Raw genomic sequence first — 70405 nt, 5'->3', positions numbered from 1 at the left:
GGGAGGGGACTATTGCTTGGGGGAGGGGAATATTTCTTTAGGGGAGGGGACTATTGCAGTGGGGGAAGGGACTATTGACGTGGAGATAGGAGACTCTCGCAGTGGGGATAGGGGCTACTGAATGGGGAGGGGATCATTGCAATGAGGAGAATGATGTGTGTCAAAAGTAAAAGTTCCCCTTCAAAGTTTCCCTTCTTGTTAAAGAATAAATCATAAGTGTTAGAAATGATAGTTTCTTTTAAAGACTAACTTCCTTTAAGCCTCCTTACTTTATGGTAATAACTGTTTGTTGGGCCCTATCCTATGTAGCTGTTAACCATGCTCACAGGCACGTAGTACATCCTATGTCCTTGTACCTTAACCAAAATATTTGTGCTGGACCTGCTCACAGGCACGCTCCAGCTTGCAGTCTATGCCCCTTCCCTATTTGGCATAAGCAACTTTCTCTTTTCCTTTGTCTTTCCATTACTTTTACCTATTTAAAAAAGTTTTAAACTGTTAGCCAATCAGGTTTTAGTTTAGATTGTGCAGTCTGGCTCCAGCCAATAGAGACAGGACACAGTAGCAGGGACAAACCGCCTAAGGGATAAAAATTGCTTCCCTCTTTGTTCAGGTGTGCTCTTGCCATTGTTTCATCTGTGATGCGCACCCTTTCTGCAGAAAGTAAAAAATGGCCTTGCTGAGAGAATTAAATTTTTGTTCAAGTACTATTTCTTTGTGGCACCGGGGAACAAACATTCTATTTCTAAATAAACATTTTTACATATAAGAGTGTGACCATAAGCTCTGCGAGCTCTCAAGAGTTTGGCAGAAGGGGTTTTCTTTCAGTGTGGAGTCAACAAGGCTAAGCCATTCTTCTGTCTCCAGTTCCCAACCCAAAGGCTGACTCAGCATAGGCACTCTCTAAATGTTTTTTGAGTGAGTGAATGGGCGGATGTTCACGGTCTCGGGCTGCACGGCTGAAAGGACAGGCCTGGCTGGGAATGAAGTGTGGTTGTGGCAGAGCCCATGGGCTCTTGGGACTGCTCTACTGGCCTGAGTGGCAGGGTCCTGTGTGAGTGTGGCAGAGGCCATGGGCTCTTGGGACTGCTCTACCGGCCTGAGTGGCAGGGTTCTGCTACCTGGAGCCCAGTCAGGCCCTGGCTGTCAGAAAAGCTCTCAGGGAAGTCCCAGCTGGAGGGGCTTAGTGGGGCTGAGGAAGAACTTCCTGTTAAGCAAGATAGGAGCTGAGGGTGAGGAAGTGGGGAATTCCCTTCGCCAAGGATAACTTCAGGAACTCAAAGGGGACTGGGAGAGAGGCTTAGGGCACATGACCTTGAGCTCCTCACCTCTCCTGGCCTCAGTTTGCCCATCTAGAAATCGGTGGTGTGGCATTAGAGGAGGATCTTTCTCTCCGCTGACTGCTGCTGTGCCCAGCGTGGCTGGGAAGGGTGTCCCTGGCCACCTCGCTGTTTGTCCTAGTCAGAGTCTGCAGGGTTCCTCATTTCATTTTCTCCCAATGTAACAAAGTAGGGGGCCTGGGACCTTGGACCAGCATCATGTAGACTCATTGGATTCTGGAATCCTTGCTCCCTCCATCCTGGAATCTCTGCCCTATATCCCATGCTGCAGGCATCCATGCCCTGTCCTGCAACATGGTTTATATTCAACTTTCCCTGTCTCTTCTCCCCTGAGCTTGTCATTTCTGGAGGGCAGGGGCTGTGTGTGAGCTAGGCTTCCTCCCAATGGCTCAAGACAAAGCCTTGTATTCAGTAGGTACTCAGTATGCTCACGTAGATTCTGTTTGATCAAAACTGCATGTTCAGTCTGTAAGCCAGAATGGTGAGAAGTGGGTTGTGTGCAGGGAGGACGCGCTTATACTGTCAGTAGCGGTTGACTGGGCAGGAGTCTGTGGGGGTCTTCATTGCATCTGAGCTCCTTCTTTCTCCTTAGTCCTTTGGGGTATAATTTGATACCCAGACACTTAGCAGACACCTTCTGTTGTCGCCTTCACAGTGTGGGGTGTGGGAGGGGTCCTGCCTGTCAGCTGGGATGGGCTTGAAAGGATTCAGCCACGAGAATCCATATTCTGTCATCTCCCAGCCTCGAGGGGCAGGTGCATTACCCACACTTTACAGATGAGGAATTGAAGGCTCGGAAAAGCTTTAGAAACTTGCCCAAAGCCACATGGTTAGTGTGTGTTTGGAGCAAGATTTGAACTCTCTCTTCAAGTCCCTGTGCCTGCTTGTGTGTGTGTGCGTTCATGGGTGTGCACCCACACAGACGTGTGTACACACATGCATAAGCATGAGCATGTGTGCCTGCAAGTGTGTACATGGATGTGTCTGTAAACCACACTGCTTGCCACGGTATGTCCCTCACTGAGTGGCTGGCCTGGCTGCATGGGCAACAGCATGGATTAGGATATCCCAGGAAGCTCCTGGATCCAGGGCCATGAGGAGACTCTGGAGGGAATTCTTTCAGGCAGGAAGCCCTTGGAGCAGGAGGAGCTTGGCAGGAAGAGGCTGTGCCCTCCTTGCACTTTGAGCCGCCTTTTCCCCCAGTGCCCCAGGCCCTGGCATGGGTAAAGTCCCCTTCCCCAGCCCCTAAGTGGCCTGTGGCTACTGCCGAGCCTCTGACCTGGTGTCCCAGCTCACCACCTCTCAGGAGGCCTGGGTCCCCCCAGTGCCACTCCAGGCCCGGAGGCGATGCAGCCTGGGGTCTGCAGGGACTCTCTAGGGGTCTCCTCTACCCGGACACCATCTTAACCAAGCCCCTCCTTCCACCCTGTGCTATTCATTATTTTGTGTCCTTCAACATGGGACTAAGCTGGCTGAAGGGGGCAGAGGTTTGGGGTCACAACTCCAAGCTCTGAGAAGCCGGTTGGGTGGAAGCAGGTGGCCCCTGGTGTGTATCTCACAACACTTCCCTCCCCAGCCCCAGGGTGACCTGATTACCCGATTGTATTATTTAGGTTCAGAACATTCATCCACCCAACCCCTGGAGGCTGAATCCCAGCCTGGAGCCTCTGCTTCCCCAAACTTGGGGGGAAAACCTGGTCTTCTCTCTGTCCTTTCCCCACCAGCCAAACATCTTAAATCACCCTCATTTATTTGGCTAATTGAGGAGGAATGGTAGCAATGAGTTGGGCAGGTTGGTGAGTTTCTCTGAGACATTAATATTCTGATTCTGAGAGGGATCTGTCTGAATTCCTCAGTTACAGATAATACAATTATATTTCTAAATTCTTCCCCTAAATTAGTACAGATGGTTAAAAATACTCGCCTTTTAATTAATCGTTGGAACAATAGTCTTATAAATACAAATGAATCATTATCCCCTTCTACAGATGGCAGGGGAGGGGCAGGGGAGGGGCAGCTGCGGATTTGTCCGTGGTCCTGTCCCTGGAGGTCGAAGGTTGTGGGGCCTCAGCGGGATGGCAGGGCTGGGCCTCAGTGAAATTGGGAGTTGTAGCCCCCGGGGATAGAAGCAGGGGCCCCCCAGCCCATTCTTTTTAGTCCTGCCTCTTTGTTTTTTGAGACAGGGTCTCACTCTGTCACCCAGGCTGGAGTGCAGTGGTGCTATCTCGGCTCACTGCCACCTCTGCCTCCTGGGTTCAAGCGATTCTCGTCCCTCAGCCACCCAAGTAGCTGGGACCATAGGTACACCCCACCCCACCCGGCTAATTTTTGCATTTTTAGTAGAGACGGGGTTTCACCATGTTGGCCAGGCTGGTCGCGAACTCCTGACCTCAGGTGAACTGCTGAGCTCCTGAACTCTGCCTCCCTCTCTCAAAGTGCTGGGATTACAGGCATGAGCCACCACGTCCCGCCGTCCTGCCTCTTAAATCCTGTTAGGCTTTGGTTGTGACTTTTGTTTCCCAGGCGGGACTGAGAGAGCTGCCCTCTGCCTGAGGAGCCCTTTTGGTTGAGAAGAGTCTGGAAAGGAAAGATCTTAGTCTTTCAAGCAGGATGCCGTGTCTCTGTCCTCTCCTTCCGGATCTGGTTAGGAACTCCCTTGTCCTCCTTCCAGGCTCAGCCTCAGTGTTCCCTCTGATGTGAGGCTGGCGTGACCTCTCAGGCAGTTTTCCTCGCATTTTCCTCTGTGTGTGTGTGCGCGGGTGTGCGCTTTCTAGAGGGTGTGTTCGGTGCCATCACTGAGATGTGACTGTTGCTGTTGTGTGTCTGTCCATCCCACAGGCAGCCCTGAGTTTTCTTTTGTGTTCCTAGATTCTAGTACAGGGCGGGCCTTGGAGAAGGCCAATCACCATTGAAATCACTGTGCTTTAAAATTCAAAGCCAAATTCAATCCTGGACTTCATAAAAATTAAAAACTTTTGTGCATCAATGAACACTACCAACAGAATGAAAAGGCAACCCATGGACTGGGAGAAAACACTGGCAAACCATATATCTAATAAGGAGTTAAAATCCAGAACATTTAAAGACCTATATTTCAACAACAAAAACAAACAGGCCAATTCAAAAATGAACAAAGGACTTCAATAGGCATTTATTCAAAGAATATATACAAATGGCCAACAAGCACATGAAAAATGCTCAACATTGCTGGTCATTAGCAAAATGCAAAGCAAAACCACAATGTGATACCACTTCACAGCCATTAGGATGACTATTTAAAAACAACAAACAGGCCAAGTGCTATGGCTCAGGCCTGTAATCCCAGAATTTTGGGAGGCCAAGCTGGGTGGATCACCTGAGGTCAGGAGTTTGAGATCAGCCTGGCCAACATGGTGAAACCCTGTCTCTACTAAAACTACAAAAATTAGCCAGGTGTGTTGGCAGCACCTGTAGTCCCAGCCACTCAGGAGGCTGAGGGAGGAGAATTGCTTGAACCTGGGAGGCGGAGGTTGCAGTGAGCTGAGATCGTGCCACTGCACTCCAGCCTGGGCAACAGGGTGAGACTCGGTCTCAAAAATAAATAAATAAATAAATAAATAAATAAATAAATACAACAAACAGAGAATACCAAGTGTTGGCAAGGATGTGAAGAAATCGGTACCATTGTGCGTTGCTGGTGGGAAAGACAAATGGTTCAGCCACTGTGCAAAACAGTATGGCAACTCCTCAAACATTAGAAACAGAATTACTGTATTATCCAGCAGTGCCACTTCTGGGTATATACCTCAAAAGAGCTGAAAGCAGGGGCTGAAACTGGTATCTGCACACCTGTGTTCACAGCAGCCTTGTTCACAAGAGCCAAAAGAAAGGCGGAAGCAATGCATGTGTCCATGGATGGATGAATGCGTAAACAAAACGTGGTCTACCCGCACAATGGAATGTTATTCAGTCTCAAAAAGGAAGGAGATCCTGACACGGGGGTCAACGCAGATGAACCTTGAGGACAATATATCTGCTATAGGCTAAGTGATGTAAGCCAGCCACAACAGGACAAATACTATACAATCCCACTTATATGAGGTCCCTAGAGTCATCCAATTCAGAGAGACAGAAAGCCTAATGGTGGGTGCCAGGGACTAGGGGAGGGGGAATGGGGAGTGAGTGTTGGATGGGGACAGAGGTTCATCTTGGGAAGAGGAAGGAAGTTCTGCAGATGGATGGTGGTGATGGTTGTGTGACACTGTGAAAGTGCTTAATGCCACTGAAGTGGACACTTAAAAAATAGTTCAGATGGTATAGGGGAGCACAAATTCCTCCTCTGCTCTTTTAGGGTCTCTGTTTGGGCCTAAGAATTAAACCAATTTAAGACAGATTAACAACAGAAAAGGAAACAAATTTTACATGTACATGGGAATCCTTAAAAGAAAATGAAGAGGCCGGGCACGGTGACTCATGCCTGAATCCCAGCACTTTGGGAGGCCGAGGCGGGCGGATCACTTGAGGTCAGTTGTTAGAGACCAGCCTGGCCAACATGGTGAAACCCCATATCTACTAAAAATATAACAGTCAGCTGGGTGTGATGGTGGGTGCCTGTAATCTCAGCTACTCAAGAGGCTGAGGCAGGAGAATTGCTTAAACCTGGGAGGTGGAGGTTGCAGTGAGCCAAGATTATGCCACTGCACTCCAGCCTTGGCAACAGAGCGAGACTCCATCTCAAAAAAAGAAAAAAAAAAAAAAAGAAAGAAAGAAGAAAAAGAAAATGAAGACCTGAAGTGACCAGAACAGACAGCGTATTTACCTTTTAGACAAAGAAGTTTGTGAGAAAGTGGCAAGACAAAGAGGTTTGGGCTAGGGGTAGTAAAGTGTGGGGAAGAGAGAGGAGCTGGGGTGCAGGAGGCTCTGGAAGATGGGGGTTATTTGGTAGGCTGGTTTATAGGTTAATTTCAGCACAGAGTCCCTGTCTCTGGTGATGGGGATGCTCTTCTCTTCTTGGTAACAGGGAGGTCACCTTTCTCAGGGAGAAAGGTTATGACCTGCTTTTAGGTAGAAAAGGGGAGGCCAGAGAGGCCTTCTTGCACCTGCTGTTTCCCAAGTGTCTTCAGCTCAAAATAACCGATGTGCCAAAGCGGTATATTTTGGGGTGGCATGTCCTGACCTCTTTCAATGATAAGTTTTGTGTTTCACATATTTTACCATATTTTTTTTAAAAAAGCCAAGTTTCCTTGGCCAGACAGCCTAACACCGGACATCGGTCAGGTTGGTATCCCCCAGCCTGGAACTCGCTCAGTGGAGGGTGAGAGTAGAGGCTGTCAAAGAAAATGGGAGTCATTAAAGTGCTAAAATAAGTTTTTTGCTTTTTTTTTTGAGACAGAGTCTCGCTCTGTTGGCTAGGCTGGAGTACAGTGGCGCAACCTCAGCTCACTGCAACCTCCGCCTCCCGGGTTCAAGAGATTCTCCTGCCTCAGCCTCCCGAGTAGCTGGGACTACAGACGCACAGCACTATTCCCGGCTAATTTTTATATTTTTAGTAGTGACGGGGTTTCACCATATTGGTAGGCTGGTCTTGAACTCCTGACCTCGTGATGCACCCACCTCGGCCTTCCAAAATGCTGGGATTACAGGCGTGAGCTGCTGCACCCGGCCTAAAATCAGATTTTATTTGGGACCATTACAATGGGAGAAAGGGGACTTTAGTATAGAACTGAGCTCGATTTTTTTTTTTTTTTTGAGACAGTCTCACCCTGTCGCCCAGGCTGGAGTGCAGTGATGCAATCTCAGCTCATTGTAACCTCTGTCTCCTGGGTTCAAGCGATTCTCTAGTCTCAGCTTTATAAGTAGCTGGGATTACAGGTGTACACTACCGCTTGGCTAATTTTTTTTTTTTTTTTTTTTTTTTGGTATTTTTAGTAGAGATGGGGTTTTGCCATATTGGCCAGGCTGGTCTCAAACTCCTGACTTCAGGTGATCTGCCCACATCAGCCTCCTAAAGTGCTGGGATTACATGTGTGAGCCACTGCGTCTGGCCCTGAGCTTGATTTTGAACACAGCATCGGCAAGTGAAGATTTACAGCTAAGGAGCAGGGTGGGGTCTGTGGATGGAAAACAACTAAAAGGAAACCTCAGGGGTTGGGGGGATTCTGGCTCAACCCGCCTAACAGGATTCTTGTTGAAACCAGGCCAGGAGATCAGACATCACCTGCAGGATGTTGAGGATGAAGAACCCAACCGGATGTAGAGGGTGGTGGGGGGAGTCTCGCTCACCTGGCTTAACAGGGTTTTTGCTGAAACTGGGTGAGCCAGGCCTGTGAAGGACCGATGTAAAGGTCAGGCCTAGAGGGCTGAGAGAAGCCACAGCAGAGTCAGGTCCAGGAGAGGACTTGTCAAGGACCAGGAGCTGGAAAAGAGGCTTCCCTGCTGCAGCCCAGGTCAACCTAAATGCGCCTACCCAGGGGAGGTCCCACTGATGCGTTCAGGCTCAGGGCTGACACCGCCGTTACTGACACTTCCTTTTGGTAACTGGTCCCATAGACAAATTCCTCTGTCTGGTAAGGCCTGAGTCTTTAGCTGGGGCTTTCAGAGCCTCACGCCCAGCAGTGCCTAGTCCTGCTGTTGTTTGCTCTTCAGGGTCCGTGTGGCCAAGGCCAGCCATGGCTGCATTTTGTAGGCCCAAGGCTGAGCTTTGGCCACATGCAGTGAAAGCGTGGGAAAGGCTGAGGATTCAGAAGGTCAAGGTTGGCCTTAGCTGGGAGACAGTGCTGTGCTGGTGATGCTCAACAACCGGCTCTCTGATAAAATGCGCAGATGTTATTACTGATATAAAGGATACAGATCACACGATTGTCATTAACATCTACAATACTGTGTATTTTAAATTCCATATGATGAATTCATTCTCAAAGGTCACGTTTGTTGATTTTTTGTCAAACTCTTGTATCCGTTGTAGTGAAAGCTTGCAATTGATGAACAAGTATAGTTCTGATGTGAATGTCAGTTTGTATTTTTGTTTATATTAATGAGTAAGACAGAAATGAAAAAACAGAGATATATTTCTAAACATCATCATTTTGTCAATTATGTGAGTGGCTCCTTTGCTGAATTGGATGATACTTTCCAAATAGTCAAAGAATATTTCCTCATTTTTTCTGTGCTCATCACAGTGCAATGAACGGCCAGAAACACAACAATGTACTTTAGAGTTTAGTCCTCATTATTAGCAATTGCTCTCTTTTCTAAGACTAGGCGATCTATGGAACAGTAAATCTAACCTTGATTGACAGCGTTTGCCTACTTCCGTGGTGTAAACACTGCAACTATGGCTGATTTGAAGCCCATGACTGTGCCATCACCGAATGAGGGCTGAGAAGGGACCGGTGGTGCCACCACACACTCCCCACCGTGCAGCTGCTGCAGACAAGAGCCACCTGGTGTACGTGGTATGCAGTCAGATGCAGTCAAGTGACAGGGAAGAGATGAATTGTGAGTACTTAATATGTTCATTTTAATAATTTACTTAATTGAAAGTTTACATAGTTTAATTTTTAATAATGGCTGTGTTTAACTACTGGCTCCTAAAATTCCTGAAAATTTAACACGAGCGCCTGCCAGGTGGAGGGCCATGCACACCGCAGAAGGCTGGTGGCTTCTGTAGTGCCCAGGAGATGCATGTACAGCTGGGCCCTGAGATGTGCACAGGCTCAGCCCTCCTACTGTGGGGCCCTGAGCTCACCAGGAAGAGCGGCCTGACCCTGGGCTTCTCAGGCTAAGGGGCTCGGTTTCCAGGTCTGCTCAAAACCACATGAGGTTTCAGGGCCCTGGGTGGTGGAATACTTTTGCCCAATCCTGCTGCCATCTTTAAACAAGGAATGGGGGAAAGAATACTTTCCTATAGATCACATTCCGAATATTTGGGAAACTTGGGTTGGATGCAGTGGCTCAGGCCTGTAATCCCAGCACTTTGGGAAGGCCAAGTGGGTGAATCGCTTGAGGCCAAGAGTTCAAGACTAGCCTGGCCAACATGGTAAAACCCTGTCCCTACCAAAAAACACAAAAATTAACCAGGTGTGGTGGTGCAGGCCTACAATCCCAGCTACTGAGGAGGCTGAGGCAGGAGAATTGCTTGAACCCAGGAGGCAGAGGTTGCAGTGAGCCAAGATCATGCCACTGCACCCCAGCCTGGGTGACAGAGTGAGATCCTGTCTCAAAAAAAAAAAATTGAGAAACTTAACACACTGTTAATCTTCCTGGGTGGTCTCAACATGCAACAACCAGCTCTGAGGTTCACAGGGTCCCCTATGAACATGTTCTAGGCAGTACCTCTCACTGTCCCTCAGAGCAGGGTGATTTGGGGGAAGTTACTGAAGCTTCCTGGGGTTCAGGCATCAGTGATATTGAGGTAGGAGGTGGGACTCAACTCTGGAGGTGGGGCTTGGACACTGGACCAAATTGAGGACTAGATAAAACAGGGCCAGGGCAGAAGCAGGTTTCCATAAGATATGCCCACCATTGTGCCATGTCAGTTTACCATTGCCATGGCAACACCTGGAAGTTACTACCTCTTTCCATGGCAACGACCCTGACAACCGGGAAGTTGCCAGGCTTTTCCTAGAAATTTCTGCATAAACTGCCCCTTAATTTGCATGTCATTAAAAGCAGGTATAAATGTGAGTACAGAAGTAGTTCTGGGCAGCTACCCTGGCCACACTGCCTATGTGGTAGCCCTGGTTCTCAAGGAGCCGTACCTCTGCTGCTGCTGTGCGCTGCCACTTCAATAAAAGTCGCTGTCTAACGCTACTGGCTCACCCTTGAATTCTGTCCTGGGTGAAGCCAAGAACCCTCCTGGTCTAAGCCCCAATTTTAGGGCTTGCCTGTCCTGCATCAATATGGTGTGACAATAATAGGGAGGGATGAAGATTGCACTGTGAGCCTATTGTGTCCCCAGCGTTCAGCATGAGGCCCAGCCCATGATGCTCCAAAGCTGCAGCAAATGAATAGATGATTGAGGCCATGGCTGCAGGCAGTTGGTGCAGGGAAAGGTTCTGGGCAGTCAGCTGGTGCCAGTGTGGCTCCTGCAGAGGGGCTGATTTGCCAGTGCTATGGCCCTGGGCTTGGGGTAGCGTCCTGGGGCTGTGGTAGCAAAGTACCACAGACTGCTGTGGAGGTTCATCATGGCAGGAGCTGGCCCCTGCACCACTCTGCAGGCTGGGAGCCTGGGACCAAGGTGTCTGCATGGCTGCACTCTCTCTGAAGTCTATAGGGAGGATCCTTCCTGCTTCCTCTGGCTTCTGGTTGCTGCCAACAGTCCTTGGCATTCCTCGGCTTGCAGGTGCATTGTCCCTTGGCCATCTTTTCCCTGTGCCTCTGTCTTCCCATGGCTGTCTTCTCAGATGGACCCCAGCCATATTGGATTAGGGCCCACCCTACTCCAGCATGAGCTGTTCTGAACTAATAACATCTGCAATGGCCTTATTTCCAAATAGGGTCACATTCCAAAGTATTTGGGGTCAGGTCTTCAACATATCTTTTTTAGAAGGATGCAATTCATCCCATACCAGAGTGAGAGTGGAGATCCGTCATTCATTCGGTCATTTGGTGCATTGACTGAGCACCTTTCTTCTCCCTTGTCTTTGTGCTGATGTCTGGTGATGCTTGAGACAGGTGCAGTTCCTGCCTGCATGGAGCTCTGGGTCTAACAGACAGGATGGCAGCAAACACCTCATCAGATGGCCTGTTGGTTGTGCCCTGTCGTCAGAGGTATGAGAGGGAAAGCACAAGTGGAGGCCTCTCCCATGTGGCCCCTTGCCCCGTGGGCCCTGCCCAGGTGTGGCCACAAGGCTCCTGGATACCCACAGTCACCTGTATGTGTGCCACCATCCTTTTCCTGTCCCACTTGGAATGTGGGTGGGACTGGAATGTCAGCTCTGGACGTCCTGGGACCTCCCCAGGGCCAAGCTCCACACAAGTGATCCCAGATTGATCCTTGAGGTGATGGTGGGAGGTGCTGTCCCAGGCAAATATGGAAGGAGAGCTACCTGGTGACTCAAAAATTCCATTTAAATTAGAAGCATCAGGGGACCGGGAACCTGCATTGTTGGGACCTGACCACACTGAGACTCTGCAGGCAAGTCTTGGACCTCATGCCAATTTCTCAAAGGTTGAGTAGTCACTCACATACCTGTGTCCAGCCCAACCTCCACTTTCACTAGCAGATTGATCTTGGGTCAAGTTTTTAACTTCTCAGCCTCCTTCCTCATCTGAAAAATGGGTGACAACAGCTTCTACCTTGAAGGTTTTCAGTGAAGTTTGAATGCAGAGCAGCTGAGTCTTCCCTGTAAGGAGACACATGGGTGTTTTCTAACCCCCAGATGAGAACTGTGCAGTTGCAGTATCCAGTGATGTGTCGGTTAGGCTAAGGGAAGGCTGGCTGCTACAATAAATAAATCTTGATCTTATTGGTGACTTTGCACAAGTTTACACACAGAGAGAATGCCTTGAGATAATAAAGGCAGAGAGATCAGAGTGATGCAGCTGCCAGCTGAGGAATGCCAACGGTTAATGACCACACCAGAAATTGGAGGAGGCAAGGAAGGATTCTACCCAGAGTATCTGAGTGACAGTGACCCTGCTCAGATGTTGATCTTAAACTTGTAGCTTCCAGAGCCACAAGAGAATAAACTTCTGTTGTTCTACTAAACTGCTCTATTTGTGGTACGTTGTTACAGCAGCCCCATTAAAATAACACGTGCATGAATGGACTATTATGACATCTTGTAGATATGACTTTTGTACCAACCTAACTTTTTAAAAAACAAACATTACTAAACACCTGATACATGCCCTAAAAGGTGCTAGGTTTTGAGGTTACAAGAATGGGTGAGACATAGTTCTTGTTCTCATAAAGCTCATAATACCATGGTTTATATGCACAAGGCAATAGAGAAAGTCAAAAGATTGTTATAGTTACGACAGACAGGCTAGGCATGAGGAGTCCCTGGAGCACCTAGGAGGGATGCCCAGCACAAGCTGGCAAAGAGAGTGACAGGGCACTGGAAAGATAGTTAGGTTAGAATAGGTCTAGGATGGGATCAGGGCTCAGGTGGGGAGAGACAGAGTTCCTCCAGGTAGCTAAGTCCTGGGGCTTGGACCAGAAGAAGTGTGTGAGGCATGACAGGAATGGAGTCACTCTACATGACTGGATGTGGAGTGTCTCGGTGGCACTGGGAAGGAGACATGAGGTCATAGAGGTCACAAGGAGCCACTTCAGGAGGGATCTTATGAGCCAAAGTAAACTGAGGCAACCTAAGAACTTTATACCCCCAGAAAGTGGGGATGATCAATAATTATTATGATTTAAATCATGGACAATTAAAGCCAATGCAATGGATACAAATTGGATATCTCTGGAATCATTCACATATCCATGTCTGGCCTAACCACAGAGTGGGCTACCCAAGGGCTCCTGCCTTTCCTCTACCCTGGGCAGAATTTTACACATTGTGAGTGGCCCCTGGCTAATGGACAAAGCAAAAACATTACCCGATGTCTCTGGCTGTCCCACTTGCAGTGCCTGAGGCAAGGGCTGCAGCACAGGGAGCTTAATGGAGAGTAGATTCCCAGGAAGGTGGAGAGTAGATTGATGGTAGTGGGACAGGAGGGGAAGGAAGAATAAATCAAGGATTCATTGTTGAGCTAGTTACTGCTGTGGACAGCTAGATCTTAATTCTGCTGGAGACCCTGTGAGGAATTTTGTAGAAGGCATTTTAGAATTGCTCTCCGAAGGATGCAAGGTGGGAGCATTTATCCACCAACTCTCAATTTCATTTGAAGGTTGTCTCTGTGTGTGGGACATTCTGCAGCTTTGGAGAAAGCCCTGGTGCAGAAAAGCAGGGAGTCAAGGCAGCACAGGTTTGAAGGAAGACCCCATCAACATGCACGGAACTGTCCACGATAGCAGTGCTGAAATCGGGCGGGCCAAGGGGAGCCTGCTACAGTCCGCCCCTTAACTGTTAATCTGCACATACCTCACCTTATGTTCCCTTTATCACTGAATCTTCAACATAGTGGCCAGTTGAACTCCCTAATGAAAGGCTTAAGCCGGAGGGATCTGTCAAACATAGCTAGTATTGCTGCTGTAGCAGGCCCTGAGAGGTCATAACTGAAATTCAGCAGCTCTTTCCTTCACCACTCATCCTAGATTTCTCAGAGCCTGCTTGGAATATGCTGATCACTGACACTAGTTATTGGTCTGGAGGTAATGAGGAGCAGAAGAGGGAACCCGAGTATAAGAAGCATCACCTTATGGAGCATTATCAGATGAAGGCTTGCCTTTTCATAGTCACCAATTAAGAGGGTTTTCCTCTCTAGAAAGGGGGAGAAAGTTCCCTCTTTCAGTTTGGAGGGGTCAATGGATAAGGTCCCAAATTCTCAGGTGCATTCTTCCACATGTCTCCATTCCTGGACTCAGGGTCCCACTCTTTCTATATTGATCCCTGACATTAGCCTTGAAGACCTGTCAAGGCTATGCATTCAGTCTCTTTTATGGTTTCTCCACCTTTAGATTTAATTACAGTCCTGATTTTCAGCACCATCTGCCCTCTGGCTGCAAGAGATGAGGGTCACTGTAAATGCTGCTATGAAGGCGTTCTGGCTTTGACAGCATAGCCTGAGCTGATAATTGGCTGACCTGAGCTTGTCATTCTCTTTCATCAAATCTAAGGCAGTTAACAAAACCCAGCAAACTCTCCCATCATTATAACTACTACTGCTTTCATACACTTCAAGTGCTAGTTAGTGTATAAGCCAATGCTTTCCTTTTGCCTGGACCTCATCCCAACACACTACAGGCAAAATATTTTATAGTTTAGAGGGATTATTGTCACACTTAACATCATCTAGGAATTTATCCATCAACTCCCAATCTTCAACATTTGAGGGTTGTCCCTGTGTGGGGGATATTCTGCAGTTTTGGAGAAAGTCTTGGGGCAGAAAAGCAGAGAGTCAAGGCAGCACAGACTTGAAGCAAGATCCCATCAATGTGCATTGAACTGCTCATGAGGAAGTGCTTAACATGTTAACTTAAGTGATTAACATCCCTGAAGACCCTGTCATGAAGTCTTTGTTGCTGTCTTTCCAGGGAACAGTCCAGTTCCACGATTCCATTCTGAGGATTGCTTTCTTCGTTAAGTTTGGATTCCCTAGAAACAGAGTCTGAGACAAGGTCTTGGATGCAGCTACTTTCATGGACCGGTGATCCCAGGAGGTAGAAGCAGGGATAGTGGGGGTGGAATAGGGCAGGAGGAAAGTTCAATGAAAGCATTTTCTATTGAGATGATTACAGCTGTGTTCAACTGAGGTCTAGTTCTACTGGGGACTCTGGGCACCGTGTAGAATGCCTCTCATTATTGTGCTTCTAAAGGAAGCGAGGCTGGGCCATTTGTCCATCAACTCCCGTCCCCTATTCTTTCCAGTTACCTCTGGGAGTGTCCCCTCCCCATGCCTCTGGGCTGTGCCAGTGAAAGGCAGAGCAGCCTCTATTGCATCAGAGAAAGCTCTGACTCCAAACAGCAGAGAGATGCAGGGTTCCTGAGGTGGGGGACTTGTCCGTGCCAATAGTGCTGAGGTCAAGTGGGCTGAGGCACTAAGGTGTGAAATATCACCAGCATCTGCTACTCCCAGCAGGCTGATTTGGATCCAGAAGGCTTCTACAATGTTCGAACATGTCAACTGCTGAAACCTTGCCTGCCATGGAACATGCCTTTGTTCCACAAACCTCATTTCTGTTCCCTGTGGTCCTGGCACTTCAACCCAACCTCCAAAGTCCCTATGGGTTTCCATGAATGGGGACACACAGCATCTGTATCAGGAGAGCAGACGGCAGTACACCAGCTGGGCACCTGCTTATAACTTGTTTGTCAACTCCTGTTTATGCAGGAAAAAGCAGACAGCCAGCTGTCACACTGTGCATGGATAAAACATCACATCAACTCCTGTTTTTGTATTTCGGTTGAGTAGTCTGCTGGGGCCCCAGGAGGTGTCAGGCCAAAACACTGTAATCCCTGGCTGGGATAAGTACTGCCTACTCCATTTTTCTCAGTTTGGACTCCTGGAGGCAAATGTCAGCTGTTTCATCAAAAACAAAATGCTCCCCTGTGGGACGATTTCAGCAGCTCACCTATGAAGGGTATTACTTTTTCCTCCACTTCTGAAAAGTCTGTCCTAGTTTTCTCTTCTGCCTGCACCAACCTTCAGGTTCCCCCTTCATGAATGAGGGACCTGGGAGTGCTTGCTGAGGGCGGCATGTGGCTCTCTGAAAAATATACTATGGCCTTGACCTTGCTAACTGCAGAAGCCCATCAGAGTGGGACTGGACAGCCCAGGTGTGGAAAGATCTGAAGACCAGGTGGGCAAAGGGGACGTTAGAGAGCAGGTGGCTCCTGGATGGAACTTCCTGAGCACTTCAGCAAATGCAGGGGCAACCCGTGGTGGCTTCTCTACTTTGGGCCCCCCCCCCAGGACACCAATAAGGAAAAACGGAGGACAGAAGATTTGAGGATGTAAACAATTCCCAAATTGTCTTTGAATTTTCTGAGAGCCCAGGACCAAAGGCTATTTCCCAGGGGGCAGTGGGAAGAGCCTGTGTGGGGAGTGGACCTTGAGGTGACTCTCACTTCCCATTTGTCTTGTATAACCTTGAACAAGTGACAGAGTCTCTCTGAGGCCTGGCTCCTTCGCTTCCAACAAGGGCATAACATTTTTCACCCCATAGGGTTGTCATGGGATTAATGAGGTGACACGGGCAACTTGCTGGCCCTGCATGAGGCTTAACAAAAGCTACCTTCTTTTCCTTTTCCTGGTGTGTAGGGAAAAAAGATCAAGCTCTGTGGTTCATTGCCTGGAAAGCACACAGGCTTGGGGATGGTGAGCCACACCGTCGTCCCGCCAACCTCCAGGCAGTCTGAAGCGTGATTAAAAGAATGGCTTCAGATGTTGGGAGCACCAGGCGCTACCTCCCTCTTTGATCTGCTCGCTTAAAAAAATTCTGTCCTTACCATAGCCTCACTTCAGGCTTTTCAGTTCTGCAGGATTTCCTAATCCTCCTTTAAATAAAGATCAAAAAGGAACCAGCACTTAGCAGCTGCTTCTTTTTCCTGCTGGTCATTACTCTGTAGAGGTTTGGGTTGAAAGTCCTAGTGAATGACTCATGAGGATGGAGAATACTAGACCTGAGGCTCCAAACTAGTTGGAAAATGTGATCACCTGGTACCTGATCCAACACCTGATCTGTTTCTTTCTAGATTTCTAAAAGAATAGGTGCAAGTCTGTCATTGTGCTAAGCACAGAGAAGCTTTATAGGTGTTAACTCATTGGCTCCTAACAATACCCTAGAAGGTAGATGTGTTAGTCTGTTTGTGTTGCTATAAAGGAATCCCTGAGGCACGGTAACTTATAAAGAAAAGAGGTTTATTTTGGCTGATGGTTCTGCAGGCTGCACAGGGAGAGGCCTCGGGGAGGTTACACTATTGCTCCTGGAGAGGCCTCAGGGAGGTTACAGTCATGGCAGAAGGTGAAGAGGGGGCTGGCATATCACATGGTGGGAGAAGGATCAAGAGACAGGAGGGAGGTGCCAGGCTGTTTTTAAACAACTGGGTCTCACATGAACTCATGGAGAGAGGACTCACTTGTTATTGTGAGGACAGCAGCAAGCCATTCATGAGGGATCTGTCCCCACGACCCATACACCTCCCACCAGGCCCATCTCCAACACTGGAGGTCACATTTCAACATGGGATTTGTAGGGGACACACATCCAAACTATATCAGTTGGTGCTCATTATTGTCACCCATTTTACAGATTGCGAAGGTGAGGAACAGAGGGGTGGAGAAACTTACCTAAGGTCACACAGAGTAAGTGGGAGAGCTGGGATTTTGGCCACAGTATTTTGGATCCAGAGTTTGTGTAGATGACCACTCTGCTATACTACCAAGAATTCAACCAAAGGTAAATTCTCTATTCTTTTAAAAATTATTGATTGATTGATTGATTGATTGAGACAGGGTCTCACTTTGTTGCCCTAGCTGGCCTCAAACTCCTGGGCTCAAGTGATCCTCCCTCATTGGCCTCCCAAAGTCCTGAGATCACAGGCATGCACCACTGTGCCCTGTCAAGTTCTCTACTCTTACTAGATGTCCAGAACAATTCCTTGTGCAAAGAATGTGTCTTCCACTGCAGCTCAGGGGCTCCTGTGCACAGGGCTGACTGGACATTTGAGACTCCAGCACGGTCGGGGACCCTATTCCCCACAGTGTCTATGGGGACTCCAGCCCGGTCGGGGACCCTATTCCCCACAGTGTCTATGGGGACTCCAGCCCGGTCGGGGACCCTATTCCCCACAGTGTCTATGGGGACTCCAGCATGGTCAGGGACCCTATTCCCCACAGTGTCTATGGGGACTCCAGCACGGTTGGGGACCATATTCCCCACAGTGTCTAGGGCAGTTCCAGCACGGTCGGGGACCCTATTCCCCACAATGTCTATGGGGACTCCAGCATGGTTGGGGACCATATTCCCCATGGTGTCTAGAGGGACTTGGAGAGTGAATATGGAGCAGCCCATAACGTTTGACATCCTGGGAGATCGGTGGCTGTGGGGCCTGATCATCCAGCTTGACTGTACCCAAATAAAGCAGAAAATACCTACTAATTTAGTTCCAGGGTTAGTTACAGGTGAAACATAGAACTGAGGAGCGATTTTTCTCCTTTTGACCTTAAAACAAGGGTGAAAAGGCAGAGTGAGCTGAGCTTTGCTCCCCAGAAGCTGCCAGTCCCAGTTGTTTCTGTCTGAGGGGAGTTTGGGAATTGGGGCTCTGGTCCCCGTGTGCAGTGAGCAGATGGGGCAAGTGGGTGGTGTGGGTGGGGGAGGGGCATCATCGGTTGTGAGGTCAGCAGACATTTATCTTCAGAAAGAGAAAGTCTCAAAGCCGGGCGCAGTGGCTCACGCCTGTAATCCCAGCACTTTGGGAGGCTGAGACAGGTGGATCATCACTTGAGGTCAGGAGTTTGACACCAGCCTGGCCAACATGGTAAAACCCCATCTCTACTAAAAATACAAAAATTAGCTGGGCATGGTGGCACATACCTGTGATCCCAGAGAATAGCTTGAACCCAGGAGATGAGGCTGCAGTGAGCCGAGATCGTGCCACTGCACTCCAGCCTGGGTGATGGAGCAAGGCCCTGCCTCAAAAAAAAAAAAAAAAAAAAGAGAGAGAGAGAGAATGCCTCAAGCAAAGGGAATTGTCCCCTGGAGGAGAACTGTGTGCTGAGCAGACAGTGGGTCCTGACTCAGGGGTGTGGCCAGAGCAGGGTGGGTACTGCCCTTCACTCTCATCGCCTCAGTGGAAGGTGACTTCCAGATCTGTTTCAGGACAGGGACACCCAGGTCCCCCTTCTCCCCTCAGGGGTGTGAGATGGCCTGAGGACAGTATGAGTTTGGGAGTAAGCTGCCTCCCAGCAGCCTCCCACACTCTCACATGTGCACACACGTGCACACATCACACACACCCAGGGCACACATGCACAATCACACACACATAAGCATGCACACACCCAGGGCATACATGTACACACATGCGCCACCACACATATGCTCATACATGCATGTGCACACATGCATAAGCAGGCACACACTGATGCAGGGCACACATGTACACACATGCACAACCACATACACATACATACATGCACGCACATAAGCACACATATGCATGTGCACACACAATAAGCATACACACACGGCACACATGTACACACATGCACAACCATACATGCAAATACATGCGTGCTCACACACACAAAGCATGCACATGCTTATATAGAGCACACATGCATGCACATATGCACGGATGTACATGCACACACTCACACAGGGCACACATGTACACACACATGCATACATGCACAACCACATACATGCACCTACATGAATGGGCACACACACAGAGGCATGCCCCCACATACACACTCCCCCAGGCCCAGACTCCCAGAGCAGGAATAGTTCTAGGGCTCTCCTTTAAGGCTTGGCATCCTTGCTGGGGCACTGACAGACACTCCAGGGTTTACCCTGGGGACTCAGCGCCAGATGCCTTTGGTAGCCGGGGCTGCTCCCAGGAATTTGAGGGGAAGCCCGCCAGAAGAGAAGAGCCAGTTAAGGCAGACGACCTGCAACACCTGGAGAGATGGCTGCCCTGGGGAAGGGAGGGACGCTGCCACTGTGCCTTTAGCATGAGTCTTCATTTAGATGTTAATTATTCACTCAAAAAGATTTACTGAGCGCTTACTGGGTGCCAGGCATGGCTGTCTAGGGTGCCATGGTCAGCAAAGCAGACAAAGCCCTGCCCTCGTGGAGCTGGCATGCCAGTGGAGGCAGCAACAGTATTTTAAAAAGTAAAATGTGTTTCTGTTTGAGTCTGAGTACCGTGGAGAAGGCATAAGGGATGAGGCAAACGGAGAGGAGAGCCGCGATTGGAAGCAGGTGACCAGGGAAGGCCTCCTGAGAGGGCCAGGAATAGGTGCAGACCTGGAGGAGGGGAGGGAGGATCCCTGCAGACAGCGGGGAAAGAGCACTCCAGCCTGACGCACAGCAAGCGCAAGTGCCCTGAGGCACTGAGAGGGTGTGGCTGTGTCCCCACCCGAATCTCATCTCCAATTGTAATCCCCATTATCCCCGCGTGTGGAGGGAGGGACCTGGTGGAAGGTGATTGGACCACAGGGGCGGTTTCCCCAATGCTGTTCTCGTGATAGTGAGTGAGTTCTCACGAGATCTCATGGTTTTATAAATGGCGGTTTCGGCTTTTCGGTCTTTCCTGCTGCTTTGTGAAGAAGGTGCTTGTTTCTTCTTTGCCTTCTGCCACGATTGTAAGTCTCCTGAGGCCTCCTCAGCCATGCAGAACTGTCAATTAAACATCTTTCTTTTATAAATTACCAGTCTCGGGTGGTATCTTTATCGCAGTGTGAGAATAAATGAATATGGGCAGAAACACATGGCCAGTCTCCAGGAGCAGACAGGAGGCCAGAAGGCCGGAGCGGAGCCAGGGAGAGGAAAGCGAGGGACGCTGAAGCCGCGTCCCGAGGGCCTGGAGGGCGGCTCTGGTGACCTTGGCTCTTGCTCTGTGTGAGCCAGGAGCCATGTGAGGGTTTCGAGCAGAGGAGTAACATGGTCTGATTTCATTGTTTTGGGCTGGAGGGACTGGAAGATGGAGTTGCCGCTGAGCTGAGAGATGGCTGGGGACAGCTCTGGGGAATGTGGATTTGGACGCGGTAATATGCAATGCTTATTGGACATCCCAGTGGCGCTACTGGGGAATCTTTAGGAAAAGTGGCCCTGACATTTGGAGGAAAGATCACAGATGGAAAACGTGCTTTCGGGAGATTTGAGTGTAGGGCTGAGGCTGGACGCGCTCACCAGGGGTGAGTGGGCAGAGAGAGGGAGAGATCCCAGAATGAAAACCTGGGTCCCACTGTTAGGAGGCAGGGGAGGAGTGGGATCCACAAGGGCAAAGCAGCCACGTCCCTTGACTACAGGGTCACCATTCACCTCGCAGGCCATGTGAATCGCACCCCTGGAACTGTGCAGGGCCCACCTGTGTGGCCACACGCAGTGACCCTGAGCAAAGGAGTGACCACAGAAGTGCATGGCAAAGCAGAAAGGTGTGACGTCTTGGAGGACGCGGGAGGAAAGCACGCCCAGCGGACAGGAGCCATCACGCGGCTGCGGGCTGCTGCTGAGAATCTGGCGTGGGCCACCATCGTCAGCAGCGTGGAGGTAATTGACGACCTTGGCCAAGAAGTTGGGTGGCAGCGTGGAGGTCATGCTCAGAGTGAGTGGGCCCAACAGATGGTGGCGGGAGAGGGAGTGGAGATCACAGGCGTGGATGGCTCTTATGAGCCTTTTCTCTGTAGAGGGGAGTGGGGGAATGGGGGAAGCTAGGAGGGAGCTGTGCTTTGTGCGTTGTGTGCTGTGTGCTTATCAGTTAAGGGGAAAAACAGCGGCAGGTGAGTTTCGTGTGTTGCTGGGGATGGTGTGGCAGAGGGACTATCCCACAAGGGAGTAGACTGAAGCAGGCTTGCTGGGGTGATGGCCTGGGCAGGGTCGAGGGGGTGAACTTAGTGCACAGGGGGAGGGCTGGCGCTGGAGAGGGGCCTGGACTGGCCCCTGGGGTGACAAGGGAGAAGGTGGAAGGCCTGGGCACTGAGGTGGGTTGTGGAACCTCCTGGAAACTCCCATTTGAGACAGTGACATGATGCCACCACTCAGGAGACTAGCCTGTGGAGGGGCTGGGGGCCGGGCCAGCAGGGAGGATGAGGGGCCCCCTTGAGATGCATGGGCTGAATGTAAAGTGAGGCCGATGGCATGAGCTGTTCCTCATCCTCGTTGAGCCGAAGGATGCGGGTGCTGCGAGTTGGGGGATGGGCGACTGTCCCTGGGACTGAAGTTTTGCAGGCTGCCAAAGCGACAGGGCATGAGGGTCTTGCAAGGAGACCTCTAAAGATGAAGCAAATGCGAGGGGGGCTGAGGAGCTGTTGGAGGGGTGGGAGTCGGCGGCAGGAGTGCAGGGAGGGCCACAGGGGTTGGGGGGAAGGGCTGTGGCAGTCGGCGTGGCCCAGGGAGGGGCCAGGAGGATGGCAGCGGTGGTTGTGAGGGTGTCTGACATTGCGTGGCCATGAGGGAGGAGTTCAGCCAATGCTCGGTGAGGGCCAAAATGGAGGAGGGGCTGAGAGGAGTCAGACTCCCCATGACTGGGTGGGAATGGGACGGGGGCAGGCGTGAGTGACAGAAGCTGAGCCTTCCAGGAACCAGGGCTGGAGGGGGACTTGGCAAAGGGGATGGGGGCCACCACCCCCACTGACATGGGACTCAAAAAGGAGGCTTTGACTGTGGAGGGAGGGAACGGGGTCTGTGCATAGACTGTTGGCAAAAATGACCCCACTCCCGCCCTGCGTCTCTGCTCTTGGTGGGGCGGGGTCCCTCCCAGACTCTGGGCTTGGCTGCGTACCTTGCTTTGACCAGTGGGACATTAGAGTTGAAGGCTGGAAAGCCCATGTCCACTGGGGCTTGTCCTTTTGCTGGGCCTGGAGTCCCAAGGCTCCCATGGGCACAGGCTCAAGCCAGCCTGCTAGAAGGTGAGATGCTGCCCGGGGGAGAACTGGGGAGCCCTGGCCGATGGTCTGCTGCATGCAGAACGGGTGAGGAAGCCCAGCGAGATTATCCAGCCACTAATCCACCAGCCTGGGGAGCATGACACGTGAGAGAGCCCAGCCGGGACTAGCAGGGCCCAGAAAATTCACCCAGACAACCCGAGATTCGTGGGAAGGAACCACTGTGACTGTGGTGTGTAGCTTTAGTGCTGCTGTTTTTTGGTTATTTGTTAGACAGTGAGCAGAAGCTCACTAGTGTAGCCTGAAAGCCACCGTAAAAAGCAGAAGGCCACCCACCCAGCTTCAGTTCCGTGGGCCGAGGCCGTGGGAGGGAAAGCGGCCCCCCGCTAAGACAGAGCAGGGGAGGCATGCACCATGGGGGAGAGAGCCAGGGCCCTGCTGGAGGCAGTGGGTGAAGGGACCCTCTAGAGGAGTGCTTGGAGGTACAGGGGATTTTGCTGATGACTGGCTGTGGGATCTGAAGGTCAAAAGTGGAGGGGCTTTTGAGAGCCGGAGTGGGTGGGTAATGGGGTCAGAAGGGTGAGCGCTGTAAACAGGCTCTCAGGGCTTGCTAAGACAGCTGCTCCAATCCAGTTCAATAAACATGTCGTGAGGTCCTGCCAGGGCACGGCCCAGGGCCAGCTGCTGCAGGACACATGTCTGCTGTCCACTGAGTGTGTAGAGCTGCCCCCAGCCCTGGCAGCACGCGTGGCGCGACTCACTCACCATGCTGAAGAAGGAGCCAGTCCTTAGCCCTTCCCACTAACAGTCAGTGGGGTTTTTTCTTTTCTATGGGAACATGTCCTTGTTTTTAATTATGAATGTCATAGGAAGCTCAGATTTACCTAGCAGAAATGTCATTTGTTATCCATGTATCTGTTTTGTGGGGTGAAGGCTACCTAGCGGGGTAAGTGACAAAGCAAGAGACAAGAGCTCCCCTGCCATGAGCCCCAGGCCCTCTCGGTGCTCTGCTTGGTCATGGAGAGACCTTGAACTTGTTGCTTTGAGGGCTCGTTAGCATGTAAACCAGCTATTATTAGATTTCCAAGCTCATATTTATGTTTTATTAATCTGTGTAATGAAGTTCTCTTTCTCCCGACACCATCAGGGAGGCATTTGCCCAGGAAGGCTGTGCCTGTGGCAGAGACTCATGGCTCTGGCCTATAATAAGGGCCATGTACATCTTGCAGCCTGGTGGAGGCCGTGGAACACCATCCTGCAGTTCTGGGTCCCCTGACAACTGAATGTAGCCCCCACCGGCTCTCCTGGAAGGGCCCTCTCACTCAGAACCAACCTTCAGCTCAATTGCTTCCCACTCTGGAGGGATGCTGGGGAGCCCCATCCAGAACCCCAGCCTACTCCAAGTTCAGCAGCTATTTCTTTCTTGTGTTTCAAGGATTTGCAGCCAGAAGCTCCCATTCCTTGGAGTCTCAGAGTGATCAGCTTTTCTGAGCTGTAGGTTTTGGAAAATATGGCTTTCTTGAACTTGGCCACAAAACCATTTGATTTTATAGGCCAAGGAGCCACCTTGGAACATCCTGTGAAGCCCCCTTGAGAAACAGGCACAGACAGGACCGGCGATTTGCCAAAGTCTGGTCTGACCTGCGTGAGTGTTTGCGGTGCCTTCCTCTCTGTGACAGTCTTCATGGTTTAGATAGATTTTTCTGCCTTGTTGCTCCAAATTAAACAATCACTACATTTTATTTAAACAAGTTTGTGTTTGAAGGGCACTGTGGTACATGAGGAAGATCCCTGGGCATTTATTAATTCATCTGTGTGAGTCTGTTCTCATGCTGCTAATAAAGACATACCCGAGACTGGGTACTTTATAAAGGAAAGAGGTTTAATTGACTCACAGTTCAGCATGGCTGTGGAGCTGTCAGGAAACTTACAATCTTGGTGGAAGGGGAAGCAAACATGTCCTTCTTCACATGGCGGCAGCAAGAAGAAGTGCTGAGTCAAAGGAGGAAAGCCTCTTATAAAACCATCAGATCTCATGAGAGCTCAATATCATGAGAACAGCATGAAGGTAACTTCCCCCATGATTCAATTACCTCCCACTGGGTCCCTCCCACGACATGTGGAGATTATGGGAACTACAATTCAAGATGAGATTTGGGTGGAGACACAGCCAAACCATCCGTATCATCCATCCATCCATCATCTGCCCATCCTTCTCTCATCCACCCTACATCCATCCATCCATCATCCATCTGGAGTGGTGAGACAGATGAAGAGTTGCCCACCTCACAGAGTGTGCAGGGTCGTGGGGAGGGTGACAATGCGTATTTTAGCTGGGGTTATCAGGGTGGGTTTCTCCAATCAAGTGTTTTGATCTGAGACCTGAAGAATGATAAGGCATCAGCCACTTAGAAAACAGGACAAACTCTGTGGCTTCTTCTTGCCCATACCCCGGGAGACCATTTTGAAGTGTCGGACTCTTTTCCCTCCTTGCCGTTGGTGTCACTTTTATGTCCTGGCTGTCCTCTCTCCCCTCCTCTTTGCTGTCCCTAAATCTTTGTGACAAGATGTTCATAGGAAAGTGGTGCAGGGCTGAGACACAACCTGGGCCCCTTCCCTTGTCCTGCCCTCCATAGCAGGTGCATTTAATCTTCAAGGCTGCAGAATGGCTGCACTGCTTCCAGGTACTGCATACACATCCCAGGCAGGAAGAAGGCAGAGGGGATGGAGAAGCCATCTCACTTAGATTCCCTTCCCAAGGCCTGCAGGGTTAATCTGCAGGGAAGTCTCTGAGCTGAAGGGAGTTCTCAGCAGGGCTGTAGGTGGCAGGAGTTTGGGAATCACAGAGCCTGGACATCCAGTCCCTTCAAATCAGGCTTATGATTCACCAATGTCCCAGCTGCCTCTAACAAGACTCACTGCTCAGCAGACAAGCTGAAGAGCCCCCCTGGAAGTGGCACATTCCCAGCAAAAGCAGCTCAAAAGGATTAGGAAGGAGAGGCAGCGTGCATTCCAACCCTGTTGGGCTTCTGGCCCAAGGCCTGCGTATGTTTACAAGCCCGGCTCACACCTTTGTGATCTGATGCTCATTGGGGCCGATGTGTCTTGGGAGCCCCTGAATCTGTTAGGGACCATGTTTCTCCAGCATGGTCCTTGAATTGCTGGCTTTGAGCTGTTGGCTTTGGAAGGGTTGGCTGGGCCCAAGCGTTCACAGCCTGGGAACTGCACGTGAAGAGAAATGGAGCTTTGATCACAAGATGTGAAATTTGTCATCTCTTTCCCCACCTGGACATTCACTCAAGCCTCTCCCTCCCTGTTCCTTTAATAACATTTATTTTAACCAGTCACTTGTATCATTTTTCTTGATTCACTTCACCTTGGGCACTTTCATTGTTTTCCTCACAAAATCAAGGCTCAGATTTAATTTCCCTCTCCCGTTCGATGGCCTGGCAGAGTGGCCAGGAGGGGGAGGAGGATGTGTGGAGGCATGAGGTGAGGGGCCCTGGGGGCCTCCGGCAGGAAGGGCTGTACCTTCCCAGGGGTGTGCGGGCAGGAGGGAAACGCTGCATCTGGGAGAGCGGGGACCCTCACAGGCAGTGGGTTGGGCTGCTCATTCCTTGTGGGTGGGTGGGGGGAATTTTCAAGCCCTTCTCCTGGGGTCCCTCCTGGGAAATCTTTCCCCAGAGTCTAGGCAGGCCCCTTCTGGCTCTCTGTCTGGCCAGGGTGCCTGCTGGGGATTTTGCTGAGACCCCAGAGGGGAGGTGTCCATGCCAGGGTCTGCCTGGGTGCCCAGAGCCTGTGGCCATTTGGAGAGCACTGGGCCGAGCGCCAGGAGACCAGGCTGCAGTCCTGTCAGGTGGAACTCTGTGTGACCTTGGGCAAGTGGTTCCCTGTCTCTGCACTTTCAGAAAGTGAGGGAGCTGGGCTTGGTGGCCACGGCTCTGTGCAGCTTTGCAAGTCAGCATCGCTGATGCTTCCAGGTGCTCCATCTCTGTGATGGGATCACAGATTCAGCAGGCGTGCGGGGACCTGGAGACCTGGCAGTGTTCCTTTGCACTGTTGAAGCCACATGCCTAGATTTCCCCACAGGGTGGTGAATGAGGCCAGCCCGGCGTGAGCCAGCGGCTAAGTTCCTCCTCTGTCTGGAGTCTTGGGGAGGCCACAGCATCCCCTGTGGGTCTTCCTTTCCTTTCAAGTCTAGGCGATGGCTCAGGGAGGGGGTGGTGTTGTAAGCCCTCCTCCCAGGAGACATTTGGCAATGTTTGGAGCTATTTGCAGTTGTGGCAATAAGAGGTATGTGTGTGCATGTGTGTCCAAAATGTCAATAGAGTCCCCTACCCAATTTGTATGTTGAAGTCCTAATAATCAGGATGTCAGAGTATGACTGTATTTATAGTTTTTTCAGAATTAAGTTAAAATGGGATCATTAGGGTGGGCCCTAACCCATTATGATTGTGTCCTTATAAGAAGAGGGGATGGAGACACAGACACACACAGAGGGACGACCCTGTGGGTACAGGGAGAAGATGGCATCCACAAGCCAAGGAGAGAGGCCTCGGGAGAAACCAACCTGCCCGTGCCTTGATCTCACTTCCAGCCTGCAGGACTGTGGGGCAGTAAGTGTCCGTGTTTAAGCCGCGGGGCTGTGGTGCTTTGCCATGGTGGCCCTTGTAAAACCAAGCCAGTGATGGCATTCCAGGAGTAAAGCCAGGATGGCTGGCAGAGCAGGCTTCGGACAGAGAGTGACTCCTGTTGAGGGGTGTGGATCTTTCCCACCGCTTGGCTTCTCTTCCCCTTCTTGCTTTCCTTATTTTTAAAATTCCTGTTTTAAGATTGTTTGTCAGCTCCATGGGTTGAAGCACTGGTATGGGGAAGAGATGGGCTTATGGGGTTTTGATTCCAACTTCCTCTCTGCCTCCGCTGTGGGTGGCTCTCGGACCCCGAGGCTTGGGATCTCTGAGCTGGGGGAGCTGTCTGGGTGAGGCGGTTCCTGCCAATGTGGTTGAGGCTCCAGGAACTTGAACTCCTAGCATCCCTTCCCATGGCAACCACAGGCAGTGGCTCACTGAATGGCAGCAGCTTCTGAGGTCCCAGCAGGAGGGGACATGGTGAAGAAAACAATCTGCAGTTTCCCCACAACGAGAGGGCGGCAAGCAAGAGGGAGGAGGAAGAAGAAGAGACCCTGGGGGGTAAAACCACCTGGATCACGGGAAAAAGAAGACCAGGAACAAAAAGAATGTATACAGTGTTCAGTCCCATTTTTATAAAAAAAACTATAGAAAATATTGAAAGAATCGACTCTCAGACATCATCATGATTATTACAGGGGTACTATAGCTGGACGGTGGCAAGGTGTATGAGCTGAAGGCGTTTTTACATCTCTTTTATTTATTTATTTTGAGACGGAGTCTTGCTTTATTGCCCAGGCTGGAGTGCGATAGCGAGATCTCGGCTCACTGCAACCTCCGCCTCTGGGTTCAAATGATCCTCCTGCCTCAGCCTCCTGAGTAGCTGGGATTACTGGTGCGTACCACCACTCCTGGCTAATTTTTGTATTTTTAGGAGAGATGGGGTTTCACCACATTGCCCAGGCTGGTCTCGAACTCCTGACCTGAAGTGATCCACCCCCGCCTTGGCCTCCCAAAGTGCTACTATTACAGGCATGAGCCACTGTGCCTGGCTACACCTCTTTTAAAAATGATCTAAAACCTATTATTTTTGTAATAAGGATAATATAATAATAAAAAGCCTTGCTTCTCTCCAGGGAAGAAAGGGATAAGGGCTGCCCCTTTGGCATCAGCCGCCTGTGCTCCTGTCCCCTTGTAAAGCCGTGGGGACTTGAAGAGGTCACACCAGCTACTCAAGCCTGTTTCTTTGGCTGTGAAATGAAGAAAGAAAGAGCGCTTTATCCTGAGGTTTAAAGTAAGGATTCCAATGAAGTCATATCTGTGAAGTACTGGGCACACCATCTGCCCTCAGTAAATGTTAGCTATTTTTGTTGTTATGACATTTTCCGGCCAGAACCATCCCTCAAGAAGAGGCAGTCTTGCTGAACAACCTCTCGATGAAACCAGAGCGGTCACTTCTGCTCTTCTTTTATTAGAAAGTGATTCTTCCCTTCTTGTTTGGAAATGGGTTTCAGGGAAGCTGCCTGCGAGACAGAGACACCCCAGCCCCTCTTCTGGCTTGTCTGAATGAAGCTGTTTGACTACAGCTCCGAGAGCTGGCCCTGCCGTGGACTCCTGGCCAGGTGTCACAGAGAAAGAACACCTTGGTCTCTCCCATCTAAACTGCCGGAGGGACTGCATTTGGGTTTTTTTGGGGGGGCTACCCACCAGGACAAAGTCATGAGCTTGAGGCTGGGGAAGCACCCGTGAGCCGGCGCGTTACCGCGGTCAGGGGATCTGAGGCCCTTGTATGATCAGGGAACACCAGTTCCAGAGACGTCCAGAAGGATGGGGGAGAGAGGAAGGTTCCACATTGCTGACCTTTAACTTTTGTTCCCACTTCTGCCATGGAGGCTAATTGTTACGTTTTCCTTGCTGAGCAGCGTTCAGCTTCCTACACCCCGGTGGTTTCGCCTGTGCCTACTCCCAGTGCTCGCACGTTTGGCCTAAAGCAGTTAAACCTCTGAGCTGCCCAAAGACCTTGTAAGAATGAGAAACTGCTCCATGGTTTATTAAAAAGCAAACAAAAAAACCTTCCACAAAATAACAGCAATAAAAAAAAACCATTTAAAGTGACGTCCCTCCCTTCATAGGATGTAAGCTCATATTTAAACCATATATTGCTCCAGCAGGGTCACAGGTGGAGGTCAGGTCCCTGCCCCAGCCTCTTCCCATCCCTGGCCGGCGCCTAGCGGCCCCACTTTCACCTTTACTGTATCTTCTGGGGCTTTGCAGAATGGTCCTGTAAAAGAGGACAGACAAAGCTCCCAATGGGACCACAACTGTAAGAACAGTGAACACTCTAGCTGGGTGTGGTGGTGCCTGTAGTCCCAGCACTTTGGGAGGCTGAGGTAGGAGGATCACTTGAGCCCAGGAGTTTGAGGCTGAAGTGAGCTGTGATGGCACCATGGCACTCCAGCCTGGGTGACAGAGTGAAACTCTATCTTTAAAAAAAAAAATCTATATCTATATCTATATGTATATCTATATCTATATAAAGATATATATCGAGATATATATAGGCCAGGCGAGGTGGCTCATGCCTGTAATCCCAACCTGGGCAACATGGTGAGTCCCCGTCTCTATCAAAAATACAAAAAAAAAAAAAAAAAAGCCAGATGTGGTGGTGCACGCCTGTGGTCCCAGCTACTCGGGAGGCTGAGGTGGGAGGATCATCTGAGTCTGAGAGGTAGAGGTTGCAGTGAGCCCAGATGGTGCCAATGCACTCCAGCTTGGGCAACAGAGTGAGACCCTGTATCTCTCTCTCTCTCTCATATATGTATAGACAGAGAGAGAGAGGAGAGAGAGAGTTTATAGATAGGGTTTCGCTCTGTCACCCAGGCTGGAGTGCCGTGGTGCCATCACAGCTCACTGCAGCCTCAAATCCCTGGGCTCAAGCGATCCTCCTACCTCAGCCTCCCAAAGTGCTGGGACTACAGGCACCACCACACCCAGCTAGAGTGTTCACTGTTCTTACATTTGTGGTCCCACTGGGAGCTTTGTCTGTCATATATGTATATATGTATTTAAAAACATAGCGAACCTTCCAGCTCTTTCACAGGGGCTTCTCAGATGCATTCATCACTGTACGATTTGAACTTCAGGGCCTGAAATCACTGCAGCTCTGAGTTTTAAAGCAGTTTGTGGTGGAAGAACTCCTGTCAATTACCCACGCTGTGTCGGAGGGGCCAGTGCAGTCTTCTGATGTGTCTTTGGATTGAATGTTGGTTCAGATCACTTTCCAGAAACTTCTGGTGCCACTCCAGGCAGAGAAATGCAATGGCAGAAAGCGTCCCCGACCTGGGTCCCTGGAGTCTCCGTGACTTTCCCCGCCATGATGGGTAGAAGCAAAGTGTCCCTGTGAGGCAAGGCGCACTTACCCACCCCAAGATTGTTTTTCATTCAGACCCTAAAGCTGACTTCTTGTTTGAGGTTTGGAAGTGATGAACACATTTTACGAAGCAAAAGTTGACATCCTGGGTGAAAACACAGGCCACCTTTTTAAAGGATGCCTTTGCAGTATCGTGCTGTATCTTGATAAAAATTCACTCTCCTTGGCTCCTGGGATGGGGTGCAGGCTGAGGCACCCCTGAGCCTGTCTATGCCTGGGGCAAATCGCCACCCATTTGTGGCCTACGTCACTGTCACCCCTGTGGATGCTCCTGGGGCATGGTGTGTTAGGAGTCTGGGTGGGGGGTTCCTCAGGCGGCCATCTGGGTGCTGGCTGGGCCTGTGCTCCTCTCTGGAGTTCGGAGTTTTCTTCCAGCCTTGTTCAGGTTGTTGGCAGAATTCAGTTCCTCAGGGCTGTAGTGCTAAGGTCCCTCTTCTTGCTGGCTGTTGGAGGGGGCTGCCATCCACCCTGGAGACTGCCTGCACATCCTTGCCACGAGGCCACCATGGACAGCTCACAGTGGGGTTTTTGCTTTCTTCTAGGCCAGCCGGGCACGTCTCTCTGACTTCTGTCTCAAGCCTCTAGACTCCCTTTTAAGACTTCCCCTGATTAGTGCAGGCTCAAGCAGGACACCCTCCCTTTGAAGCACTCTGTTGATTAGGGACCTGATGACATCCTCATGCATCCCTGTGGCCGTGTGACGTGACATAATCCTGGGGGTGATGCCCCCTCGCCTCCTGGGTCTCCCTGCACTTGAGGGGGCCACCATATGAGGGTGTGGGGCTTGGGGGCTGGCCTTAGAATTCTGCCCACCACAATCCCTGGGGTGCCTCATGTGGGGGTAAGGGAGGGGTTCCCCTGTACATGGAGGTGAGGGAAGGCGGGGCTGTGCCTTGTGTGGGGAGCATGTTCAAGTCCCCATGTCGGCCTCTCTCATGCAACCTGAATTGTGGGTTGCCCTGGCCTCCAGACCCGTGTGTCCTGGTGCTTCTTCATGAGGGATCAGCGCACACATCTGGACTCTGCTGTGCGTCTGCCTCCCAGTAGAGGAGGTGGCTGGGGTTTGGGTTTGGACTCTAAGTGGGCTGGAAGTTACTGGGGAGGCTCAGAGGAAGGTTTCCTGCAATGCGTGGCTTGCTCTGGTCTGCAGGGATGGGTGGTGTCTGTCAGTGAGAGAGGAGGGGACAGGTGCCCCAGGCTCAGAAACAGGTGGCCCAGGCTTGGGGACAGGTGATCCAGGCTGGGGACAGGAGCACCAGGCATGGGGACAGGTGACCCAGGCTCAGGAACAGGTGTCCCAGCCTTGGGGACAAGTGGTCCAGGCTCAGAAACAGGTGGCCCAGGCTTGGAGACAGATGCCCCAGGCAGGGGGAACAGGTGCCCCAGGCTCAGAAACAGGTGGCTTAGCTTGGGGACAGGTGGCCCAGGCTCAGAAATAGGTGGCCTAGGCTTGGGGACAGGTTTCCCAGGCTTGGGAACAGGTGGCCCAGGCTTGGGGATAGGGGCTCCAGGCTCCAGGACAGGTGGTCCAGGCTTGGGGATGGGCTGAGCAAAGGTGCTGTGAGGGGTCGGGGATGGGACAGCTCCCCTGGGGTGGATGGGAGGGCCCCTGGCTCGGGTGGTCTCTCCTCTGGTCATGGTGCATCAGTATCATAGTGTCACCCTGGGGAGGGGTCTCTGTTGGATGGCACACCATGTGGCATTCCAGAGACTGTCCACGAGTGCCCTCTGCCAGGCTCCAACACTTTCCCTAAAAACTTTGAATAACTCATTCTTAAAAGTAATGGGGAGGCTACTCTGCTTGTGCAATGAGTTAAAGCAGCCCCGTCCAGGGTTCCGTGGTGGTGAAAGGGCCGTGAGCATGTAAGGAGAGAGCCTGTGCTTGGGTTCCTGGTGAGTTGCCCAGATGCAGTTAGGAATCAGCCAGAGATACCTTTTTTAAAAAAATTAAATTCATCAGGATCATGCTGACTGTCCAGGCTTCAACACCACCCATCAGCCATCAAGTACCTGCGGAGGGTCCCCGTGGTACCAACCTCAGCCTGCTTTTTGCCATGAGCTCTCCTGGGAGAAGGAGCCAGGGATGGGGCGAGAGAAGGTACCACCCTGGAGCATGTAGAGTCGTGGCACCTTCACCTACTTGCCCAGAACCTTGGCCCAATGATGCCCTTCCTGTGAGGTGCGGTTTCCCACTCATAAGATGGGGATGGCATGGACCTCAGAAGGATGTTGGATACAAATGTAAAAAATGACACATTGTCAAAAACAAGCATTTTTTTTTTTTTTTTGAGACGGAGTTTCGTTCTTGTTGCCCCTGCTGGAGTGCAGTGGTGCGATCTCAGATCACTGCAACTTCCCCCTCCCGGGTTCAAGCGATTCTCCTGGCTCAGCCTCCCAAGTAGCTAGGATTACAGGCATGCACCATCACACCTGGCTAATTTTTCTATTTTTAATAGAGATGGGGTTTCACCATGTTGGCTAGGCTGGTCTCGAACTCCTGACATTGTGATCTGCCCGCCTCAGCCTCCCAAAATGCTGGGATTACAGATGTGAGCCACCCCGCCTGGCCAAAAACAGGCATGTTTTTGTGTGTGTCAAAGAGTTTAATTCATGAAAAGAAAACAGCTTACAATAAATCATTTAAAAAGCATGCTTACATTTACCTTTATACCTGCTTATGTGCACCTGTGCGTTGTGAGTCCATAAAGGAAGAAGCATGCTCCAATGATACATTCTCAGTGTTTCTCTGTCATATGCTGCCATTCACTAAAATAACCTGATTATAATGCATCTTATAGAAAGCTTGTTTACATTTGCCTTGGAAATAGAAACCTGTACTTTAAGTTAAGGGTGCATGTGCAGGTTTGTTACTTAGATAAACTGATGTCATGGGGGTTTGTTGTACAGATTATGTAGTCACCCAGTGATTAAGTCTAGTACCCATCCATTATTTTTCCTGATCCTCTCCCTTCTCCCACCTTCCACCCTCTGAAAGGCCCCAGCATGTGTTGTTCCCTTCTGTGTGTCCACGTGCTCTCATCATTTAGCTCCTACTTACAAGTGAGAACAAGTGGTTTTTTGTTTCTGTGTTAGTTTGCTAAGGATAATGGCCTCCAGCTCCACCCATGTTCCTGCAAAAGACATGATTTCATGCTTTTTTATGGCTGCATAGTATTCCATGGTGTATATTTAATGCATTTTCTTTATCCAGTCCATCATTGATGGGCACTTGGGTTGATTCCATGTCTTTGCTATTCTAAATACTGCTACAGTGAACATATGCATGCATGTGTCTTTATAATAGAATGATTTATATTCCTTTGGGTATATACCCAGTGATATGGTTGAGCTGTGTCCCCATCCAAATCTCATCTTGAATTGTAGTTCCCATAATCCCCACGTGTCATAGGAGGGATCAGGTGGAGATAATTGAATCATGGGGGCGGTTTCTCCCATCCTGTTCTCATGATAGTGAGTGAGTTCTCATGAGATCTGATGGTTTTATAAGGGACTTTTCCCCTTTTGGCTCAGCACCATTTTCTTTCTGCCGCCATGTGAATGACGTGTTTGCTTCCCCTTCTGCCATGACTGTAGTTTCCTGAGGCCTCCCCAGCCATGCTGAACTGTGAGTCAATTAAACCTCTTTCCGTTATAAATTACCCAGCCTTGGGTATGTCTTTATTAGCAGTGTGAAAACGGACTAATACACCCAGTAATGGGATTTCCGGGTCAAATGGTAGTTCTGTTTTTAGCTCTTTGAGGAATCACCACACTGCTTTCCACAATGGTTGAACTGATTTACACTCCCACCAACAATGTATAAGCATTCCTCTTTCTCTGCAACCTCACCAGCATCTGTTATGTTTTGAGTTTTTCATAACAGCCATTCTGACTGGTGTGAGATAGTATATCATTTTGGTTTTGATTTGCATTTCCCTAATGATCAGTGAGGTTGAGCTATTTTTCATATGTTTATTGGCCACATGTATGTCTTCTTTTGAAAAGTGTCTATTCATGTTCTTTCCCAACTTTTCAATAGGGTTGTTTTTTTCTTGTAAAACTGTTTAAGTTCCTTTTAAATGCTGGATATTAAACCTTTGTCAGATGCAGTTTATAGAAATGTTCTCCTATTCTGTAGATTGTCTGCTTACTCTATTGGTAGTTTCTTTTGCTGTGCAGAAGCCCTTTAGTTTAATTAGACTCCATTTGTCAATTTTTGCTTTTGCTGCAATTGCTTTTGTCATCTTTGTCACAAAATCTTTGCCCATTGCTATGTCCAGAATGGTATTGCATAGGTTGTCTTGCATTGTTTTTATAGTTTTAGGTCTTACATTTAAGTCCTTAATCCATCTTGAGTTGACTTTTTGTGTACGGTATAATAAAGGGGTCTAGTTTCAGTCTTCTGCATTTGGCTAGGCAGTTATCCAAGCACCTTTTATTGAATGCGAAGTCCTTTCCCCATTGCTTGTTTTTGACAGCTTTGTCAAAGATCAGATGGTTAGAGGTGTGTGGCCTTATTTCTGGGCTCTCTATTCCATTCCATTGATCTATGTGTCTGTTTTTGTATCAGTGTCATGCTGTTTTGGTTACTGTAGTCCTGTAGTATAGTTTTAAGTCAGATAGTGTGATGCTTTTTTTTTTTTTTCTTTTTCTTTTTTTTATTATACTTTAAGTTTTAGGGTACATGTGCACATTGTGCAGGTTAGTTACATATGTATACATGTGCCATGCTGGTGTGCTGCACCCACTAACTCGTCATCTAGCATTAGGTATATCTCCCAATGCTATCCCTCCCCCCTCCCCCCTCCCCACCACAGTCCCCAGAGTGTGATATTCCCCTTCCTGTGTCCATGTGATCTCATTGTTCAATTCCCACCTATGAGTGAGAATATGCGGTGTTTGGTTTCTTTTTGCTTAGGATTGCCATGGCTATTTGGGCTCCTTTTTGGTTCCATATGAATTTTAAAATAGTTTTTTCTTAGTTTTGTGAAGAATGTCATTGGTAGGTTGACAGGAATACTGTTGAATGTATACATTGCTTTAATGATATTGATCCTTCCTATCCATGAGCATGGAGTATTTTTACATTTGTTTGTGTCATCTCTGATTTCTCTAAGCAGTGATTTGTAGTTCTCCTTATAGAGATCTTCCACCTCCTTAGTTAGCTGTATTCCTAGATATCTTATTCTTTTTGTGGCAATTGTGAATAAGATTGCATTCCTGATTTGGCTCTTGGCTTAACTGTTGAAAAACAAGGATTCTTTTTTTTTTTTTTTTTTTTTGAGAGAGAGAGTCTTGCTCTCTCCAAAACCCAGGCTGGAGTGCAGCAGTGCGATCTTGGCTCACTGCAGCCTCTGCCTCCAAGGTTCAAGTGATTCTCTAGCCTCAGCCTCCCGAGTAGCTGGGGTTACAGGCATGTGCCACCATAACCAGCTTTTTTTTTTTTTTGTATTTTTACTAGAGATGGGATTTTGGCATGTTGGCCTGGCTGGTCTTGAACTCCTGGCCTCAAGTGATCTGCCTGCCTTGGCCTCCCAAAGTGCTAGGAGTACAGGTGTGAGCTATTGTGCCCAGCTGAAAAACAAGGATTCTTAACAAAGTTTACCTTCATATTATTTCCTGAAGAGGCTAGTGTCTTGCAGTGATGCTTTGGGGAGAGGTGATGTCATGGGAGAGATGATATCATGGGTGAGGTGATGCCATCGGGAGGTGATGCCATGGGGAGGGGATGTGTTGGGGAAGTGATGTCATGGGGAGGTGATGTCATGGGGAGGGGATGTGATGGGGAAGTGATGTCATAGAGAGGTAATGTCATGGGGAGGTGATGTCATGGGGAGGTGATGCCATTGGGAGGGGATGCCATGGGGAGGGGATGTCATGGGGAAGGGGTGTCATGGAGGGGTGATGGCATGGCGAGGTGATGTCATGGGGAGGTGATGTCACAGAGAGGTGATGTCATGGGGAGGTGATGCCATAGAGAGGTGATGTCATGGGGGAGGTGATGCCATAGAGAGGTGATGTCATGGGGAGGTGATGTCATAGGGGTGATGTCAAGGGGGAGATGATGTCGTGGGAGAGGTGATGTCATGGAGAGGTGATGTCATGGAGAGGTGATATCATGGAGGGGTGATGTCATGGAGAGGTGATGTCATGGGGAGGTGATGCATGGGGAGGTGATGTCGTGGGGAGGGGTTGACATTGGGAGGTGATTTCCTGGGAGAGGTGATGTCATGGGAGAGGTGATGCCATTGGGAGGTGATGTCATGCAGAGGTGATGTCATGGGGAAGTGATGCCATGGGGGAGACAATGTTGTGGCAGTGGTGATGCCATAAGGAAGTAATGTTATGAGGGAGATGATGTCATGGGGGTAAGCCATTGGGGAGGTGAAGTTGTTGGGGAGGTGATGTTGTTGGTGAAGGATATGTCATTGGTGGAGGCGGGATAGTGGTGACACCTGTGTGCAGCCACTGAACGCCTCATGACTGTGGGATACTGAGCTGTGGCAGGAGACTCCAGGAGGGGAAGGTGGGCTCTTGCCTCAGCAGGGCTTGCCGGCAGGCTGTGCCCAGTCCCAGCTACAGCAACTCCATAGGGACTGAGGGTAGGGCCGGGCAGGTGGGACCTGGGGTGGTGGTGGGGGATGCTGCACTGAGTCCTGCCGCAGCCCCAGAGCCAGGCCCTTTCTGTGCTCCCTTTCCTTCCAGTGAAACAGAGTGGAGAGCTGGAAAGCTGTAAGTTTCCGGGCCCAGACCTGGACCCAGACCTATCTGCCTTCAGCCTCAGCTTTGAGCAGGCAGGGGCTGGGATGAGCATGCTGGGGTGCATTTAGGCTGGAGGTTGGCTGCAGACACTTGGGAGGTGCATAGCTGGTGGGATGCCAGGTGGGTGTCAGGACTCCTGGAGGCCTTGAGTGTCGGACAAAGGAGTTTCTGGGCAAAGTACTCTCTGGGTCTTAAAGGAAACCTCCTTTGTGCTACCAAACGGAGTGCTTTCTCTTTTTGGTCAGCACCTAGTGTATTTGTCAGTACCATATTCTAACTGGAGTTATGTGACTCCCTGGTGCCATGGTCCAGAAGGCATCATTGTTACCTGTACTGACTCTTCCTAAACATCAGGCATTGCAGCAACAGGCAATTCCTCTGCTGCTCCTGTTTCCTTGTTTTCAACTTGGAAAGTAGCCCTTTGGAAAACGGCAAGTTTGCTCTCCATTCTATACGTGGGGAAACTGAGGCTGAGAGGCTTAGGAGCGCGGCCAGCTGTCAGCCGGCGGAGGCGACCTGGGAGGCCCTCCCTGTCTGGGAGGCTTCTCACCATTGCTGCCAAGTGGACAACTGCTTAATGTGTTTTCCCCAAAGCGGAATAAATGGGCCTTTACAGAAATTTAGTAGGTGAATAAACCACAGATGAAAAATCAAACACTTAGAAAAACCATTTAACGTTTTTATTTACACCATAGTGAAAATACCAGCTTGGTTTGGGATCGGGGAGCTGTTACATAATTTATGGCCACAAAGCCAATTCCTAACATAACGTACTCTCAAGTTTTGCAGGTCCCCGAGGCACCCAATTTATATTCCGTTCTAACTTGGAGAGGATGAATGGCAGGCGGTGGCGGGGAGGGAAGGGTGCCTTCCTGGGAGCCGGGGAAGGGACGGCAGCCTGGAGGAACGGGAAGGCAGCTTCGGCATGTATGTAGGGCAGGAGAGTGGCTTATAATGGAAGGATTGTAATTTATTTTGACACTGATCATCTATTATTCAGCTAGAGTAAAAATAAACCTTATTAGCCAGGAAAATAGATCCTTTTCGTTACGCCCACGCAATGCCAACTGCAACATCACAATGATGATCAGGACAATAGCGGAGTTTGCTCAAACATCTTATCAGGCACTTGAAGAATCAAATCCCTCGTTGGGAAGAGATTTGCAAACACGCAAGTGCATCTACATAATACGCTTAATCTCTCCCTGAGCCCTCTGAGCTCCCAGAGAGGGAACCTGCGCCCAGGAGGCAGCCCTGCCTTTTCCTCCCAGGTGGGGCCTCGCTGTTGGGGATGCTTCATCTCCGCACTGACGCCTCTGTTCCACACCAGGCCTGTGCCAAACCCTTTCACACATAACCCCCCTTATCTTCCTCATGACTCCCCAAAACAAGTATTGTTGGCCTTAATTTTGCAGATGGTGGAAGCAGATGCACTGAGGCTGGAGATGTGGCCGCAGGCACGCTAGCTATGGGCAAAACAGGAAGCCCTCCAGCCCCAAGCCCAGCTTTAGTCCCCACCTTGCTGACCCCTTCCTACAGTGGGTTGAGAGTGTTCCCCCAAATCCATGTCCACCGGGAACATCAGAACAGGACCTTTCTTGCAAATAGGGTCTTTGCAGATGTCATTAGTTAAGACGAGGTCATATCAGACTAGGATGGGCCTTAAATCCAACGACGGATATCTTTTTTTCTTTTAATTTTTAAAAATAGGTAGGATCTTTCTATGTTGTCCGGGCTGGCCTCCTGGGCTCAAGCACCCACCTCAGCCTCCTGAGTAGCTGGGATCGCAGGCACATGCCACCAGGCCTGGCTATGGGGTTGTTATAAGAAGAGAAAACAGACACAGGTACCCAGAGGAGGCCACACAAGGGTGGAGGCAGAGACCAGGTGATGGATCTATCAGTCACAGAACACCAGGGATGGCTGGGGTCCCAGAAGTTGGGGAGAGATAGGTTTTCCCTCAGAGCATCCAGAAGGAACCAGCCCTGCCCAGCTTCAGTTCAAATTTGTGGCCACTTGAGCTGTGAGATAGTAAATGTCCACTGTTGCAAGCCTGGTGGCTTTGTGGTCTTTCGTTAGGGCAGCCCCGGCCATGTAGACGTTCTCTGCTCCACCAGCCAAGGACGAGGCCTCCCAGGCTGCCTTTGTTCCTGGCTTCTCTCTCTTGAAAAGACAAGAAGGGATGAGGGGGAGGACCAGGTATGGCGCCACCAAGCAGAAAGTGGTTCTCCTGGGGGCGTTTTGAGTAGGGCCGCATGGCCCTGGCTTTGAGTGTCCAGTCCTGGCGAGGCCAGCACCTTGCTGTGGGCACCTGGGCCAGTCATGTGCCTGATTCTCAAGGGGCTCTCAGGTCGGCTTTGACCTCTTGAAGGTACAGGCATGGCTCAGTTTGCAGCCATAGCAGCGAGTGAGACAGGACAGTCATGTCCTGAACTCTGGGTAGCTGCTGCAGAGGCCAGACTCTTCAGGGTCCTTCCGATCCTCGGACCTCATGTGTGTGTCTGCGGGAGCCTACAGGGCCACTGTGAGGTCACTGCCACACTGTGGGGTGATTGGGGTAAGTCAGCGATTCTTGTCCCCATGAGGCTGGCTCGGAGGAGGCCAATGGACCCCCGGTCTCCACTGGCTCTCAACCTCTGCAGAGGCCGGACTACTCGGGGTCCTTCTGACCCTCGGACTTCATGTGTGTGTCTTCAGGAGCCTGCAGGACCACTGTGGGGCCACTGCCACTCTGTGGGGTGGTCCGGGTAAGTTGGGCGGTCCCTGTACCCCTGAGGCTGGCTCAGAGGAGGCTGATGGACTCCCAACCTCCACTGGCTCTCACCTTCTGCTCCTTCCAGGGAGCCGAGGGGCATGGACACCGTCTTCTCCTTCCAGCAGGCACAGGTATGGAAGGAGACTGAGGCTGGTCTTGGATGGTGAGTGTGGAGCTCACAAAGCTCAGGGGGATGCTCAGGGACAGGGCAGGAACCCAGAAGTGTCATTTTCTCCTGCCCAGCTACTGGGGGAAGCAGCCTGTGGAGGGCCAGATACATCCTTGAGAGGCCCCATGTGGAAAAGAGGATGGTGGGCAATTCAAAACAAAACTATCTTTTTAAAAACGATATAAGACTTAGAGACACCAGACACTAAAAACAGGTTCTTTCTAGAACTTTCTGACTACCAAGTTGTTCAGGCGCGCCTTCTTGGATTGTGCTGAAGTTTGTGCCTGGCCGGTCTCTCTGGTCACCTGGCACCAGCTTGCCACTAGGAAGTGACTCGAAGACCTTGTAACTCCTGCTTCCACCCGAGGGAGCTGGGGTCCCTGCCTGCATCTCCCCCTCATCCTCTAACTCAGTTTTATAAAGAGACGCAGAGTTATCATCCATTCCCCATGGTTGCATCCCAAAGCTTTCTCCTCCAAAGTAGGACTTCTGGGGAGAGACAGTAGTGGCCATGGAGATGGATGAAGTGGTCAGAGTCAAGGTCTGCGGTGGAGCTGGAACTGGGGTCTTAATGTCAAGGATGCCTCCTTAGGGACAGCTGGTGATCGAGCTGGCATTTGGGAGCAGGCATCTCTCTGTGCCTGCTCTCAGTGGCCCTGGGCGACTGCCTCCTTGGCAGGCCAGCATCTGCATTTCCCACTGCTGTAACAAATGACTGCAAACTGCGTGCCCTAAAAGAATAGAAATTCATTCTCCCTCTGTTCTAGGGGCCAGGAGTCTGAAATCAAGGTGTCTGCAGGGCCGTACTCCTTCTGAGGCTTGTGGGGTGGAGGCGTCCTTGTCTTTCAGCTCTTGGTGGCTCCGGGCTTTCTTCCTTTATGGTTGCGTAGCCCCAATCCCTGCCTCCACCTCTGTCCTCTTCTCTTTTGTCTCCTAAGGACACTTGTCATTGCAGTCAGAGCCCATCTGGATAATCCTGGATAAATCTCATCTGGAGATCCTTCACCAGATCACGTCGGCAATGACCTGTTCCCCAAATAAGGCCCTGTGCACAGGTTCTGGGGGTGAGCATGTGGATATATCTTTTCTTGGGATTGCCATTCAGCCCACTACAGTCTTGAAGTCACGTGGGGTCCAGGTCCTGATGGAACCCCCGAGGTCCCTTGACTGTCATGCACGTTCCTGGGCCCCACCCTAGATTTGGGACACAGTGATGGTGTAGGATGGAGTGATGGCACGGGATGGAGCAATGGTGTGGGACAAAGCAATGGAGCAGGACTGAGCAATGGTTTGGGATGGAGCAATGGTGTGGGACGGAGCGATGGTGTGGGATGGAGCGATGTTGCTGCAGGTAGTGATGGTGCGGGATGGAGCGATAGTGTGGAATGGAGCAATGGTGCTGGATGGAGCGATGGTGCAGGATGGAGCAATGGTGCAAGATTGAGAGATGGTGCAGGATGGAGTGATGGTGTGGGATGGAGCAATAGTGCGGGATGGCACCATGGTGTGAGATGGAGCGATGGTGGGGGATGGATTGATGCCGCGGGATGGAGTGATCATGCGGGATGTAGTGATGGTGCTGGATGGAGTGCTGGTGGGGGATTGAAGGATGGTGTGGGATGGAGTGATGGTGCAAAATTTAAGGATGGTGTGGGATAAAGTGATGGCGCGGGATGGAGTGATGGCGCGGGATGGAGCGGTGGCGCGGGATGGAGCGGTGGCGCGGGATGGAGCGGTGGCGCGGGATGGAGCGGTGGCGCGGGATGGAGCGGTGGCGCGGGATGGAGTGATTCTATCGATGGAGTGATTCTATCGATGGAGTGATGGTGTGGGATGGAGTGATGGTGTGGGGTGGAGTCGTGATCCTATGGAAAGATGCTATGGGATGGAGTGCATGTATGGCCAGCACTCACATCTGTGTGCCCCAGCCTTCAATGGGCTCTAAGAGTGTCACTTCCTTAGTTCTTATCACAGCCCCGAGGGGGAGGCTCTGCTATGTTCACAGCCCCAATTCACAGATGAGGCACCCAGCAGGCAATTGGAAGTGCCAAGGCCACTGAGTCATAGCAGAGCTGGGACTGCATTGGCTCTGGAGTCAACGCAGGATTGAAAAGGAAGCAGGGCGTGAGTTGGGTCACTTTGTCGTGACCACCAGGGAGAGGGATGCTTTGAGGCTTGTTGGGGGCTTTGTGTGTAAAAACACAATGGCCTATTATCTGTTTAATTTTTTTTTATTTAAAAAATTAGAGAGGGTCTCGCTGTGTCACCCAGGCTGGCCTCAAACTCCTAAATCTGTGGTGTCCTCCAGCCTCAGCCTGTTGAGGATGCAGTTTTTATTTATTTATTTTATTTTTGTGAGACAGGGTCTCACTCTGTCTCCCAGGCCGCGGTGCAGTGGTGTGATCACGGCTCACTGCAGCCTCGACTCCCTGGTCTCAAGCAATCCTCCCACTTCAACCTCTCTAGTAGCTGGGACTACAGGCATTTGCTACCGCATGGTTAATTTTTTATTTTTTGTAGAGTTGGGGTCTTGCTATGCTGCCCAGGCTGATGTCACACTCCTGGGCTTAAGCAATCCTCTTGTCTCCACCCCCCACAGTGCTAGGAGTGAGCCACCATGCCTGGCCTAGTTTTTAATGCTTGGACATCTCCAAAATCAGGACATATCTTGTAATTGAAGACGTCTTACCATAGCGGCCAGCCATGCAGCCACTGGGCCTGTCTGTGCCTGAATAAGACACCGGCCTGCCTTTGCCTGAACAAGACAGCCTTAGTCTCAAAGCTTGCAGATGGGTGTGGGCCTGGTAGAAAATTCTCAAGACAACGGTGGAGCACGCTTGCCCCTAGGAGACCAAGTGGCCGGAATGTTGAGAATCAGCCTTTCGCAGAAAAATCCCCTAAGCGAGAGGCAGCAGGCTGACTCCATCAGCCCCAGGCAGGCTTCTGGGCCCTGCAGCTATGGCTCTTCGTCCTTTTACATGTTCTTTGAGAATCAGCTGCACCCTGGATGCTTCTGACAGCTCAGAGGACATCAGCATGAGGACAAGCACAGGGCTTGATGGCTCGGAGGGAAATGGAGTTGGAATATTTGGACTTAATGTGCACACATTTTAGAAATATCTTAACAAATTTTATTTTGCTGATATCTTTCTTTTTTTGTGTGTGCCAAAGTGATGGCCAGTACAAATCCATGTCTAATTAAGTCCAGAAGAGCTTCTTCAATAAGCGTAAAATGAAAGTTATGAGTGATAAGAAAGCGTCATGTCAGTTTAATTGGCAGCATTTTCTCTTTCTTAGTGGTTCATAAAATAAGGCAGTGCTTTGCTATCGACGGTGTCTGAAATTCTGTGAATATTCAAAGTTAAATCTCATGCTGAACAGCCACTGTGCGCAAGGCGGGTGACGTGTGTGCTGTGTGTGTTCGTTCATCTGATGCTCGTGACACCTTGTCAGCTGTGAGGGAGGAGAGGGAACTGGGGAGCCCCGGAGATGGGAGTGCAGGGTGCAGTTTAGAAAGTGGGGGGTGGCCAGGGGTGGCCCCTGGGAGAGGTTTGAGCCAAGACAGCAGGTGGCAAGGGGGTCATGCCTGGGCCTGGGAGGGGGGTCCCAGGTCCCAGCAGTTCTGTTTATTTTTTATTTTATTTTATTTTATTTTTTAAATTTTTGAGACAGAGACTCACTCTGTCACTCAGGCTGGAGTGCAGTGGCACCATCGGCTCACTGTAGCCTCAGCCTCCCGGGTTCAAGTGATTCTCCTGCCTGAGCCTCCTAGTAGCTGGCATCACAGGCATACACCATCATACCTGGCTGATTTTTGTATTTTCAGTAGAGACAGGGTTTCACCATGTTGGCCAGGGTGGTCTCGGAACTCCTGAACTCAGGTGATCTGCCTGCCTTGGCCTCCCAAAGTGCTGGGATTACAGATGTGAGCCACTGCGCCCGACCCCCAGTGGTTCTTGGGAGGCACTTGGGCGCGGGGCCCTGAGCTCCTGGGGCACAGCAGTGGCTGTGACCGCCATGAATCAACCAAGCGCTCTTGAGTCTGCGTTGCCCTGTGGCCCTGGCTGAAGCTAGAGCTGCCCAGAAGGACGCGCCACAGAGAGGGGAGGGGCCACACTGCCGACGGGGTGGGCCTGGAGTTGCAGGACGTGTCACAGAAAGAGGAAGGGGCCACACTGCCAACGGTGCGGGCATGGAGTTGCAGGACGTGTCACAGAGGTAGGAAGGGGCCGGACTGCCGACAGGGTGGGCATGGAGTTGCAGGACGTGTCACAGAGGTAGGAAGGGGCCGGACTGCCGACAGGGTGGGCATGGAGTTGCAGGACATGTCACAGAAAGAGGAAGGGGCCACACTGTCGACGGGGCGGGCCTGGAGTTGCAGGACGTGTCACAGAAAGAGGAAGGGGCCACACTGTCGACGGGGCGGGCCTGGAGTTGCAGGACATGTCACAGAGAGAGGAAGGGGCCACACTGCTGACGGGGTGGGCATGGAGTTGCAGGACGTGTCACAGAGGTAGGAAGGGGCCACACTGCCGACCGGGCGGGCCTGGAGTTGCAGGACATGTCACAGAAAGAGGAAGGGGCCACACTGCTGACGGGGCGGGCCTGGAGTTGCAGGACGCATCACAGAGAGAGGAGTGGGGCCACACTGCTGACGGGGTGGGCATGGAGTTGCAGGACATGTCACAGAAAGAGGAAGGGGCCACACTGCTGACGGGGCGGGCCTGGAGTTGCAGGACATGTCACAGAAAGAGGAAGGGGCCACACTGCTGACGGGGCGGGCCTGGAGTTGCAGGACATGTCACAGAAAGAGGAAGGGGCCACACTGCTGACGGGGCGGGCCTGGAGTTGCAGGACATGTCACAGAAAGAGGAAGGGGCCACACTGCTGACGGGGCGGGCCTGGAGTTGCAGGACATGTCACAGAAAGAGGAAGGGGCCACACTGCTGACGGGGCGGGCCTGGAGTTGCAGGACGTGTCACAGAAAGAGGAAGGGGTCACACTGCTGACGGGGCGGGCCTGGAGTTGCAGGACGTGTCACAGAGAGAGGAGTGGGGCCACACTGCCGACAGGGTGGGCATGGAGTTGCAGCACATGTCACAGAAAGAGGAAGGGGTCACACTGCTGACGGGGCGGGCCTGGAGTTGCAGGACGTGTCACAGAGAGAGGAGTGGGGCCACACTGCTGACGGGGCGGGCCTGGAGTTGCAGGACGTGTCACAGAGAGAGGAGTGGGGCCACACTGCTGACGGGGCGGGCATGGAGTTGCAGGACGTGTCACAGAAAGAGGAAGGGGCCACACTGCTGACGGGGCGGGCCTGGAGTTGCAGGACATGTCACAGAAAGAGGAAGGGGCCACACTGCTGACGGGGCGGGCCTGGAGTTGCAGGACGTGTCACAGAGAGAGGAGTGGGGCCACACTGCCGACAGGGTGGGCATGGAGTTGCAGCACATGTCACAGAAAGAGGAAGGGGCCACACTGCTGACGGGGCGGGCCTGGAGTTGCAGGACGTGTCACAGAGAGAGGAGTGGGGCCACACTGCTGACGGGGTGGGCATGGAGTTGCAGGACGTGTCACAGAAAGAGGAAGGGGCCACACTGCTGACGGGGAGGGCATGGAGTTGTCCACAGGCAGGGGCTTTAATCTTCAGGCCTGAAGATGTTTGTGGTTTTGAGATGAAAGGGAAGGAAGGGCACGGATCACGTTTTCTTTGTGGTCCCTTCTTTCACCCATGGCCCTCTGGTCTCCTCTGGGGAGCAGCGTGTACGGGCTCTGCCTCTGTTGGCTCCAGCTGCTCTGAGACCAGGGGGCCTGCGGCCAGGTTCTGGTGGGGACCCTTTCTGGTGCAGCCTTCTTGCTGCGTTCTCACTTGGTGGAAAGAGGGAGAGGCCGCTCTCTGGGGGCCCCCTTTATAAGGGCCCTAATCCCATTCGTGAGGCTCCACCCTCATGACCTATGACTTCCCAAAGTCCCCATCTCCTATTACCATCGCTTTAGAGGTTAGGATTTCAACATATGAATTTGGGGGGCCACAAACAGTCCAAAACAGCTTCTACCCTGCTCTGTCTGACACCCGGGGGGCAGGGGGCACCAGCCCACAGTGCCCTCCCTGCCGGCCACAGCCTTCCCTGTCAAACGCACAGGTCTCCCTAATTGGGTCCCAACCTCTCTCTTCCCATGTCTTGGCGTGCTGGGGTAGGTTGAGGGCTGTCCTCGGGGCTGGCTCTGTGGGGCAGGGGCCTGAAACAGCCAGAGCCCCGCTTAGATGTTTCCTGTGTGGAGGGGCCGGACCCTCTGCAGGCTGCTCTGGGGGTGAAGTGACCAAGGCCACCTCCAGGACCATTGAGTGCCGGGCACTGGCTCGGGTGCTCTAGGGCCCCTGATTCCAATCCCTTTCCCTTGGTCACTAACTGCTTTCCAAGAGCAGGTGGCAGAGGGGTAGGAGACTCACACCCTTGGGCCACGTGGTTCTCTGGCTCTGCTGGGGCTTGAACACATCGGGGGTAAGGGCTCAGTCGCTTACAGCTCAGGGTTTGTTGTGCATTTTCGCGTCTTGCCCTCCCCAAGGACAGTCACATAGGGACCACTAAGCAAGCGCTGGGCACAGAGGAGGGCTGGACACACAGGAGATGCCCTGTGGCCTTCAGTGACTAGAGGCCGTGTGAAGGGCCGTTCACTGGGGCAGCTTCCTCATTGGTGTAGTTGGTGGATTCCGTGGGTCCTGGAGGTACCTGGGGGATTTGACCAAATCAGCACAAGCCCCAGCTGCCCCAGGCAGCAGTGACTGCATACTCCACACGCCCTCGTGGCTGGCTTGAAGACCTCCAGCTGCTGGCTGGGGAGGCAGCGCCTTCCGAAGGTCACGTGTGCAGGAGCGACAGGGCATTGCTGTGTGGCTCAGGGCGGCAGTGAACAGAGAAAGCTTTCTATATCCATGAGCTGAGTGTGGAGGAAAGAGACACAGGACAGGGGTGGGAATGCAGGGGGTTCATCGCGACTGTCACTGGTGGAACACCTCCCCTGGGACTCCACTGGCCTCAGTCCCAGTCTCCATGGCCTAGATAACAAAATGTTACTATGTGGAGTGTCAAATAGATAAAATCCATCTGTTCCCTGATACTGTCCCCCAACCTGGGCCCTAAAGTTTTTCAGGATGGTGCGCAAAGCTCAACCTTTGAGTGCGGATTCCGGAAGGGCTGGCGCAGAGGCTGCTTCACCTGGAGCGTGGGCAAAGCATCGTTTCAGAAGTGTCTACAGGTTTTTATGTAACACTTCGGTGAACGTGGGCTTTTGTGGTCAAGCGCTTTTGCAATGTAGCTGCCCTGGAGGCGCCAGCCCCTGTGCTTCTCGGGGTGTTCATGTTGGAAGGGAGAGGGAGGCTGTGGCAGTACGACCCGGGGTCTGGGGTGGTGGCAGGGAGGCTGTTTGGACAGGTGGTGGGGAGCAGCCAGGCTGAGTGAGATGAGGCTGTGAGGGACCAGGAGGGGCTGGAAAAGGGAGAAGGGACACGTGCTGTCCTGGGACAATTTGCTTTCTGTATCACAAGCAACAGTAACACCTGCCCAGGGCACCCTAAACGTTGCCATGGGGTTGACATACGAGGCCGTGGGAAGGGGCTGCCGTGCTGGGCATTCATGGAGATGCCTGTATGTCCCAGTGCCAGCGGTGCACCTGCCCAGGCCCAGGTCTCCGTCTCTGTCTTCTCTCCTGGGCTCTGCTGGCATCAGCAGTTCCCACACCCCAGGGCATGGACAGGACGGCTCTGCTGGCACCAGCAGTTCCCACACCCCAGGGCATGGACAGGACGGCTCTGCTGGCACCAGCAGTTCCCACACCCCAGGGCATGGACAGGACGGCTCTGCTGGCACCAGCAGTTCCCACACCCCAGGGCATGGACAGGACGGCTCTGCTGGCACCAGCAGTTCCCACACCCCAGGGCATGGACAGGATGGCTCTGCTGGAGCAGAGCTGCAGCCCCGTGGATGAGCTTCCACTAGAAGCCCATGTTTCAGGGCGGATTGCAGGTGCTGTCTCTTCCCCCTCCGTAGGATTCTTAGTGAAAAATCGCACTTCTGAGCCTCGGCAGCAGCAGTGCTCCAGGTGATGGAAGCAGCGCCCCTCCTTGCCCATCAGAGAGCCAAAGCTGCGCAGATGCCAGCTGCTTTCAGACCCGCCACTCCTCCACACCTGGCTGCTGCCCTCCGGCTGCTGGGAGAACCGAACCTCCCCGCTGTGGCTTTGCCAGTGGGCACTCTGATGGGTACAGTGCCTCCGCCAGGGCTACACAGCACACTGGGGGCAGAGCAGCTTGTTCTCCTGACAGCCTGAGTCTGCTTATTAGCCACATGGTCCTGGGTAAACTATTTGCCATCCCCACAGCTCAACTCAGCTGTGAGGTGGGCATGGGAGTTTCCCGTCTCAGCTGGCCTGAGCATGATTGGATTTTCTAACTTTGGCCCTCAGGGAACACTCAGGTGCTGACCCAGAAGTAGTTGAATTTTCTTGAGGATAAGGCAGGTTAGATCATGGGTGTGCCACTGTCAAGAAAATACAGGGAGTAGTCTTCATTATTTCATCCTGAATCCCATGGTGGAGAATGTCCCACTCCCTTCCACTCCTCACTGTAATCTTCAGGCGTGCCATGGGTAGTTGCCCAGGTGGAGCACTGCACAACTTTGGGGGCACCATCCACATAGATGACACTGAAAACAGCACTCCCTGGAGTTACACAGGACATGACTCGCTCAGCAGAAAGCTGGTCCTTAGCCATGTCATGTATGCAGCCCCCAGGACGTGCGCCTGGGGGATGTTGGGGCCTCCTTGTGCAGTAGATAGTTCCAGGTTGCGCTGCGTGAGGAAGGGGTGCCCCTGGGGGCAGGGTGAGGAAAGGTGACACCTGAGAGGCAACTGCTCTGTGGCCTCGAGCTCGCTGCTGGATGTGGGGAGTCGGCCATGGGGACCAGTGCCTCTGGACTCCAGGCCAGGCCATGGGCACTGGGGCACAGCTTCCTTTTCCATGACAAGGACCGGTTCCCTTAGAGCATGGCTAGCCCTGGCCTCTCTGACCGTGCCACTGCTCATCCGATCCAGCAGGGTCACTCTGTGTGATCGCTGTGGTAGGTGCAAGGGGACTCAGCTGAAACCAAAAATTCCTCCTAGGCTGAGACGTTTGGTTACTGTGGTGGGCAGAGAGTAATGGCCCCCTAAGTTGTCTGCATCCTAATTCCCAGAGCCAGTGGATATGTCACCTGGCAGGGCAGAGGGGGACTAAGGTCGCAGATGGAATTTAGGTTGCTCATGAACTGACCTGAAAATAAGGACGTGGCCCTGGATTATCTGGGTGGCCCAGAGTCATCACAAAGGTCCTCACATGGGGAAGAGGAGGCAGGAGAGGAGGTGAGAGAAATGCTGTGCTGGCCCGACTGCGGATGGAGGAAGGGCCGAGCCGGGGGATGAGAGCGGCTGCTGGAAGCTGCAAACGGCGAGCAACAGATCCCCCCAGAGCCCGCAGAGGGAGCGCAGCCCTGCAGACCCTTGCTTATAGGCGAGGGGGCCCTGTTTCAGACTTCTGACCTCCAGAGCTACAAGGCAATACTCTCATGTTGTTTTAAGATGCTAAATTTCCAGTGATTTGTTGCAGCAGCAGTAGGAAACTACATTAGAGCGTTCCTTTGCGTCTCAGCCGGGCATGGTGGCTCAGGCCTGTAATCCCAGCACTTTGGGAGCCTGAGGTGGTTGGATCACTTGAGGCCAGGAGTTTGAGAACAGCCTGACCAATATGGTGAAACCACGTCTCTATCAAAAGTACAAAAATTAGCTGGGCGTGGTGGCATGTATCGGTAGTCCTAGCTACTTGGGAGGCTGAGGCAGGAGAATTGCTTGAACCTGGGAGCCTGGGAGGCAGAGGTTGCAGTGAGCCGAGATCATGCCACTGCACTCCAACCTGGGTGACAGAGCAAGACTCTGTCTAAAAAAAAAAAAAAGAGTTCCTTTTGTCTTTTGAAGTTGCCACATTAAGGAATGAAACGACACTGAAGTTTGTTATGGTCCATAAAAAAAAAAAAAGTCTGGCAGGCGTGGTGGCTTACGCCTACAATCCCAGCACTTTGGGAGGCCAAGGCAGGAGGATGGCTTGAGTCCAGGAGTTTGAGACCAGCCTGGGCAACGGAGTGAGACCTTATCTCTACAAGAAAAAGTCTTTGGGAGGCCGAGGTGGGCGGATCACTTCAGGCCAGGAGTTCAAGACTAGCCTGCCCAACATGGCAAAACTCCATCCCTACTAAAAGTACAAAAAAATTAGCCAGGCATGGTGGCACACACCAGCTACTCGGGAGGCTGAGGCATGAGAATCGTTTAAATCTCAGAGGCTGAGCCTGCAGTGAGCCAAGATGGCTCCACTGTACTCCAGCCTGGGCGACACAGCAAGACTCCCTCTCAAAAAAAAAAAAAAAAGTCTTAAGAAGTTTATAATTACAAACATCTGCTATTCTATTTATCCTTCCATCAGCAGGTAATAGCAACGCTATTGATGGCAGGCCAGGCCAGGAGGCTGGAACCAGGCCGCAGAATTGCGTTGTACCTGGGCTGAGCCTGGGTGTGGGTCGTTCCCCTTGCTGGGCCTCAGTTTCCTCATCTGTGCAAGGCTGGGAGTGAGGCTGGTCCATCCCTGCTTCAGCCTCTCAGGAGACTTGTCGTCTGAAGTCACTGGGACTCCACGCTCTGTCTGAGTGTCTTGGGGGACACGGAATCACTGCAGGCTCCTGAGGGCGGGCAGCAGGGGCTCCAAGCCCAGCCCTCGGATGGGCAGCCAAGCACCTTCTGCACTGGCCGCACATGGACTTCGCTGTTTAACCTTGTGCTCCTCTCAGATGAAATCCTTGCTCCAATGGGGCCTGCCTGCTCCGTGTGCCTGGAATGTTCCACGTCCCTCCCTGCCCACTCTGTCTTAGGTCTTATCTGCCCCGTGCCTGCCCCGTCTTAGTGCCAGCTCAATTCTCTCGTCTTCTACAGTGCCAGCCACTGAGTTCTGCTTTCCTGAACCTCACACTCTCTGGCTGCCCCATATCCAGCTGCTAATCACGATAGGGATGTAGCAAGGCAGTACACGATGTTCCGGAATCTTCCCCTTCTCACCTTCAAAAGGAAAGGGAGGTGAGAGGGTCTTCTCAGAAGGAGGAGGAGGCTTCCCAGCAAAGCCTGAAGAACAAGGGTGTGTTGAGGCCGAAGATGGGGTGCAGGTGGGATGGGCTGCTCCTATGCCTTGAATGTCTGGGGCTAAGGGGCCAGTGTCTGGGGCTCGTGCTCTGCCCTGAAGCCACCAGAGGCAGAGCCCAGGCCACATGACCTTGCATCTTGGGAGCCTGTGTACTGCCAGTCCCTCAGGGAAATAGGAAGGGCACCGGGGTTCCTGTCTCAGGCCAGGGGCGCTGCACAGGCTGGGAGCGGTGGGCTCACGGCAGGCACTGGGCGCTAGCTCACTTGTTCACCTTGGAGCATTCACGGTGGGCTCTTCCACTGAACACACAGCAGCCTGCGGGAACTGGAGCAGCAGCCTCCTTCCTTTCCAGGGGACAGAAACCCAAGCACAGAGGGGCTAAATCAGCCACTCCAAGTCACACAGCTAACAAGTGCCAGAGTGGAGACTAGAACCTCAGTTGCTGCCAATGCCGGTGTCCTTAGTTTCTGCTGGGCATCTTTCTCTGTTTTGGACACAAGGGGCTCTGTGCGTGGCGGAAGGTTGGTCGGGAGCAACACAAGTTCCTCCCTGTGTGTGTGCAGGGCAGACAGACACATCCCCTGCCAGCCAGGACCCCAGGGAACAGGTCCTAGAAGAGCTGCCACATACCACAATGGAGGAGAGAGGGGAGCACGCTTCCCTCTGCAATGTATTTGCAGAATTAAACATTTAAATAGGCGTGGATAATTCACATTACAGAGAGACCTGCTGCACATGAACAGGTAGGGTGACTGCTGAGTGGCAGTCCTTTTCAGTAGGGTTTGGGTTACAGCAACAGGAGGAGACCATTTCAGAGGAAGAGCAAGAGGAGTCCAGGCTGGGCATGAGGGAGGGGGATGCAGAAGGCAGGGCGAAGGCCTCACCTGCCCAGCCCAGCTGGGGCTGTCTGCATCCCCCGGAGGTCTTGGTAACGCAGGGGTGAGGGCCATGCCCGTAGCCGGGAGCTGTCTCCTGTGCTGTGGCCAAGTGGACCATGTGGAAATGCAACAGGAACTCCCAGGCATCCCATCATTTTTCTCCACCTTGTTGGAGCAGCTCCTCTGAAGGGAGCCCCAGAGCCCTGTGCTGATGGGTCACTCGCTGCCTTCTGCAATTTCTTTTTTTTTTCTTTCTTTTTTTTTTTTGAGATGGAGCCTTGCTCTGTCGCCCAGGCTGGAGTGCAGTGGCGCGATCTCAGCTCACTGCAAGCTCCGCCTCCCGGGTTCACGCCATTCTCCTGCCTCAGCCTCCCGAGTAGCTGGGACTACAGGCACCTGCTACCACACCTGGCTAATTTTTTTGTATTTTTAGTAGAGACAGAGTTTCACTGTGTTAGCCAGGCTGGTCTCGATCTCCCTACCTTGTGATCCACCTGCCTTGGCCTCCCAAAATGCTGGGATTACAGGTGTGAGCCACCGCTCCTGGCCTGCCATCTGCAATTTCTCCTGTTTTCTGCAGTGACGGGAGGCTGGAGGCAGTGCCCCTCTAGAGCCCACAACCCCACAGCCCCTGGGCCGGGAGCTCACAGGAAAGTCTATACTTCTTCCAACTCCTGCTGGGGCCAAAGAGAGGGTCTTGGGCTACAGGGCTGCCCCATCTGTGCTGACTCTGGGGCCACCTCTGGTCCCTGGGTAGGGTGTGGGTCCTGAGCAGAGCTTCACAGACCCAGTGATTCAGCCAGGGCTTGCCCGCTTGCAAGACCCCCACTTCAAAATGGAATTGGAAAGGAGGGTGTAACTAATTAGTGCTGCTGGGAGTTCCTGAAGGGCTCTGGGGGTGGCCCTCCAGGCAGGGCTGGACTCATGGGTCCAGGCGATGGCCTCAGGACTCTCTCTCCTAGATAGTCCCTCGCCTGGCTCTGTGGGCCTTCGCCTGGCCTCTCTCGCTGTGGCCTGATGCTTCCCTGCAGCTTCCAGCTCGTGTTCCTCGTCATCTTCAAGAAGGGCCCTGCCTGGCTCCACCTGGGTCCCTGTTGCACTCATTATCTACGGCTGCTCACAAGTTACCCAGTTTAGAGCAACAGACATTGATGGTCTCTCATGGTTTCTGAGCTCTAGAATCTAGGAGGGACTTAGCTGGGGGTTCTGCCTCAGGGTTTCTCACGAGGTTGCCATCAAGCTGTCAGCCAAGGCTGCCTCGTCTGAAGGTTCGACTGGGGCCAGAGGGGCTGCTTCCGGGCCCACTCACTTTCTGTCGGCTGGGCCCAGGATGCAGCTCCTTGCCTGATGGCCTCTCTGTAAGGCTGCTTTACAGCATGACTGCTTGCTGTCCCCATAATTTGAGAGTGAGGAGAGAAAGGGATGGGGAGAGAGAGACAGAAAAAGGGTAGTGAGACAGGCAGAGAGAGACAGAGACAGAGAGATGGGGAGACAGAAAGAGACAGAGAAGCAGAGACAGACAGAAAAAGGGAAGTGTGAGAGACAGACAGAGAGAGACAGACACAGAAAGACAGAAAAAGGGAAGTGAGAGAGACAGAGAGACAGAGACAGAGAGACAGAAAAAAAGGGAAGTGAGAGAGACAGAGAGAGACAAAGAGAAAAAGGGAAGTAGAGAGAGACAGAGACAGAGGAAAAAAGGGAAGTGAGAGGCCGGGTGCAGTGGCTCATGCCTATAATCCCAGCACTTTGGGAGGCTGAGGTGGGTGGATCACAAGGTCAGGAGATCGAGACCATCCTGGCTAACACGGTGAGACCCTATCTCTACTAAAAATACAAAAAATTAGCCAGGTGTGGTGGCGGGTGCCTGTAGTCCCAGCTACTCGGGAGGCTGAGGCAGGAGAATGGCGTGAACCCGGGAGGTGGAGCTTGCAATGAGCCGAGATCGTGCCACTGCACTCCAGCCTGGGTGAAAGAGCTAGACTCTGTCTCAAAAAAAAAGAAAAAAAAAGGGAAGTGGGAGACAGAGAGAGACCAAGAGAAAAAGGGAAGTAGAGACAGACAGACAGAGAAAAAAAGGGAAGTGAGAGACAGAGAGAGACAAAGAGAAAAAGGGAAGTGAGAGAGACAGAGACAGAAGAGACAGAGAGAGATAGAAAAAGGGAAGTGAGAGACAGAGAAAAAGATACAGAGACAGAAAAAGGGAAGGGAGAGAGACAGAGAGAGACAAAAGAGAGAAAAAGGAAGAGAAAGACAGAGAGACAAGAGGGAGACACAGAAATAGGGAGGTGAGGGAGACAGAGACATAAAAAGAGGATGAGATAGAGAGAGAGAAAAAAAGAGGAAGAGGAGAGTGACAGAGATAGATACAAAGAAGGAAACCATAGTCTTTTTATAACCTAATCTCAGAGGTGACATCACCCTTTTGCCAGATGATCACACAGACCAGTCCTGATGCCATGGGGAAGGAACTGGGCAGGAGGTGTGAATATCAGGAGGTGGGGTCACTGGGCATCACCTTGGAGGCTGGCCACCCACATGCCCAAGCTGGACCTGTCCCTGTTTCCAGACCCAGTGACTCCCCTGTGCCTGCAAAGTGGTCACATGACTAGTACCCCTCACCTTGGATCACATGAAGAGAGGCCTGGCAGTTCTCCCCAGCGTCTGACTGCGGGTGATGGCGTGACAGACTCTTATCCGATTGCTGTCATTGAGAGTGACTGGAGGGAACATTCTCTGTTCCCGTTTCTATTTGCTAAGATATTGTTGCCCGTCCATTCTCTCTGTTGTTAGTGTTGAGTTTCTCAGGCTTAGCTTGGAAACTATAGCCCAGTCTAACTTCTGGTGAAGGATACTGACGTGCCTCCCTTAACGCTGCAATAAAGAAAGCTGTGCTTGGAAACGTCACCGCTAATGAAGGCATCTTCCAAGATCCTGGACTCCAGAGAGTCTGGAAAAGGTCACTTTTGTCTTAAAAGTGAGCTGTAATTCTGATAAGTTGTCTTCGTAATGTGTTGATGTGGCAATAATATCTGAACCAACATCTTTGCGTAGTTGTCTTACTTCATAATGTGTTGAAGTGGCAATAATATTTGAACCAACATCTTTGTTTTCTTAAAGGTATAATATTTGTTATTTTTCTTTATTAAGCCAGAAGAAAATCATTAGCACATTTTACTTCTTCCCCAAGAATAGAGGAGTAAAAAAGAAACATGTGCTGTGTCCACTCAGGGTTAAATGGATTAAGGGTGGTGCAAGTTGTGCTTTGTTAAACAGATGCTTGAAGGCAGCATGCTCGTTAAGAGTCATCACCACTCCCTAATCTCAAGTACCCAGGGACATAAACACTACGGAAGGCCCCAGGGTCCTCTGCATAGGAAAACCAGAGACCTTTGTTCACTTGTTTATCTGCTGACCCTCCCTCCACTATTGTCCTATGACCCTGCCAAATCCCCCTCTGTGAGAAACACCCAAGAATGATCAATAAAATAAATAAATTAAAAAAAAAAAAAAAAAAAAAAAAAAAAAAAAGAAAATAATCCTTCTATGATCCTGTTGGATTTTTAAAATTTAAGCAAAGTGACGATCTAATGATTTTTAAATGAACAACAATAATTCTATAAGGAAAGTTGATTTATTCAATTGTAGGAAGCTCATTCCTAAGCTGTTCTATCTGAAGGGTGCGTGGAGACTCCCTGTGGCTAAAATCAGACGGTCCGGGTGGCGCCAGGTGCTTCTCCATGGCTGCAGTTGGCAAATGGCGTTTCCATGCCGGGGAATTCTGGCCAAGCTCTACTGTGTAGAATTTGAGGGATGTGATCAGACAATTGTTTATCTTTTGAAGTGGAGCCCAAACTACCCCTGTGCATAAACAGTTGGTTTCCTGTAGCGTCTCTCTGGAGGTATGGAGACATTTAATCCCACCAGGAATTTTGATTAAATTCCTTGCCTGTACACCGGGTTGTCAGCCTCACCAACAGCACCCATGCATCACCAGCCACGACGGTGTCTCTGCTCCCTGGCTTCTACCAAAAGCCCAACAATTGCTTTTGAAAGACAGATGATTATTTGCAGGATACGCAGTCCGTCCATGTCTCTGGGTACCCTGAAGTCTACCTCTGGAGGAAGAAGTCCACGTGTCTAGACCACGGGACCGTGCATGTGCAAAGACAGCTCCTCACTGAGCAGTTTCCCGCTGTGCCACCGACTCCTGCGGAGGCCTTTGTAAAAAACAGCTGCAGGCAGGGTGTCCTCCCACCGTATTTCTCCATGAAAATGGTATTGAGAATTATATTCCTATTTTATCACACAGCATTCCCAGGTCAACTGCTACAGAATTTTCTTTTCAGGAACGCATATGCTGCCTCCTTTCTGATAGGGAGACCCACCCACCTGTTCACCTCTCTCCATGTGGTCTGCGAGCGGGCTTGGAGCCATATGTGAAGCCTCACCTCTAGGAGCCAGTTTTGTCTCCTCCTCATCCCTGCTTCTTATCAGTCGTGGTACTTTTCTCTTGGGTCCTGACCCTCCATTTCAGTTGGTGTTTTTCATCTTTGGGAAGCACCTAGGCATGGGGGCAGAAGCTTGGGTTTTAGATTCGGCTGGGCTGGGTTCACATCTCAACTGTGTGGCCTCGAACAGGTGACTTGACTTCTCTGAGCCTAACCATTGCCGGTTTCCATATTTTATATGAAGTGAGCCCTATTTTGCAGGTCAGGGAGCTGGGGCCTAGCTAGAACCCAAAGGATTATTCCAGTTTCTCATAAAACAAGTACATAACAGTTAATATTTGCCATAGGGTGCACAAAAATATTCATTGATTGCCTTCCTATTTTTAATCTTCAGAGAAAGACGGATGGGATTTCATAAGCTCAGGGTTGAGAATGTTGCCTCTGTGTGTTTTTGGAGTTGAGCCTTCCGAAGCAACGGGGGCTCATGCTGCCTGAGAACTGGGGTGTCAACCAGTGTTCACTCCCAGACTTACCAGACAGTAGAACCTCTCCCACAAAAGGCACATCGGAACCCACTTCGGACAATGCTGCTGCGGGTTATGGGTCAGAACTTTAAACAAGAGGTAGGGGTGGCCTCATCCCTTGGGGCTGCTGTGTGCGAATGACCTGGAGGAGGCTGTGGTGGGGCCAGGCAGGGCCAGTGGGCTGAGCCACGCATCAGAGTAACCGGCCACACTTTAGAGTGGAGATTCCTGGGCCTCTCCCTGGCTACTGTGGTTCAGCAGGGGCGGCGGGGACCCAGGAGCTCCCAGGTGATCTGACTCCTGGGGAGCAGGGTTTGTATAAGCCCTGGGCCTGTTGAGGTCAGGGCCTGGTGACCCTAATTCCTTCCAGCCCTGGATAGGGGTCTAGTCCAGAACCTACCAGGGACGGTTTGTCAAATCTGTTACTCTTCTCCCAAGTAAACCACCAGGAACAAGACACTGTTTTAAAAATTGTTACTTATTATCCCCTTTGGCTTATTTTTTTTTCTTTCAAAAGCGGCTGGATGGCAGAGGTGATAAAGCTGGGAAGAGAGGCATCCTGGAAGGGCCCGTGTTATGAAAACCCAGAGTTTCACTCAGATCGACAGCTGCGTGGGGGCCGGCGCTCCTGGCAGTGATTGAGTTACCCTCAGCAGCGGGGTCCCGAGGTCGCAATCCCTGCTGGGGGAGTGATTGATGCCGGACTCCAGGGCCCACCTTGGGTGACCCTGGGATGTCAATGAGTGACCGCTGGTTCTGGGCCACTTGGTTCTGGGCCACCCGCATGTCCAGAGACCTCAAAGTGGGCCGATGTCCAACCAGCGAAGCAGAGCAATCCTTCTGGAAGCTTCTCTCCATGGGGGGCTGGCTGCTCCTTCATCACTCCCATCTGAGGGCTTCTGCTTGCAGCCGTCTGTCACACTGAGCAGCTCTGTGGTGGATTCTGTGCTGCTTGCTCTGTGTCTATTTTGTCAAGATCGCCACTCTCTCTGGATTCTCTCCTCTGGGTTGGCCCACGCTCACTCATCCGGCTTTGGAAGGACATTTGTCCTCTAGCTTCCTCCAGGAGGGGGATTTGTCTTAGAGAGTGGCACTTTCTCTTCCCTCCCCAGCCCCTCGTGCACCTTCTGCAGGGAGGGGAGTCCCCTGGTGCTGAGAGGAGAGGTAGGAGAGCCAGGTAGGGCCTGTGGGAGTCCAGCAGAGGTGCCCTGGCCACCTCGAGTGTTTGAGACTCACGGTCTATTAAAAATGGAAAAACAAACTGGGCACCGTGGCTCATACCTGTAATTCCAGCACTTTGGGAGGCTGAGGCAGGTGCATCACTTGAGGTCAGGAGTTCAAGACCAGCCTGACCAACGTGGTGAAACCTTGTCTCTACTAAAAATACAAAAGTTAGCTGGGTTTGGTGGTACACACCTGTAATCCCAGCTACTTGGGAGGCAGAGGCAGGAGAATCGCTTGGACCTGGAAGGTGGAAGTTGCAGTGAGCAGAGATTGTGCCACTGCACTCCAGCCTGGGTGACAGAGTGAGACTCTGTCTCAAAAAAAAAAAAAACAGAAAAAGAAAAAAGAAAAAAAGGAAAAACAACAAAGTTAGCGCTGAGCAGGGTTTCAGGATTCTAGACCTGGTTTAAAATGCATTACATGGAATAACATGTTTAATCTGCAGGTTAACTCTCTGATACAGCGAGTGGTATTATCACAATTTTGACAAGATAAAGGCACAAAACAAGATTTAATATTTTTTTTAAAAAAGGACAGAAACCCATTAATTCTAAATAATTAAAGATCAATTCATTATGTACACATACCGTTGACCCCTGAACAACATGGGTTTGTACTGGCTGGGTCCATTTATATGTGGATTTTCCTCTGCCTCTGCCACCCCTGAGACAGCAAGACCAACCCCTCCTCTTCCTCTTCCTCCTCCTCAGGTTCCTCAATGTGAAGACAACAACGATGAAGATCTTTATGGCTGGGTTCAGTTTTGATGTCTCAACACCCGTAATCTTAGCACTTTGGGAGGCCAAGGTGGGTGGATGGCTTGAGCCCAAGAGTTTGAGACCAGCTTGAGCAACGTAGTGAAACCCTATCTCTACAAAAAATTAGCAGGGCGTGTGCCTGTAGTCCCAGTTACTCGGGAGGCTGAGGTGGGAGGACCTGAGCCCAGGGAGACTGAGGCTGCAGTGAGCCCTGATTGCGCCACTGCACTCTAGCCTGGGAGTGCAGTCTCAAAGAAAACCCAGTCTCAAGAAACAAAACAAAACAACCCAAAAAAGATCTTAAGATGATCCACTTCTGCTTAATGATCAGTGAATATTTTTCCTTATGATTTTCTTAATAACATGTTCTTTTCTCTAGCTTATTTTATTGTAAGAATATAGTATATACTTATATAACAGATAAAATTTGTGTTAACTGACTGTTTATGGTATTGGTAAGGCTTCTGGTCAACAGTAGGCTGTTAGTAATCAAGTTTTGGGGGAGTCAAAAGTGTAAAGCAATACACTTTATGGGGGCAGAGCTCCTAACCCCAATGCTGTTCAAGGGTCAATCTAATTGAACAGCTTCTAAAAATATCAAGCAATACTTATAAATCCAGGGAGAAAAACATACATCAACAATTGTAGTTGGAGCTTTTAATGATCGAACAGAGAAAACAGATACTGAAGTCTTGATCAATACAATGAGTAAGCTGAAGATATGAGATATGTAGAGAACTTACCATTCATCAGACAGAGGCTATGCCTTTCCCCCATGCATGCACACACCATTTACCAAAATAGGCCAGACACTGAGCCATGAAGGAAGTCTCAATAAAGTTCTAATAATTAATACAAAATAAACTGCATTCTCTAATCACAAATCAATGACATTAAAATTAACAAAAGAATTTTTTAAACAACTCCAATATTTTGGAAAGTAATTAATATATTTATGGATAGCCCTTGGAAATGATCAAGGAAATTAAGAAGTACATAGAGTGTAACATGGTGAAACCCCGTCTCTACTAAAAATACAAAAAAATTAACCGGGCGTGGTCGTGGGCACCTGTAGTCCCAGCTACTCAGGAGGCTGAGGCAGGAGAATGGCGTGAACCCAGGAGGCGGAGGTTGCAGTGAGCCGAGATCGCACCACTGCATTCCAGCCTGGGCAACAGAGCCAGACTCCGTCTCAAAAAAAAAAAAAAAAAAAAAAGTGCATAGAGTGAGTACTCTACTTATGTGAGCACTTCCTCTATGTATACGCAATGTGACCTGCCCAAATCAGTGACATGCCTTTGGGCAAAGCCAAGGTAGCTCTTAAAGGGATATTGAAAGATTATAATGCGTTCATCAGGAAACAACAAATGGGAAAAACAAATGAGCCAGCTATTTAACACAAGCAGCTGGAAAAAGAGCAAGAGAGCAACACCTATCCAACTCCACTCCCAGAAAACATAAGAAAGGAGTTGAAAAATATAAGAGTAGAAACAGATAGAATGAATAAAACCTACAGAGGATGAACAAAATCAAAATCTGGTTTAAAAAATTTAATATGCTAGACAGACTTCTGGAAAGACCAATAAAAATGGGATCTGGTGAGGGCCTTCTTGCTGCATTGTCCCATGGCAGAAGGCAGGAGGGCAAGAGGGGGAATAAATAAGATAATAAATTGGTATTATGCATAGGCATATTTAACAAATTTGATACTTAGATGACATGGATTAATTCCTTTTTTTTTTTTTTTTTGAGGCAGAGTTTCACTCCTGTTACCCAGGCTGGAGTGCAAAATGGCACGATCTCTGCTCACCGCAACCTCCGCCTTCCGGGTTCAAGTGATTCTCCTGCCTCAGCCTCCTGAGTAGCTGGGATTACAGGCATGCACCACCATGCCAAGCTAATTTTGTATTTTTAGTAGAGACAGGGTTTCTCCATGTTGATCAGGCTGGTCTCGCACTCCCAGCCTCAGGTGATCTGCCCTCCTTGGCCTCCCAAAGTGCTGGGATTACAGGTGTGAGCTACCGTGCCTGGCCGGACGAATTCTTATAAAAAGCATAAAATGCCAAACTTGTGAAAGACAAGACAGATAACTTGAATAGATGAATGCATATGAAGGAGGTTAAATGGCAGTCAAAGGCACCAAAAAAATCCAAGTCTGGATAATTGTTTTTGGAGATTTCTATAATATTTTCTAGGAATGGTTAATTTCTATTTTATACAAGATATTTGGAAAATTAGAAAATGAATGGAAACTGTCTGGCTCATTTTGTGAGGCTCATGTAATCTGGATTTCAAAATCAAATAGGGACAACAGGAATTAAAAAATATATAGACCCATTTATTTATAAATGGAGTTTTAAAAATCCTAAGTAAAATATTAGTTAATAGAATCTAAAAATATATTAAGAAAAATAAGTGATGAAGTAGAGTTCATCCAGGAATATCTAACAATCTCTCAATATAATTCACTATTGTAATAGATTAAAGAAATATATTTTATCTCAATCAATGCAGAAAAAGCATTTGATAAATCTCAGTATCAATCTTCATCTGTTTTGTGCTCTACAACAGAATAGTTGAGATTAGGTAATTTATGACAAACAAATGTATTTTCTCACAGTTCTGGATGCTGGGAAGTCTAAGGTCAAGGTGCTGACATCTGGTGAGGGCCTTCTTGCTGCATTGTCCCATGGCAGAAGGCAGGAGGGCAAGAGGGGGATGAACTTGTCCTTTTATAAAAACACGAATCCCACTCAAGAGGGATGAGCACTCATTGCCTAATCACCTCCAAAGGTCCCAGACCTTTTTTTTTTTTTTTTTAAAGATGGGGTCTCTCTCTGTCACCCAGGCTGGAGTGCAGTGGCACAATCTCAGATCACTGCAACCTCTGCCTCCTGGGTTCACGTGATCCTCCCATCTCAGCTTCTGGAGTAGCCAGGACCACAGGTGTGCTCTACCACACCCAGCTAATTTTTTATTGTTTTGGTGAAGATGGGGTTTCACTGTGTTGCCCAGGCTGGTCTCAAACTCCTGAGCTCAGGTGATCTGCCCAACTTGGTTTTCCCAAAGTGCTAAGATTACAGGTGTGAGCCACAATGCCTAACCTGGTCCTAGATCTTAATACTGTGTCCATGACAATTAAATTTCTTCCTTCCTTCCCTTTTTTTTTTCTTTTTTTGACAGAATCTTGCTCTGTTGCCCAGGCTGGAGTGCAGTGGCATGGTCTTGGCTCACTGCAACCTCTGCCTTCCAGGTTCAAGTGATTTTCCTGCCTCAGCCTCCCGAGTAGCTGGGACTACAGGCATATGCCACCATGCCTGGCTCATTTTTGTATTTTTAGTAGAGACAGGGTTTCTCCATGTTGGCCAGGTTGGTCTCAAACTCCTGACCTCAGGTGATCCGCCCACCTCAGCCTCCCAAAGTGCTGGGATTACAGGTGTGAGCCACTGCGCCCAGCCTGAATTTCAATATGAGTTTTGAAGTGGATAATCATTCAAACCATAGCAGTACTAATCTGTGATAAAACATTTTTTTAAAAACCGTGAATTCTACCTAACACCATATACACAGCTGGATTCTAGTTAAATTAAAGTCCTAGTAGCAAAAGCAAAAGTTAAAAGAATATACAGGAGAAAAATCTTTGTTACTTATAAGCAGGAATGTCTTAAATAAAAATCTGAAAGCACAAACCATGGGGTAACACATTGACACATTTCATTATGTCAGAGTTAAGAGATTTTTGTTAAATGAAAGACAAGATGGACAAAGTTAATGCACAGCTGAACAAATGAGAAAAGATATTTGCAATGTTAATAGTTGATGAGGGATTAACAAGGGACTCCTGCCAATCAAAAAGACAAGGAGAGCAACCACAGCAGAAGAATGGGCAAGGGATATGGACAGATGACAGAAAGAAAAACCCCAAAGCTAGTATGCATATAAAGAGAAGCTCAAGGTCATTAGTAATCACACACATGAGAACTAGAACACAATGCCACTTTCCAGCTGTTGGACTGGCAAACAGTTAAAAAGCTGGTTAAGCCAAATGTTGGCCTGGATGGTTCTGCAGGCAAGTTCATGGTGGCTGATGGAGTGTGGATGCTTCAGCCTTTCCAGAAGGATCTGGGGCTCCTGATGCTATGACCCAGTGGTTACGCTGCTGAGTATACAACCCAGAGGCATTCCATGGGATCTGCCGCGGTCCACGGGTTTGAGGCTGTTCAGTGTGGAGGAGGTATGTGGGAGAGCATTGGAGGCAGCTGGGTGCCGGCCATCAGAGAAAGAATGCGCAGGTGAACCGTGGCTGATCGTGCTGGAGCCATGTGCAGCCATGGGAACCTGGATCAAATGTGCCCCTGCCACACGGGTGAGACTTCAGAACCTAGTGGATTTTTAGAGAGAAAAAAAGTCAGGAGAAGAATGAGGTATATATTGCAATACCATTTATGCAAACAAAACATACACACAAATAAGACTGCAACGCCTATTTTGTAAGAACATGAAATGCAGAAGCAACTACTCGGAAATCAGAGCAACACTGTTGCCTCCAGGGGGAGGGGAGGAGGTGAGAGTCAGGGGAGGGGAGGGGTGAGAGGGGAGGGGAGGGGTGAGAGTCGGGGGAGGGGAGGAGGTGAGAGTTGGGGGAGGGGAGGAGGTGAGAGTCGGGGGAGGGGAGGAGGTGAGAGTCGGGGGAGGGGAGGAGGTGAGAGTCGGGGGAGGGGAGGAGGTGAGAGTCGGGGGAGGGGAGGAGGTGAGAGTCGGGGGAGGGGAGGAGGTGAGAGTCGGGGGAGGGGAGGAGGTGAGAGTCGGGGGAGGGGAGGAGGTGAGAGTCGGGGGAGGGGAGGAGGTGAGAGTCGGGGGAGGGGAGGAGGTGAGAGTCGGGGGAGGGGAGGAGGTGAGAGTCGGGGGAGGGGAGGAGGTGAGAGTCGGGGGAGGGGAGGAGGTGAGAGTCGGGGGAGGGGAGGAGGTGAGAGTCGGGGGAGGGGAGGAGGTGAGAGTCGGGGGAGGGGAGGAGGTGAGAGTCGGGGGAGGGGAGGGGTGAGAGTCGGGGGAGGGGAGGAGGTGAGAGTCGGGGGAGGGGAGGAGATGAGAGTCGGGGGAGGGGAGGAGGTGAGAGTCGGGGGAGGGGAGGAGGTGAGAGGGGGGAAGGGAGGGGTGAGAGATGGGGGAGGGGAGGAGGTGAGAGACGGGGGAGGGGAGGGGTGAGAGTCGGGGGAGGGGAGGGGTGAGAGTCGGGGGAGGGGAGGAGGTGAGAGTCAGGGTGGGGAGAAACGGAAAGGAATGTGTAGACAACAAAATGACCTGGGAACATTGCAAAGATCCATGGTGAAAATACGCTACAACAGGATAAATATGTGATTAACTCCACCCTCTTCATCTGGGGTCTCAAAAACAAGCAAGCAAACAAGCAGATAGAAAACGAAAGCAAAAAGAAAAGCTCTGAAACAGAGATACCAAAATGGTGGTAGGTTTAATATATTTACATTGAGCAAATATAAGTTTTTAACAAAAAAGATAATTTGAAGGTAATTTCCACATTTCATGTTCCATATTTCCATAGCAATTTATAAGCTAATTATAGGATTTATTTAAAAATAGTAATTCTGAGAGCACTATAGGGGTATGGCCTGAGAGAGGGACACAGATTTTGAATCTCCTCTAAATTCTGACAAAATATCTCCATGACTATAAATATTCGGAGGCAACATCAACACTTTAACTTTGGAGACCTTTGTAAATGTGAGGCCGGGACCCAGTGGCGCCCTCTGCCCCTGCCCCATTCCCTTCCCAAATCCTGTGTCCCCACATAGGCTGAGACCATGATGTGGGAACCTGGTCTGGGTGGCTTTGAGTACCTCTGTGTGGCAGTGTGGGAGGTTTGGACCAGGAGGAAGCTCTTTTATTGAAGAGCTTCTTCTCATGGCAGTCACCACCCCATAGATGTCGCAGGTCCTGAAACGCTGCTCTTTGTGGAATCTGGATGGGGCATGGGGACCTGGGAAGACCAGTGGCAACGACACAGGACTGGGCGAGTTCTGGGATGGACAGAATACTCTGCCAAGCCTTGAGCCTTAACACAGCCCCACGAGGTCAGTACTATGATGGTTATCATCTTTACTGCACAACTAAGGAAAGGGAAGAAAGGTTAGAAATTTGTCCAGGGACACAGGGCAAAGATACGGACTCAGCAGCATGGTGGCAGTGGCCACACCGGTAACCGTGCTATGGTGCCTCTCAGAGGGGAGAGCCATGGCCGAGTTTTAGTTTCCAAACTGGAAGATGGAGGCGTTTAGCAACTTCCTTTGAGGCTTGCACATTGAAGCTTTGTGCTTCCCTTTGCAACAGATCTTGGCTAAAATTCATGTATCCCTGCATGCACCACCACTTGGGCACATATCTGCACACACACACAACCACACACATGCATGCACACACACATACACACACATGCACACACACACGCACATCACTCAGCTTGGGGATAGTGTTGAGCACAATTCAGGGATCTTGCTTTTTTATTTTTTTGTACTAAGATGACATAACCTTGACAAATTATTTTATTAAGTTTAGTATATTTGATCAAGCACAACCAAACCCAAGAAGATGAATTATTAAAATGGAGGTTTACCTTCTATCGTTTAGGGCTATTGTTCGACAGTCAGAGTGCATCCAAGTCAGGGCTCTGCCAGAAATGAAGCACGGCGGAGCCACCAGTTAGTATTTTTCTTGCAAAGGATACCAGTTCTTCACCATCCCTGCAGCAGTCTCTCTCATCTCAGCTTCCTGCCAAGGTTTCAGATCTCAGGGAGACACAGGCTCCTTGGCACGCGCTGATAATCACAGAGCCAACTTTGGAAGTCATGGATTTCTGAGCTGGTCTTGCGTAGGGCAGGCATTTGCCTTTGGCTGAGTGGCGTGAAAAATGTTCGTGGGCGAGTGGTGGGCCGAGCGCCGTGTGTGTGAACATACCGTGTCCATGTTCTTCCTGGCTGCATGCTCCACCTCTGGCTAGGATCAGGTTTGCCCTGAGTCAGCAGGAGCCGGAGCATGACACCCGCATGTTTCAGGGATGGCCAACAGCGTCTGTTCCAGTGGCTTCATGGCGACTCCTTGAGCGGAGAAGACCGGGGGCACATCCACGTCCACATTCCCCATTGGATGTCAGGCCAAGGGCAGGATTGGGCAGATGGCACCATGCCCTTGTGTGCGACTCACGGGTGCGGCCAGCACGTGGCCGCCATCCTGCTGTGTCCTGGAGTGCTCCCATTCTTCCCTGCTACAGTACATCCGTGCTTCTCACGAACCTTTGCCCACCACTGTCCACCTGGCAAGCCTCTCTGGGAGGGTTTCTGGAAGGATCCTCTCCCCTCCTCACAGTGTGGTTCCTCCCACAAACCGGCCTCATCACCCCCGCTGCCCATCGCCCATGCCCCTCCCAGCTGCCTCCTTGAGCTCCTGGCGCCCATCGTGAGCCTTCTGTTCACACGCCCTCCTTCCCGTTCCTCTCCCGCCCCATCTCACACTCCCACTCCTCCCCTTGCTCGCTCAGCCTAGATCTACTCAGCCCTCGTGCATCACAGTCCATCCGTGAGTGAGTCTGTGTTTTCTAAATGATTTGCTTGTGAAAATCCTGGTTTCCTGGTTTTCCAGCCCTGATCTCTTCCTCTCGGGGCTCAGCCCTCGTGCATCGCAGTCCATCCGTGAGTGAGTCTATGTTTTCTAAATGATTTGCTTGTGAAAGTCCTGGTTTCCTGGTTTTCCAGCCCTGATCTCTTCCTCTCAGGGCTCAGCCCTCGTGCATCGCAGTCCATCTGTGAGTGAGTCTGTGTTTTCTAAATGACTTGCTGTGAAAGTCCTGGTTTCCTGGTTTCCTGGTTTTCCAGCCCTGATCGCTTCATCTCAGGGCTTTACCCAGGTCTTGGTGCTGAGGATTCCCACCGGGATTCCTTGTCCTTGATGCGACACCTCTCCTTGGAGAGCCTGATTCCTGGGCGGAGGTGCCTGCCTGGCCCCTCCACTGGGCGTCTCATAGGAACCCCAGACTCCGCAAGACTCAACCTGCTTTTGGTCCCTTCAATCTGTCCCGCCCCCGGCCTTCCAGTCTCTGTAAATGGCACCACGTCCTACTCCTCTGCTGGCGCCCACACGCTAGGACACGCCCTCAGGTCCTCTCTGTCTCTGCCCAACACATCAAGCCCCCTCTCTGCGACCTTCACACTATGTCTGTGGTCTACAGGTTAGGTCTAGAGGATGGGGTCTGCTTGTTCCCTGTCCTGTCCCTGTGGCCCCAGTGTTGCCTCCTGACCATGCGCCTGTGTCGGCTGAATGAGTGAGTCCAGCCTCTTCTCTCCAGCACCAACCCCCACTCCTTGCAGGAATCTCCTATGTGGTCACTGACAGTGGATCCAGAAGCCCCGTCTCTGCCTAGTGTCCTTCCTGGCTTCTTGTTGCTTGGCAGGTGAAATCCCAGCTGGTCACCTCGCCTAGTGTGAGCCCAGCTGCACCTTCTTCCCCATACCCTGTGCCTGGTGTCTGTCTTTTAGTATGCCCCATGCTCCCCTGCCTCAGAACTTTCCTGGGGCTCTCTCCTCTGTTCATGGCTCTGGCTGTGGCTCTCTCCATGGCTCTGTCTGTGGCCAGCTCTTCCTCCCCAGGCTGAGCTTATCATCACCTGCTCAGAAGTTTCCCTGAGCTCTCTCTGGAAGTGGCACCTCCCTCCTCCCCCTCCACGGTCATTCTCCATCACCTCCCCACCAGTTCCCTTCATGAGCACTTAGGGCCTGACCTATCTGTGTAGTGGACAAGTGCCATCTCCCTCACTTGAGGTAAGCCCCATTGAGTCAGGGACTGGATCGGGGCAGCTTGCACGCTCAGTGCATGGGGCCAGCAGACATCAGCTGGATGGGCGAGGTTGGGACTGGGCCTCCGGTTCTCTGTAAGGCACGTGGTGGACATGCAGAGGATGACGGCCCATGACTAATAGGGATCTGACTGAGATAGAAGCTGCTGCCCCTGCCCTGCCCTTGTGGACAGTGCAAGGGCAGAGAGCAAATTGTGGGTTGAGGAATTATGCACTGAACCTGTGCACATTCTAGTACAGAAGGATCTCGCTCCCGGGGCTGAGCTCTCTGAGGCTAGCTCTCTGACTCTGTTATCTTGGCCATGGCCTCCCTGCCTGCCACTGAGGATATCCAGCTGATGTCTGCTGGGGGCGAGGGAGGCAGAGGATGGTGGACTCAGGCATCATCTGGAGCCTGTGAGCAGAGCCCCCCAAGATGACAGACACTCTCTTTCCTGGCCTTGGCTGGACTCCAGCTTTAGAAGGCTGGGGAGGGCCGCTGTAGACATGGCCGAGGTCCTCCCAGCAACCCTTGCAGCCTGGGAGCAGGGGGTCGAGGGAGGCAGGGGATGGAGTGAGAGTGAGGGTGGCAGAATTTCACCCTGACCTGCAGTCAGGAAGACTGATGAGAGAAAATGCGTGGACAAGGGTCATGCCTAGCCCCGGGCAGCCCGGAAGCCATCAGGAGAGTTCTGGCACAGATAGAGACTGGGAGAAGTAAGCTGCATGGGCAGACGGGGGCACGGGGCGACCTGTGCAGGGCGGGGACCACGCTTGGCACCCATCTGCTCCTGCCTCTCCCCACTCAGCCTGGAGCTGTCCCGAGATGCTTGCAGCTTTGTTCTGAGTGGAGACAGATGCTGCCCATCGGGGACACAGACCCATCCCCATTGTCTGTTAGTGCCAGTCCCTGGGCTCTGGGTGGGCAATGCCATGTGAAGTTGAAGCTGGCTTGCCCCCTTTCATTTCTCTCTTTCTTAACTCAGGAAAACGTATTTCAAGGGCTGCATCCCTGCAAGGAAACTGGAAAGGTGGGAGATGAGCAGTCTGTGTGTGTTCGCCAGCGAGTCCCTGGAGACCCAGCTGACCTCCCCAGGGCAGAGCCAGAGAGCCCGCGGGGGCCTTGCCTGGCCCATATCACAGAGTAGACCTAGCTCCCCAGTGAGGAGATGGGTGGCAGGGGCTCAGGGTCAGCCTGCCTGTGTGCTAGCTCTCCCCCAGGCCCCAGAGGAGGAGTCTCCTTCTTGTTGTCTTGCCTGAGATGGAAGCTGTATGAGTCAGGCTTCTCTGGAGATGAACCAATTGGATATAGATATGGAGAAAGAGAGGGAGAGTGCTAGAGAGATTATGAGGAATTGGCTCATGTAATTATGGGGCTGGCAAGTCCAAAAAGTGGTACTCAGCAGGCTGGAGACCCAGGGATGAATTGATGAGACTGCAGGGAGAACCCCTCCTCTTTGCGGGAGCCTCCATCTTTACCATCACCTGATTGGACAAGGCCCACTCACACTCCAGAGTCTGCTGGTTTAAATGTTAATCACATCTTGGCCAGGTGCAGTGGCACATAATTCCAGTGCTTTGGGAAGCTGAGGCAGGCAGATTGCCTGAGTCCAGGAGTTCAAGACCAGCCTGGGCAATGTGGCAAAACCCTATCTCCAGAAACAAAAGAAGTTAATCACATCTGAAGAGTCCTTTCATAGCAACATTGAGACTACTGTTTAACCAAATGTCTGGGTACCATGGCTTAGCCAAGCTAACACATAAATTAACCATCACAGGATCACACCCCACCAAGACCAAGAATGTGGGAGAATCCTGAGGCTCCCCTAGGGTGGTGGGAGACACGCTGTCCTGTGTCCTGGGAGGAAGGCACCCTCCTCCCTTCTGGAGTCTCAGCCACACTCGGGGCTGGTTTGCTTTCACCATCACAGTGTCTGCTTCGAGGGCGGATCTTCAAGGACAGGGATTAGGGTGGATGCGGGGTGGTGAAGGTGCTGGGCTGCAGAGGCAGGGGGTTGAGAAGACAGTGCGGAGTGTGAACTCCCATAGGTCTGGCCCCTTCCTGGGCCTCAGTTTCCTTTCTTGAACAAAAGCATCATGGCACAACTTTCTTTTGCATCTTGTAAGTAGGGCCAGGGGAACTGCTGAACAGCCTGCAATGTCCAGGACAATGAAGAGGTTTTTGGCCCCAAACGTCAGTGGCGCTGAGCAGAGCAATCCTGATTTAGCGACTCCTTGTTGGTCCTGGCTCCCAGTGTGTTGGGGACATGACGCGGGCAACTCTGCTG

General features: G+C 51.1%; 1 protein-coding gene and 1 long non-coding RNA gene across 3 annotated transcripts; one reads left to right on the top strand and one right to left on the bottom strand.

The window, feature by feature from the left end:
* Positions 1 to 20140: 20140 nt before the first annotated feature.
* LOC134729881 (uncharacterized) lies at positions 20141 to 58888 on the top strand. Of its 2 annotated transcripts, none has more exons than XR_010111400.1 (3): positions 20141 to 20246; positions 20933 to 21153; positions 56671 to 58888. XR_010111400.1 is itself a non-coding variant. In XM_063602195.1 (3 exons), exons 1-3 carry the CDS (start codon positions 20168 to 20170, stop codon positions 23761 to 23763), a joined length of 429 nt encoding a protein of 142 aa, XP_063458265.1. In that variant the 5' UTR covers positions 20141 to 20167; the 3' UTR covers positions 23764 to 25831. The 2 variants fall into 2 exon arrangements, 1 of the variants encoding a protein (XP_063458265.1); XM_063602195.1 differs by lacking the exon at positions 56671 to 58888 and adding an exon at positions 23635 to 25831.
* LOC117979296 (uncharacterized) lies at positions 57792 to 67320 on the bottom strand. Its single transcript, XR_004670060.3, has 2 exons — positions 65907 to 67320; positions 57792 to 63659 (listed from the first exon to the last, which is right to left on the bottom strand). It is a non-coding gene; the product is annotated as an uncharacterized LOC117979296 (long non-coding RNA).
* Positions 67321 to 70405: the final 3085 nt, after the last annotated feature.

Source organism: Pan paniscus, chromosome 1 (genome assembly GCF_029289425.2).
Source record: "Pan paniscus chromosome 1, NHGRI_mPanPan1-v2.0_pri, whole genome shotgun sequence".
Classification (NCBI taxonomy): domain Eukaryota; kingdom Metazoa; phylum Chordata; class Mammalia; order Primates; family Hominidae; genus Pan; species Pan paniscus.
Note: the sequence above shows the minus strand (reverse complement) of the source record. Positions and strands in the feature narration are given on the sequence as shown.

Excerpts from the sequence above, each read along its gene's own strand:
- LOC134729881 (XM_063602195.1), top strand. The coding sequence starts at position 20,168 with ATGGCGGTTTCGGCTTTTCGGTCTTTCCTGCTGCTTTGTGAAGAAGGT. Across the intron at positions 20,247-20,932 it reads CTTTGCCTTCTGCCACGATT|GCCATGTGAATCGCACCCCT; the intron begins GTAAGTCTCCTG and ends TTCACCTCGCAG. Across the intron at positions 21,154-23,634 it reads CCATCGTCAGCAGCGTGGAG|GGAGGCATTTGCCCAGGAAG; the intron begins GTAATTGACGAC and ends CGACACCATCAG.